A 60,948-nucleotide genomic window follows, 5' to 3' on the forward strand; every position below is an offset into this window, starting at 1 on the left:
TCACGAGTTCAGATAATTGGTCAGTTGCCTGCTTGGATGAGGTCATACTCCCTCTAAAAGAACAGGTCCGTAATCTAGGGGTGCTCCTGGATCCATCTTTGTTGCTAGAGGCCCAGGTGACCTCAGTGGCTAGGAGTGCCTTTTATTAGCTTTGGCTGTTAAGACAGCTGTGGCTGTTTCTGGACCGGGATAGCCTGACCACTGTTGTCCACGCATTGGTAACCTCCAGGCTGGATTACTGTAATGCACTCTATGTGGGGCTGCCCTTGAGGTTGGTCTGGAAGCTGCAGCTGGTCCAAAATTCAGCGGCGAGACTGCTATATGGGGCAGGGTATCACCAACGTATCACCCTCACTGTTGAAAGAATTGCACTGACTGCCCATTTGCTACCAGGCCAAGTTCAAGGTTCTAGTTTTGGTGTACAAAGCCCTATACCAGCCTTTCCCAACTAGTGGGCCTCCAGGTGTTCCTGGACCACAACTCCCATCAGCCTCAGCCAGCATTGCCAATAGTTAGGAAAGATGGGAATTGTTGTCCAACAACATCTGGTGGCCCACTAGTTGGGAAAGGCTGCCCTATACAGCTCGGGACCAGGATACCTGAAAGACCGTCTTACCCCTTTATATACCCAGTTGATCACTGTGCTCTGCAGGTGAGGGCCTCCTGCAGATACCATATTGTCAGGAGGTCCGTTCTAAACAAAATAGGAAATGGACCTTTAATGTGCCAGCACCTACCCTTTGGAATTCCCTCCCCTTAAATATTAGACAGGCTCCATCTCTTATCTTTTTGGTGCCTACTGAAGACCTTCCTCTTTCAACAAGCCTTTTAAGTTGAGACCTTATGCCAGTCTGTGTCTGTGTCGGAATTGCTTTTAACATGTTTTAAATATTTTTTTAAAATGTTTTTAACCTTTTTTTAAAAAAAGATGTTGCGAAACCTTTTTAAAAAAATGTTTTTAAAGATGTTTTAATTTTAAAGTATTTTAAAGTCTGTTTTTAAAGATTTTTTTAATTGTTTTTAGTGCTTTTGTTCGCTGCCCTGGGCTCCTGCTGGGAGGAAGGGTAGGATATACATCAAATAATAAATAAGAAATCATATGGTAGATGCATGAGAAACACTGGGGAAGTCACTGACAAGAATTTACAAAGTCACTTCTCAATGATTCTCCATTTCTCCCCTAGGAAATGAATATTTGAGGCTGATGATGAGGTCAATAGTGAATTGTATCAACAGTTCACCAGTGCTGATGTAATTTGGTCTGCATCACCTGTAATGCCCAAAGTTTGAGCAGCTGTTCATCCAACTCTGGAATTCCAAAACGGCCTCTAGATTTTGTTGTTTTGTTTGTGAGTCAGGCCCATTTGTTAAAAATTTAACATGCTTAAACTTGTGTAGTACTGGGGAAGACCACAGAATAACACTTATATTGGAAAATGTACCATCAGAAATGACTTGAGCTGAGATTACTTACCTTCCATGGAAGTAGTACAAAGGCTGTTAATTGTTCATCACGACGTATGTACTAGCAAGCCTTGGGGAACAAGATCACACATATGCCTATTCTATGTTAATTAATCTATTAAGAAATGGTCTTCTGAGTATGCACACTCACACTTATGATAATTTAGTCTTTATTTCTTAACAACATAAGACAAATGTCTGCTGGATCAAACCAAAGGCCCATCTAGCATTCTGTTCTCACAGGCCAGACACCTATGAGAATCCCACAAGGAAGACATGCATCATTCTGCCCCTTCCAAATTTTAACACACAATTTTAGCAAGGATCAAAATATTGACAGCTAATCCAGGATCTCAGTTTCACTGCATCTTTTGGAATTTAGCACTTAATTTTTCCTTTGCTCTGAAAAGATCTGAAAAGACAGGGTGGTTCACCTTTGTAAGGCTGCTTTGTCAGGAAGTATGGCTTAGAACACAATTTTATAAAAGTCAACTGAGTCTAAGTTCACAATGACTTGTATAAATAAAGCCGTTGTATAAATCTATGGTGCGGCCGCATTTGGAATACTGTGTACAGTTCTGGTCGCCTCATCTCAAAAAGGATATTCTAGAGTTGGAAAAGGTTCAGAAGAGGGCAACCAGAATGATCAAGGGGATGGAGCGACTCCCTTATGAGGAAAGGTTGCAGCATTTGGGGCTTTTTAGTTTAGAGAAAAGGCGGGTCAGAGGAGACATGATAGAAGTGTATAAAATTATGCATGGCATTGAGAAAGTGGGTAGAGAAAAGTTCTTCTCCCTCTCTCATAATACTAGAACTCGTGGACATTCAAAGAAGCTGAATGTTGGAAGATTCAGGACAGACAAAAGGAAGTACTTCTTTACTCAGCGCATAGTTAAACTATGGAATTTGCTCCCACAAGATGCAATAATGGCCACCAGCTTGGATGGCTTTAAAAGAAGATTAGACAAATTCATGGAGGACAGGGCTATCAATGGCTACTAGCCATGATGGCTGTGCTCTGCCACCCTAGTCAGAGGCAGCATGCTTCTGAAAACCAGTTGCCGGAAGCCTCAGGAGGGGAGAGTGTTCTTGCACTCGGGTCCTGCTTGCGGGCTTCCCCCAGGCCCCTGGTTGGCCACTGTGAGAACAGGATGCTGGACTAGATGGGCCACTGGCCTGATCCAGCAGGCTCTTCTTATGTTCTTATGTTATTATGACATGTCACCACACAAACCCATATCAAAGATAGTTGGAAGCAACTGTCCCTAGAGAATAAGAGCACCTGTTCATTTTTGGTTGTAATAAAATATTTTGAAATTAACTTCTCTGCATATTTTAAAAGGAAAGAATATTTAATTACTAACTGTAAGAATCAGGACATACACTACTTAATACTAGAGATAGTCATGAAGTGAGGCCTTCTCTTGTCACCTTGAATATTCCATACTTGTTAACACATGTGCTTAAACAGGAGCCATTTCTCATGTGAAGAAATGTGGCTGGTTTGGTTGCATTCCTTGATACATTTCTATGTACAAATGTGTTGTGTGGGTGTGGTGGGGAAAATACATTCTTAAAGGAATGTTATTCATCAAAGAAGGCATCGATTTTGTTTCATCTGGGCATGTTATAGCACAAGCAATTAGATGAGCTTGAATTCAGGTGAAATTTGATTTGTGCAATAAGTTGGAAGGTTCATTTGTCACCATTGGTTCATTTGTGTTTATGTGTATGTAGTGTATTGGACCTCCAGGCTTGCCATACCAGGAACTGCTGAGTCAGCCCCAGGCTGTGGCAGTTTCAATTTCCAGTCCTGCCTTACAAGCAGCACCATGTTGTGGCCTTGTTCTCTTCATATCATTATTTAGTAAAGTTCTTGTTGTTGTGGATCCTCTGTGTGGCCTTTTTCTTCATAATACTTTTCAGTGTAAGTCTGATAGCAATAGAATGGCTGAGACATCCCTGGGAGTGGTGTCTTGGTAAACTGATACTTCAGTGTTTTTCATTGGTAGATCAGACATCTTACCTTCATGTGGAGGATTATGTGGATACGGTTGCAAATTGCATTGGAGAGTTTAAAGATAAGGACAACTTCCACAGATGCCTTATCTAGAGATGTTTGGCACCAAGGCCTCTGTTTCTTTCTTTTGCTTCAGTTTAGTTCAGTTCAACTTAAGGAATTCACTACTTTTATGTGTGGTCCATAACTTTAGCCAGTTGTACATGCATATAAGCAAGCAGGGATACCAATGGAACCCCTCAATTTAAATGCAAGAATGCCAACTTAAATAATTGGTAAATCAAAGCTATAGAGCTGGAATACACATTGTGGCTGACATGGAGATACTATAAAACATGGTTTCCCTGTGGTGAATCATTCTTGCCCTAGTTATAACATACTGGAGTAACCACTATTTGGATCAAGGCCAAATCACGGTGCATTTATTCATTACATTTAGATGCTACCTTTCCTGAAAGAAACCTTGTCATACATAGTTCTCCCCCCTCCCCATTGTAGATTCATAGCAACTCTTTAAGCCTTTGCAGGAGTCACTGAAAACAGAAAGTAGAGGTATTTGAAAATTCAAATGCTAAAGCTGGCAAATGCATATTTACTGACCTTCCTGGTGTTGTCACCAAATGGAGGTGGGCAATAACGCAAAGCCAAGGTGCAGCCCACTGGGAACATTTCTTGCAAAAGATTTATTTCAATGAATGGAAGATGTGTCCTTGGATATTTATTTATTTATTTATTTATTTTATTTAATTACGCTTTTAAACCACCCTATAGCAACGAGCTCTCAGGGCGGTGTACAGCAAGATAAAACCACATTTAAAAACGAACAAGTGTGGAGTACAGCATACAATATAAAACATATTTAAAAACAAAATTAGAATACAAATTAAAATAAAAATACAATTACAGTTAAATTTAAAATAAAATTAAATTTAAGCTTAAAATGCCTGGGCGAAGAGGTAGGTTTTTACCTGGCGCCGAAAAGATAACAAAGAAGGCGCCAGGCGTATCTCATCTGGGAGGGCATTCCATAATTCGGGGGCCGCCACTGAAAAGGCCCTAGATCTAATTGTTGTTCTCCGGGCCTCCCTATGAGTTGGGACCCGGAGAAGGGCCTTAGATGTCGAGCGCAGTGAACGGGTAGGTACATAGCAAGAGAGGCGTTCCATCAGATATTGCGGTCCGATGCTGTTAAGGGCTTTATAGGTGAGAACCAACACTTTGAATCTGGCCCGGAAACATATAGGTAGCCAGTGCAGTTGGGCCAGAATAGGTGTTATATGGTCGAATTTCTTCGTCCCAGTAAGAACTCTGGCCGCAGCATTCTGCACTAGCTGAAGTTTCTGAATCGTCTTCAAAGGTAACCCTACGTAGAGTGCATTACAGTAATCCAATCTAGAGGTTACCAGAGCGTGAATAACTGAGGCAAGGTTCTCCCTGTCCAGATAGGGTCGTAGTTGGGCTACCAGCCGAAGCTGGTAGAACGCATTCCGTGCCACCGAGGCTACCTGAGCCTCAAGTGACAGGAGCGGATCTAATAAGACCCCCAAACTACAGACCTGCTCCTTTAGGGGGAGTGTAACCCCATCCAGAGCAGGTCTGACATCAACCACCTGGGCAGAGTACCCCCCCACCAACAGCATCTCAGTCTTGTCAGGATTGAGTTTCAGTTTATTAGCTCTCATCCAGTCCATTATCGCGGCCAGGCAGCGGTTCAGTACAATGACAGCCTCACCTGAGGAAGATGAAAAGGAGAAGTAGAGTTGCGTATCATCAGCATATTGCTGGAAACGCACTCCAAAACTCCTGATGACCTCACCCAGCGGCTTCATATAGATATTAAAGAGCATGGGGAACAGAACTGAACCCTGCGGACCCCATATTGGAGTACCCAGGGACTCGAGTAATGCTCCCCAAGCATCACCTTCTGGAGGCGATTCCCAAGATAGGAGTGCAGCCACTGCCAAGCAGTGCCTCCAATTCCTAAGTCCGTGAGTCGCCCCAGAAGGATACCATGGTCGATGGTATCAAAAGCCGCCGAGAGATCAAGGAGAACCAACAGAGTTACACTCCCTCTGTCTTTCTCCTGACAGAGGTCATCATACAGGGCGACCAAGGCCGTTTCTGTACCAAACCCCGGCCGAAAGCCCGATTGAAATGGGTCCAGATAATCAGTTTCATCCAAGAGACCCTGGAGTTGGTGAGCGACCACGCGCTCTAGAACCTTGCCCAGAAATGGAACATTTGCTACCGGTCTATAGTTGTTAAAATTATCAGGGTCCAAGGAGGGCTGTTTCAGGCAGAGTGGGACCACTCCCTCTCGTAAAGAGGCATTAATCACCTCCTTGGCCCAACCGGCTGTTCCATTCCTGCTAGCTTTTATTAGCCATGAGGGGCAAGGATCCAGAGCAGAAGTGGTCGCCCGCACCTGTCCAAGCACCTTGTCCACATCCTCGAGCTGTACCAACTGAAACTCATCCAATAATACCGGACAAGACTGTGTTCTGGACACCTCATTAGATTCAACTGCTACAATATTGGAATCAAGGTCCCGGCGGATGTTAGTGATCTTATCTTGGAAGTGCCTCGCAAACTCATTACAGCGGGCTATTGATGGTTGTATTGCATCCGGAGGACCAGAGTGTAGAAGTCCCCGGACAACTTTATAAAGTTCCACTGGGCGGTTACAAGATGACTGAATGGAGGCAGCAAAGTACTGCTTCTTTGCTGCCCTCACCGCCTTCACATAACGTTTGGTAGAGGCCTTCACAAGAGCATAATTACAGCCGTCGGGAGTTCGCCTCCATTTGCACTCAAGCCGTCTCCTTTCTTGCTTCATCACTCTTAGCTCTGAGGTAAACCAAGGAGCCAATTGAGCTCTGCAACGGAGAGGGCGCACCGGGGCGATTGTGTCAACTGCCCGGGTCATTTCCGTATTCCACAGAGTGACCAGGGTTTTGACAGAATCGTCAGTTTTATCAGCTGGAAAATTCCCTAGAGCCCTTTGAAATCCCTCAGGATTCATTAGTCTCCGGGGACGGACCATCTTAATCGGTCCTCCACCCTTGCAGAGGGGAGAAGACAATGTGAGTCTAAATCTCAATAGGCGGTGATCTGTCCATGACAAAGGAATAGATGTAAAATTCCTTACTCCCAGATCACCATCCCCTAACCCAGTGGCAAAAATCAAGTCTAGAGTATGTCCTGACACATGCGTAGGGCCAGTAACAAATTGAGACAGCCCCATGGCTGTCATGGAGGTCATGAAGTCCTGAGCTGCTCCAGACAAAGCAGCCTCGGCATGGATGTTGAGATCCCCCAATACCAGAAGCTTGGGGGATCGCGACACCAAATCTGAGACCACCTCCGTCAGCTCAGTTAGGGAAGCTGTTGGGCAGCAGGGTGGACGGTACACCAACAGTATTCCCAGTCTGTCTCGCTGACCCAACGCAATGTGCAGACACTCCAGGCCATTAGCCACCTGGATAGGGTGCCTAACGAGAGGAATGGAACTTTTATAGACCACAGCGATTCCCCCTCCCCGACCCTCGGATCTACCCAGATGCTGGACCGAATATCCAGGTGGGCACAACTGGGAGAGATTAATACCTCCCAGATCAATCACCCAGGTTTCGGTAATACATGCCAGATCGGCCGCCTCATCCATAATTAAATCATGGATGAGGGAGGTTTTATTATTTACCGATCTGGCATTAAAAAGCAGCAACTGGAGATCCGAGGGTTGGCTGATAAGACTACCAGCAATCCTGTGGGTGTGAGGAGGACCGGAACACGGCACAGCCACCAATTGTCTGGGTCGAGTTCCCCTTAACTGGCATGTCTTCCTCACAGCGCCATACCTCCCATTACCCATCACTGCACTGATTGGGGCCCCCTTTGGTCCTCCCTCCCAGCACACTATCCTCTCGCCCAGGCACATAATAAAAATAAAATAAATAACAAAGCTCATATTTTATACACAATCACACACTCATTCATACAACCACTCATACATCCAAACAGCACAGCAGCAGCAGCAATGTCCCAGCAGCCAGCGGGTCGCAACCGCGGCAGTCGCAACGGCAGGGGCTCAGGAGCAATGGAGCGACGATGCCCCCCAACCAAACAGCAGCATCAATGGCAGGGATCACAAAGGCTGCAAGGTCCAGGCGACAGCAACAACGATTAGCAGCGACGACGACGATCCCAGGACAGTTCAAGGGTGTCGGGACGAAGCAGCAGTAAAACAGCACCCAGATCCGCAGCAGTCACAGCAACGGCGATGGCAACTCGGGCGGAAGGTCGCAGCAGCAGCAGCGGCAAGCGCCCAGCACTCGAAACTGCAGCAACAGCAGGAAGGCGGCGTCCGGGTCCACGACGGCCGCACAGTGATGACGGTGCTCCGGGTCATACAGTCGTATCGGCAACGACAACGGAGCGCCCAAGCCCACAGTAGTCACGCCGAAATCCAGGGCGCAGAGCCGCGGTGGCGGAGACTGCACAACAGCCCAGGGACACTCCGGCGAAAGATGGTAGTTAGTATATTGCTCCAGCTGTTCTTCATTATGAAATATATAGCTATGGCCCTTATCAACTCACTGCAGTCTATTGTTTTTCTCCTTAGGTGATTAATGATTAAGACAAGTGAAGATCTTTCTACTTCACACAGGGGATTATATATGTCTTTTTCTTGGTGTAACTCTGGCCTGGATCGGGTCCTGCAGGAGCACTCCAAACAGGAGTTGGATGTTGTGTAAGTCCCCCCCCTTGGCTCCTCCTCTGTATGTATGTTGACTATCTGTGTACACCATGAAATGGCTTGTTTACTGAACATCTATAGCCAGTTCATAGACAGTTAATTTTAATCTTAATTTAATTTTAATTTAAGCTAACTTAATTTTAAATTTGTTGTAATTGATTTTAGATTGTTTTTTTTATATGTCCTTGTTGTATCATACTGTGTATTTTATTGTATTTCTTGTGTTCACTGCCCAGAGAGCTATTGCTAGTCGGGCGGTATAAAAGTCTAATAAATAATAATAATAATGTGCACTGTACTGTACTGCTTTCAAGTCGCTTCTGACTTATGGCGACCCTATGACTAGGGTTTTCATGAGGCTGAGAGGCAGTGACTGGCCCAAGGTCACCCAGTGAGCTTCATGGATATGTGGGGATTTGAACCCTGGTCTCCCAGGTCACAGTCCAACACCTACAAAGGGTGCATAGGAATATTGTGCATGTGGGCTTCCTCATTCACTCTAGTGGAAGTAGCTGCTACATGCATGCAACCTCGAGCACATTCCAAATTATCATTTCCAGTTAAATAAAAAGGGATCCATTTTGGGAAGCCCACAAGGTATCTCTGGCTTGGGTACATGAAGTCAATCACACACATGAAAGAAAGAATCAGGGTTCATTTCTGAATGGTTCATCCATGTATCATACCTGTTTATGCGCAAAACTGGAAACTATTTCATACGACCGTTGTCTCTTACTTTGCATTATCAGTTCTACACATTGCAGCTACCATGGCATTTAACAATAAAACTATACATGCCTCATTTAAAGATGGTGCTGTATGATATGTGCAGTTCTTTTTTATTCGTTAAAGTACCTTGAGTCCAGATACCCCACCATCAAGGAGCCCTGCAGCTAAATGTTAACATTTATTCAGCTTTATTATCTTCCGTGAGTCCCTCTTTCCCCCACCACAAATGGTTTTAGGACTACATGCGAACCTTATCATGGGTTTGGATTTGGAAGGCTTAACAGAAGTATCATTCTCAATGTCCCTAGACTGCTTGTCTTGTGTGCAGTTCTGTGCAGCATTTCTCTGTCTTATTCAAACATGAAAGATGCACTGAGCAATCACTTTTCTAACCACAAAGGGAGGTGTGTTTACATTTACCAGTGTGTTGCATTTATTCATTCTTCAGTTGGGCTAACTTTACAATCTTAGTCATCAAAAAAAGTTCTTGAAAGTACAGGGAGGGAGTAAAGTGAAGGCAAGGAGTGACTGTTGCTTCTGGTTTTCATGCATCCAGTCCTAAATTCCACAAATTGCTTGTCACGTATCCAGCCTTAAATTGCAGGTATGTGGAATTTAGCATTATACATTGGATGTTCCTTACACTTGGGTGGTCTGCAGGTGCTCCTTGGGAAGACATACTTCTGGGTGCTGAGCTCATTGGCTCTTATAATGGGATGCCTTGTACCAATGGGTTTTCACACTTTCAACCTTCTATTAATCTTTTCCTTGTCTGTTAAAGAAGCCCTGTGTGACTCTATGCTGTGGAAGCCCTACATGTAAAGAGGGCAACTTCTGGGGTACACACTTAGTTCACAAGCTGGGTGCTGGGCCAAATCTACTGGACCTTCCCCTTCTCCAGTGTGAACTGAGGGTATATCTTAGCACCTACAAAGGAGACCAGCAGCAAAATATTGCAGTGTGGGGCATTCCTGGTTTCAGCCAGCCAGCTACATGCTCGTCCAGGATATTCCATTCCATCCTTCTCTTGGTTTTCTATCTTCCCGCACAACAGTTAGTCACCATTCTGTGCCAAATTAGCATGCTTGGTCTCTTGTGCTGTTTTGCGGGTTCCTCTTCCTTAGGGTTTTTCCCTCCTATTTTTTTTGTACTTCTGAAAACCTTGGGGTTCCCCAAGCCTCCCGATACTTCCTTCGTGTGTGTGTGTGGTTTATTTTGCCAACATAAGAATACACACTAGGACAAGTTTGCTACTAGTATATAGAACAATGATAATAGCGGGAACCAAAGTGGTCTGTAAGTGTATGGAAGGGAGCAGTTCTGGAGGACACCAAATGAAAATTAAAACATAGGGCAGCACTCAGTTCGTAGTAAGCATTGCACAGTGTTTATTTTGTTTGTTTCACATATTGGCATCTTGTGGTGTTATTTTATAACATTTGTAACAGCACATATTACAAGATCCACTATAATCCCCTGTGGCTATGCAGTAACTGGGAAATATCATAGTTATATGTGGCAAGGTATATTTCAGGGGAAAGTGTCTGCCATAACTGATCTGCTCATTTAGAAGCCCCTGAAAAAGGTTCCATGGAGCACTATTTGAAAATAACTCCCTAATACAGTCCTTCTATTGCCCTTTATTTGGTCTTGAATCCACTCAGAGGCGGAGCAAACCCTACATTTGGAGTTGGAAAGGAATCCCCCTCCACTCCAAAAATCAGATTCGCCATTGACCTTCAAGCCATGTTACCATTTTCCTTCAATAAGTGGCTTATCTAGTTTGCATGGAGTGCTTGTGTCATGTGCCAGACTGGAGAATGAGAAGTGACAGCAGCATCCTAGGCAGTTAGAGGGCTCTTAAGTTCAGCTGAGGAGCAATGAGATTTGATTGGAAAGGAGAGGGAGGGAGTGTGAGAAGAAAGACTGTTAGCTGAAATAGAAATAACTGCTGATTAATAAGTTAATAATTGCTAGTTGTTTGATGTTTCGTTTGTTGTAAATAATTATCCATGCAACTTATCACTGCTTCTTTAAAAATCATGATAAATCTCTTCCAGAACCTTACCTTAGACTGACCTCAACAATATGATTAGCAGTTACCTATAATGGCTACATCTGACCTAGGCTAGCCTAGGCCAGTCTAAAGGCAATGCTGTGCTAATCCACCTAGACTAGGGATGGAAAGATCTGCCAATTTCAGTCCTCTCAGTTTCTCATTTTTCCAATCTTAAATTCAGTTCTCCACATTTCTGCATTAATCTGCAATTTTTTAAAAATCCTCATGAAAATTCTCCAGCATTTTAGTGCAAATTTCTCCCAATAAATACATTCTTGTAGGCAGCTTTGCAAGCACTTTCTTGTCACATAATGCATTTTTGTGAGTTATTTTTAACTGATATTTATTTTTATGTACACTTTCCCCTAACGTATGCATTTTTGCAAAGATTGTTGGCAAACTGTGTTGCAAAATTCAAATAAGTGTGAATTTCGAAGGATGGATGTGTTTTGGTTCTCATATTGTTTTGAAATGTGCAAATTTGATAGATTTAGCTTTAAATACAAACTGAATTGAATTTCTTGCCCATCCCTAGCCTAGGCCCAACAATGCAAACAAAAATAGATGAGTGTTAATTGGATTTCAGATCATTCACACTTACAGCCTACACAAACCTGTTTGTTTGCAGCCCATCTCACACACCCCTTCACATACCTTTTTCTTAAAGTTGAAGCTAGCCAAAACACATGTTAGTGAAAGTTTTAAACAGGGTATTAATGTACTAAAATTACTCCAGGTTTTTGTTTCCCTGTGCTTGCAGGAAATGTGTTGTTTCTTTTTAGACAAAGGAGCTATCTGGAGAAAGAAACCACAAAAACTGCTGAGGTAGTGGTAATGTCAAGTCCTGCATATATGTCAGTCAAGACACAGACATTCATTTGCAATAGGTGCAGTTCCTTCAGTCCTAGCTCAGTATGTGATCCAGGCTTGGGACGTGGCTACTTTTCAATTGGCCTTACCGGGGGTGGGGGAGGGTGGTGGTGGCATCTGTTTTAAGATTTCCTTAAAAATCCAAGCCAATCAGCTGATTTTGCTTAAAAAATCAGCTGGTTTTCCTATTATTACTATGCTTAGTACTTAGTGCTATCTAACAGTGTTTCTACAGGTCTACAACAGGCGTTGTCAGCTGATCACCTGTGGATGCCATGGTGTCTTCAAAGGTCTCCAGTAGCACCCCCAGCAGGTAGCCCAGAATCTGAGCTTTTTTTCTTTTTAAAAGTAAATCTATAGCCCTTCTCGAAAGAGTTATAGAGCAAAATGTGCAAGTATGCTTCTAAGCAATTTATCTGAAATGAGCCAGCCTGGCTGGTTGTTTGGACACCAGGTGACAGGAATCCCTGGGGTTCTAACAAGCTCCATGTTAGTGTACTTCTCTTTCCTGCTTCTGTCTCATTTTCTGTTCTTTTGAATCTCTGTAGCTTGCACTTCCTAGCAATCAGGATTTTATTTGTTTGTTTGTTTGATTGATTTATATCCTGCCTTTTCTTCCAGTAGGAGCCCAGGGTGGCATTTCTGCTTGCCACACAACTGTTAAAGGCACAATAACCCTCTTTGTATCCTGTGGTAGGTTTGTCTGAGATCAGGTACTCCTAAAAAGCTGTTTCCTGCAAGTACTACTATACAATAAGTATGGATGAATCTTATTTATTTATTTATTTAATTATACTTGTATACCACAAAAGGCAAATGTGAGAACTTTGCAAAGAAGATTAGGCATGTATCCTGCTTTGCAGGAGCTAAAGACCAGGGACTCATTAAGAATCCACTGTATTGTTAACTTACAGTACAATAGTATACATGTCTACTCAGAAATAATTATTTTTGTGTTTTATGGGGCTCAATTCCAGGTACGTGGGTACAGAATGGCAGCCTTTAGGGTTGGCATTGGGGAAAAAGGGTTATTGTGCCTTTAACAGCTGTGTAGCAAATTAAACAGGTCAAGCCTTTTCTAATATGGAAATACCATTATGAGAAAAACTTCACTGTGCCTACTTTCTAATTTTGTGTTATGTTACATCCCCATGGCAGCCATTTTGTGATTAGTGCCTCCAGCACTCTCAAAATCTGAAATGTGCCCTCCAGTCCAAAAAGATTGGCAACCCCTGGTCTACAAAAAATAGAACTTAGGAAACGTGGGGAACTAATCCAACACTCTGACCACTACATCACCACTGGCTCACATGCAAGGCGCTTCTCTAAATGGTTACCATATAATTCCTGCCCAGATGTGGGTAGTGGCCCTTAGTTCAATAGAACACATGCATTGCATATAGAAGGTCCTATGTGGCGTCTTAGTTGGAGATCTCAAGTTTGCAGAGCTGGGAAAGAGCTCCCAATGGGACATCGGATGTTGCTGCCAAAGGTGACAGTATTGGGGTAGATGAAACAATAGTCTGACTCAAGCAGCATGTATTTGTAGTATAAGCAATAAGTGGATATAAGGCATTTTTAGGGATGGAGATGTGTAGCAAATGACTGCTACTGCTTAAGAACCAATATCATGCTCTTTTTCTCCGACTCTCCCTGGCACAAACAGAGAAGAAAAGAGAAAAAGAAGAGTAGGGAGTAGGAGAAGGCCATAGCTCAGTTGTAGATAGGCACAGGTTTAATCTCAGCATCTCCAGGTAGGGCTGGGAGAGACTGCTGCCTAAGGTGTGGAGAGCTGCTGCCAGTTAGTGTAGGCAGTAATGAGCTAGATGGACCAATGGTCTGATTCAGTATATGACAGCTGCCTGTATTCCTTCATTCTTAATTGCCGAGGAATATGATGCACACAGCTTGGCATAAGGTAACAATGGCCAGTACAATGACAAAGAATGTCCCATCATGCCCGCCTTACTCCAAAAACGTGGATATGAAAGTAAATTCATAAGGACATTCGTAACCTGGTAAAACCCTTACTTAGAGAATTGTTCACTTCACTTTTGCACAGGAAGCTAAATCATTTCAAATTCCTCCCCTGTGAAAATTGTTAAACTGTGTCAGGGAGAAGGTATAAAAGCTAGCTTTCTCATTAATATGGAAAAATTCTGCAAATTTCATGTGAAACCGAACACTGCGTGAAGATTTTGCTAGTGCAGGAATGAAGATTTGCACTAGATTTTAGAGTGCTTGGCTGTCTTCACCTCAAGGGATTTCCCCACCCCGAGGATCACAGTCTGAGAGTTAGTGACATTTCTCCTATATGTTTTGAACCCACACTTTCTTGCTTTATGAGAACTTGGGGCATGATACTCAGAGATAGCACTAATCTGATTCCTGTTTAAAATCATTAACTCCCTGACTTTCTAGGCTTTGGTTGAAGTGTTCCCAGGGAGGCATAATTGTGCTGTTGATAGCAAAAGAAGGTGTGAGGAAAGTTAACACCATAACTTGGGTTTGTCATCTCCTTATTTGCCTCAGGTGTATTTTGATGATCCTGGATCAGGTGTTGACAAGAAAGGCCATTATGAATCTTGCAAGGAAAACTTGATTGCTGAGGAACATGAAACAAAGCAAATCTTCTAAGATGAAGGGTTTTAAAATTACTGATGGAACAATTAAAAGCCACTTGGGTGTGCTCTTTAATTTGCCATCAGTTCAGGATTCAATAATCTTTTTGGGATATAGAGGCAAAGCAGAAAAGCCCTTTGTACTGAGTGATTTTACCATTGCTTGCCATTTGAAGAACAAAAAAGTTTGCTGTTGGAGTAGTGTGTTTATTTGTTTCTCTTCCTGATTCTTGCATATATCCAGTTGTTGAGCCATTTCTTATAATCTGCACTTATAAGTAAAGTTGTTTTTAGGACTATTAAGATTTTGCCATAATAATTATCACTATCCTGCTGAAAGAATAAGGTTATGATTCTGATCATAATTAAGTACCCCATAGTAGACAGCCATAGTCTATAGCATATTTCATTCCTAAAACTATAGAAGCTTTAACTATAAAGTAATACTTCAGCCTCTTCTGAGTAACCTTCTCTTCTACATGGCTAACTTAACATTTAAAATGTAATATCTGGTCTCTGTTCAATCCTTTATTTTGGGACATTTTTATATGGTGATGGATCAGTTTCAAATTAACACTTTTAGCAGTTCAAAATTGCTTGTGTTGTGGCTTTAAAAATGAACTGAATGCTTCATTAAATATATCTTTAAAAGTTGTGCAGGGGGAAGGGAGGATTCCACCTTGTGGTTTTTCCCATTACAATGTTGCAAGAACACCTGCACTTGGCTGACTTTCTCTTCTCCTAAAGATACAGGATCAGTCTCAGCCCAGGAACCTGGCAACCCTATTCAGCCTCCTTTTCTTACAGCAGCCAGTTAGATGCCTATGGGAAGCCCAAAAGCAGGGCCTGAACACAAGAGCACTCTTCTCCCCTGCAATTCCCAGTAACTGATACTCAGAGACATACTGCCTCTGGGATATAGGGCACATGGTTTCCACATTGCTGTTATGCCACTGGAGGAGTTTAGTTACACAAGGGAGTTGGCATAGATCCAACTATAAATCTACTATTATAGCTCACCCCTTTTGTTCAAAGAGAATAAGGCTGGGATGCATGTCCACAAAAGCGAATGCCATATCAAATTTCCTAGCCTTCAAGGAGCCATAGAGACTAACGTGGCTACCCCTCTGGAATTTAAGCCATATGTATTCATTGTCAGCTTGGATGAAATTTGTCATTTGAACATGTTAATAAGGCACGGCAGTTTCTGCAGTACAGCTCCATGAAGTTAATGTCAGAACTCCTGAGTACATAGGAGGGGTCTTATGTGATGTCCCTTCTCCACAGTCCTTGACCAGCCCCCCCTTTATAAGTTTTTATTTATAAACAACAAATAAAAAGTAAGAAATAAAAATAAACCCCAGCTGGGTATCCAGGCTGACAATAGGAGACACAATACAATAATCAATAAATGCAGAACCCAGAAAACGTGTCAATCCCTCCCACCCCTCCCCTGGGGCAACACAGCATAGGTCAATATATATATATATATATATATATATATATACACACACCAAGGAAAAAATAGAAATAAGTCAAAGTTTGGGACATTTTCATCATGACAACCATAATAGTTTTGCTGCTGCTGACAAGTATCCATATAGTTCTGAGTTGTATTCAATAAATTTTGACCAGGACCTCTAAAGACAGGCCCAGAGGCAGAATGTTTATTTCAGAGCTTGGAAAAGTTACTTTTTTGAACTATAACTCCCATCAGCCCAATCCAGTGGCCATGCTGGCTGGGGCTGATGGGAGTTGTAGTTCAAAAAAGTAACTTTTCCAAGCGCTGGTTTATATGACCCTACTTCTACCTCCTCACTGCATTGTGCTTCAATGTCATTTCCTCCCTTTTGTGGAGAAAAAAGCTAAACAAACATATAATCATATATATAGATGACACAGATTATCCTGACCCATTTCAATCTGGGTTCAGCCTGGTTATGGGACTGAATTTGCCTTGGTCAACCTGATGGATGGCATTTATTGGGAGAAGGACAGGGGGAGTGCAACCTATCATTCTTACTTGATCTCTCAGAGGTTTCTCATATAATTGATCGTGGTATCCTTCTGAGCTGACTTTGTGAGATGGGTATTGGCGGCACCATTTTACACTGGTTCTGATCCTATCTCCAGGGTTATTTTCAGAGAATAGCATTGGGTAATTATCTTTCAGCCCACTGGCAGTTGTGTTATGGGGTGCTGCAGGGTACCACCTTGTCCCCAATGTTGTTTAACATCTATGTAAAGCCCTTGGGAGCCGTCATCAGGAGATTTGAGTGAGGTGTCAGCAGTACGCTCATGGTCTATTTCTCTGTAACATTTGAATCAGGAAAGGCTATGGAAGCCCTGGACTGGTGCCTGAACTCAGTGGTGGGGTGGCTGAGGGGCAATAAACTGACTCTGAATCCTAGCTAGATGGAGGCACTGTAGGTAGGTGGTTCCCAAGCCCAGAAAATTAGTCAATTGCCTGTTTTGGATGGGGTTGTACTCCCTCTGAAACAGCATGGTTCATAGTCTGGGGGTGCTCCTGGATCCATCTTTGTCACTAGAGGTCCAGGTGACCTCAGTGGCTAGGAGTGCCTTTTACCAGCTTTAGCTGGTAAGACAGCTGCGTCCGTTTCTGGACTAGGATAGCCTGACCACTGTTGTCCATGTGCTGGTAACCTCCAAGCTGGATTACTATAATGTGCTTGATGTGAGGTTACTCTTGAGGCTGATCAGAAAGCTGCAGCTGGTGCAAAATGTAGCAGTGCAACTGCTTACTGGGGCAAAATATCGCCAACACATTACCCCACAGCTGAAAGAATTGCACTGGCTGCCCATTAGCTTCCGGACTAAGTTCAAAGTGCTAGCTTTGTTGTATAAAGCCCTTACAGCTTGGAACCAGGATATCTGAAAGATAGTCTTGTCCCTTATATACTCTGTCACTGTGCTCTGCAGATGAGAGCCTCCTACAGATACCATCTCATCTGGAGATTCATTCTGCACAACATAGGAAACAGACCTTTAGTGTAGCGGCACCTACCCTTTGTAATTCACTCCCCTTAAATATTAGACAGGCCCCATCTCTGTTATCTTTTTGACACCTATTGAAAACCTTCGTCTTCAACAATCCTTTTAAATAGAGACCTTATCCCAGTCTGCATCTGTGGTGGAAATGTTTTTAGGCATTTTTTTTAAAAAAAGATGTTTTCAAGATTTATTTTTAAATATGTTTTTAAGATATTTTAAAAGATGTTTGTTTTTAAGATGTTTTCAAGATGTTTTTAGTGTTTTTGTTTCTGCCCTGAGCTCCTGGGAGGAGGGGGGTGGGATATAAATTATTATTATTATTATTATTATTATTATTATTAATAATAATAATAATAATAATAATAATAATAATAAATGACATCAATAGCAGTATGTTAAAATTTTATATTTGCTTCACTTTCAGTGTATACAGGGCTGTATCCAGAAGATTTCTCTTGGTGGGGACCAAGAAATTCTACATGGGCCCATTGTAATTCAGGCACATAGTGTGTGCTTCTATAACACACCTTGTAATTTGAGTGCATAGTGCTCACTGCTACAAGATGCCCATGCTTTTCTTTGTCTCTGTGTATGCACATGCCTTGTGCTTCGAGTCACATTCTATGGCATTTAGAAGCTTGTACAGAGTGGAAGCAAATCCCTAGAACTGGGAATTTGACAGCACTATTGCAGAAGACGATTATATTTAAGATTCATACAAAAAGCATTATGAACGTCAACAAAACTTTATATGGAATGATGGATATTAAAACAACTAAGAACAAGAAAAAACATAGTACACCAGCCCTGTTAAGAATATAATATAGTATATTTTCTGAGAACACTGCCTTTATTTATTTATTTATTACTTGAATTTATATGCCACTTTTCCATACAAATATGCTCAAAGTGGCTTACAAAAATGCAAATGTAGACATCAATAGCAATCAATTCAAAAGCATAACAATCCAACAATAACTCTAACTGATTACCTAAACCAGCCTTTCCCAAGTAGTGGGCCACCAGCTGTTGTTGGACCACAACTCCCATCAGCCTCAGCCAGCATTGCCAATGGTTAGGAAAGATGGGGATTGTGGTCCAACAACATCTGGTGGCCCACTAGTTGGGAAAGGCTGCCCTAAACATTATCACATTTAAAGTCATCATAAAACAAGCTATCAATCAATTAAAACATATCAAATTAATAACATGATATTTCAATATTAATAACAAAACATTCCAATACAAAAGCATAAGATAACAGTTTTTGTCACTTGGAATCATTCCCATTCAGGGCGTCATATTTTTAAAATAAATGCCATGTTTTAGATTTTAAGCTTATTTATTTATTTATTTATTTATTTATTTATTTATTTATTATACTTGTATACCGCCCCATAGCCGAAGCTCTCTGGGCAGTTTACAGTAACTAAAAACATATACAATTTAAAAATACATCTTTTAAAAAACAATTTAAAACAATATAAAACATATCATAATATTAACTTCATATGACTTGTCAGGAAACAAGTCCCTATGTTCTAGGATGATTTCTTACATTGTGGAAACATTGGTGAATACTCTATGGTGAGAGTAGCGGTGGAGAATGTTCTTTCTCTTTTCCAATTGAAACAAACAGAAGAGAGACACCGGTTCAAATTGAGAAAACTGGGTCTAATTTAGAACTGTTTTATTCCTTTCCATCTCTCCTCTCCTCTCCTCTTTTGTGAGTCTACCAGCCAATCAGAATCTGTCAGTGATGGTAGCTGAGAGGCTGGAGGTAGGGATGGGGTAGATATTCAGTTCAGTTCACACCTACCTAATTCTTGCTTGAAACAATATGCGAAAATAGCTATGTTTCACAATTCCCACTTTTCTGAATTTTGCAATGCAGTTCTCTTGCCAACTAATGTGTACAAAATGAATATATTAGTGAAAATTACACACAAAGGTGCATTATATTAGGGGAAATTGCTTTGCTAAAATGGGTCTATTATGCAAAATTGCATACAAGAATGTATATTAGGAAAAATCCATACTAAAATGCTGATGAATTTTCACGAGGACTTTTAAAAATTGCAAACTGATGTGGATAGGTGGAGAATTGAATTTAAGATTGGAAAAAATCAAAAACAGTGAGAGAAACTGAATTTGACAGACTCATCTATCCCTACCTGCAGGGCAGCCTGGTAGATCTGACTATAGTTGGGCTGGGTTGCTGTTGTTGGTGCTGCCTGTGTGGCATAAACTGCTCATGATTCACGGCAAAAGAGCACAATCACCCCATAGTGTGGTTCATTTTTTGATTTTCCTCCATTAGGTTTATGGAATTCAAGGTAATGGGATTGGTGGGGGCGGGGGGAGGAGAGTTGGAAAAAATGAAGCTTTGCTAATGTTGATATGTTATGTTATGTTGTTATGTTAATGTTTATTTATACCCCGCATTTTGGCCAGACGGCCCTCAAGGCAGCTTACAGAAAAAGTAAACACAAATATAAAAATACATCAACAAGGCAATACAGCAATAAAGCAATACAGCAATAAAGCAATACATTATACAAAAAATTAAATTAAATAGCAAATAACATTAATTAAGAAAAAAATATTCAGGAAGGGCATTCCATCTCGCCTGAACTTACAGCTATTTCAAGGGGCGGTGCACCAGTCCGAAACGGTGACAGCCTGTGGCTCAGTACAGGAGTAGTGCAGCTTAGCGCTGGGGGTCTCCGTCTGCATGCCCTGGCCCAGGACGCTGCTGCTGCCGCCTCCACTGCTGGTAAAGTAAAAACCAGGCAGCGACAACCGGCAGGCCAACCAACTGGTCTGGCCCGGGGGCCTTCTGACTCTGCAGTGGTAGCTCCCAGGCCTTGTAATCTTGCAGCTCTTCCGGGGTGGTGGGTGCTACCATAAGTTCCTCTCGGGCTGGCCAAACGACTCCCTGGCAGTTTATGTGGTTGGAGCAAATAGACCGGGTAGATGTAGACCTTGGTCAGCCAGTTGTCATCAGCTTGTTGTCGTCGTCGGGCAGCATGGGATAGAAGAAGCCACAGGCCACGGCACTGATGATGGTGTAACCAGGGCCAAGTAGGTGCACGGGCACGCCTGCTCTCCCTACCTCTCCATGTGAGAGGCCAGGGCGATTGCCCCCAGTTCCTTTCCCTTAAAAAGGGCCTTTCATTGGCAATGCTGGTGTGGGCAGAATCCATAACATTGACATCTCTCATGTGGACCAGGGGCCCACATGACCTTCATTGCACAGGAAGGAGCTGAACCACAGGGAGTTCCCATACTGTATAAAAAAACATAAATGGGGAAGGAAAGCTGATTCAAATGTTACACAGAATGAGAGGGCAGAGTTCTGAACTTCAGACTGCAAATGGGGGTGTCATATTTTTAGTGCTTCTTCAAGTAAAATGCTCCTTGAATGTAGTAAAACTGGTATACCAGGGGAGAGGGCTGTGGTAAACCTTTTTTTTCTAATGTTCCAGTTTTATCACATGCAGGGATGAGCAGTCAAAAATATAAGCCTCCCATCTGCAGGCTGAAATGGTACAGTCAGAATTCTGTCTTCTCCATCTACAGCTTCACCCTGTGTAATATAGATCAGGTCTTGGATCAGGTCTTTGACAACATAGCAGCAGCCAGTGAGATGGGACAGAAAGCAAGAAACTGTTGCCTCGGCTGAGTGGTGACTGAGGGTAGAGACACACTGGCGGTTATGCTGGCTTCAGTGCAGAGCTTGGAAGATTGCTTTTAAAAAGGAATAAATTACAAATACATGGCCCCAAAAAGGAATAAATTACCATTACGATTGCAATTGTTCTGAAAAGAATTGATTACTTTACCGTTACTCAAAAGCACTCACTACAATTACAGTTAAGTTACTTTAAAAGAAACCCCTAGAATGCCTACAAGGTTGGCTACTGCACACCTACATAGCCTAAAAGAACATTAAAAATAAACACACACAGAGAGAGGTAATAGAATTATTTCTATCCATAAGATGGCAGTGGTAGATTCTAAAAACAAACAACCACAATGAACATTCTGTCAGACCACAATATTTTTCTTCAATGCACCAAATCCTTAAAATAAATTAAAGGCAATTCATGAGACAGATTAGCTGTGAGGTGTCAGTTGACAGAATAAATACATGGGGGAAATAATACACAAGATAAGATAAGCAAGCTACTTTGACAGTGGCATTCCTGTAGGTTCAGGGGAATGAATGACTTCCAAAGGATGGCATAGCATTCATTCCATGGACATGGGCATTGCAACACTGATGTGATCTCCAAAAGCAGAAGGACTGGATGAAGTACAGTCACCTCAGTTATTCCACCAATGCTATCCCCATATAGCAATAATTTTTCAAAAACACAGATTGAGCCTGCCACATTTCTAAGCATGTACAGTAGGGCCCCGCTTTTTGGCGGCCCGCTTTGCAGCGTTCCGCTAATATGGCGGCTTTCAATTAGAGTAAGGCCCCACTCATACGGTGCTTGTTCCGCTTTTACAGCGTTTTTCAGGCGTTGGGCGCCATTCTATTGAATGAGTTCCGCTTTTCAGCGGGTTTCGCTTTTAGGCAGGAGTCTGGAACATAACGCACCATATGAGAGGGGCCCTACTGCATCAGCAATGTTTAGCAACTTTGGGTTGTTTCTAACTAAGTCATACTCCAAGTAGACCCACTGAAATCAATGGACTTAAAATAGTCATGTCCGTTTGTTTAAATCAGCCTTTCCCAACCTTTGGGTTCCCAGATGTTGATGAACTACAACTCCATTCCTGGCCAGCTGGCCAGCGGGCAGTCCAGTAACATCTGGGGACCCAAAGGTTGGGAAAGGTTGGTTTAAATGGATCTGCTCTCAGTTAGTTACATAAAAGTACTCTCTAAACTGTATCCACATTTATTTTTATTTATTTATTATTTCAATTTATATACCGCCCTTAGCAGAATAGCTCTCAGGGCGGTGAACAAACAAGGTAAAATACAATATATCATGGTAAAAAATCACAAAAACATGTACAAACAAACAACAGAAAGCACAACAAAAACAAATACAACACAAATTAAGAAGGATACATATTAAAAATAGAAAGATTAAGAAAATTAAAAGATTAAAATGCCTGGGAGCATAAAAAGGTCTTTACCTGGCGCCGGAAAGATAGAAGTGTAGGCGCCAGGCGTACCTCTTCGGGGAGGCTGTTCCACAACTCAGGGGCCACCACAGAAAAGGCCCTAGATCTAGTAACCACCCTCCGGGCTTCCCGATGAGTTGGTACCCGGAGGAGGGCCTTAGATTCTGAACGAAGTGAACGGGTAGGTTCATAGCGAGAGAGGCGTTCCACAAGGTATTGAGGTCCCACGCTGTGTAAGGCTTTATAGGTCAAAACCAGCACCTTGAATCTCGCCTGGAAGCAAATAGGAAGCCAGTGCAGACGCGCCAGAATAGGTGTTATATGCGAAGACCGACTGGTCCTCATCAATAGTCTGGCACCTGCGTTCTGCACCAGCTGAAGCTTCTGAACTGTCTTCAAGGGCAGCCCTACGTAGAGAGCATTACAGTAATCCAATCTTGAAGTTACCAGAGCATGAACAACAGAGGTGAGGTCGTCCCTGTCCAGATAGGGGCGTAGTTGGGCTACCAGACGAAGATGGTAAAACGCATTCCGTGCCACCGAGGCCACTTGGGCCTCGAGAGACAAGGAAGAATCAAAAAGAACCCCCAAACTACGTACCTGTTCTTTCAGGGGGAGTGTAACCCCATCCAGAACAGGGTGAACATCCACCATCTGAGCAGGGAAGGCGTTCACCAGCAGTGTCTCGGTCTTGTCTGAATTGAGTCTCAGTTTATTAGCTCTCATCCAGTCCATTATCGTGGTCAGGCAACGGTTCAGCACATCAACAGCCTCACCTGAAGAAGATGAAAAGGAGAAATAGAGCTGTGTGTCATCAGCATATTGATGGCAACGCACTCCAAAACTCCTGATGACCGCACCCAGCGGCTGCATGTAGATGTTGAAAAGCATGGGGGACAAGACCGACCCCTGAGGGACTCCACAATGGAGAGTCCATGGTGTCGAGTGATGTTCCCCAAGCACTACCTTCTGGTGACGGTCCGCGAAGTAGGAGCGGAACCACTGCCAAGCAGTGCCCCCGACACCCAACTCCGCGAGTCTCCCCAGAAGGATACCATGGTCAATGGTATCAAACGCCGCTGAGAGATCAAGGAGAATCAACAGAGTCACACTCCCCCTGTCCCTCTCCCGACAAAGGTCATCATACAGGGCGACCAAGGCTGTTTCGGTGCCAAAACCGGGCCTAAAACCGGATTGAAACGGATCTAGATAATCGGTTTCATCCAAGAGCGCCTGGAGCTGGGCGGCAACCACCCGTTCCAAAACCTTGCCCAAAAAAGGGACATTCGCCACCGGTCTATAGTTGTTCAAGTTATCTGGGTCCAAGGAGGGTTTCTTTAAAAGAGGTCTCACTACTGCCTCCTTGAGGCAGGGAGGGACTACTCCCTCCCTCAAGGAGGCATTACCCACTTCCTTGGCCCAACCAGTGGTCCCAGCCCTGCTAGCTTTCACTAGCCAAGATGGGCAAGGATCCAGAACGGACGTGGTTGCCCGAACCATTCCAAGCACCTTGTCCACTTCCGCAAGCTGCACCAACTGAAACTCATCCAATAATGAAGGACAAGGCCGTGCTCCGGACACTTCAATGGATTCATCTGTCACAACATCAGAGTCAAGGTCCCTGCGGATACATGTGATCTTATCTTGAAAGTGTCCAGCAATTTCGTTGCAGCGGGCTTCCGATGTTTCCGTAGTATCGTGGGGGCCAGAGTGTAAGAGCCCACGCACGACTTTAAAAAGCTCAGCTGGGCGACATAGGGATGATCTAATAGAGGCAGCAAAATAAAGCTTTATGCTCCATTTGAAAGGGAAACGGGGCCTATGCTTTGAATCTAGCTATTTTCCTTTTTTATAAGATTAAGTTTGGGTAATTTTATTATTCTTAAACTGCTTAAGCCAGACCAGTTTAATAAGTTTATATTTCAGTGCTTGACATCCTGAAGAGTTTTAAAAAGTAAGAGACTGAATCCTGTCAAGTAAGTGCGGTAATTTAATGACTATGAGATTTTTGCACTGTGGTTCCAAACCCCAAACTCCACATTATCTTGAGATGCAATATCTGACTCATACTAATTCCATTCATGTTGATGTTTTACTTAAAAAACATTCCAGTCTCACATTATTCCTTGCCTGGGGCATTTTTCCCTTTGGGGGTAATGTTCTCAACAACATGAAAGTTTGAAAATTTCCAAGGTGGTCTGAAGAATTGGAAGAATGTACAATATAGTGCTCCAAGAAATCCAGATTATTGGGTAATCTGTACAGTGCTATATTAAAGGAAGGGCCATAGCCTAGTGGTAGAGTACATGCTTTGAATCCAGGACCTTTTGTATTCAATCACCTCCTGTCTGAAGGGCCTCTCCAAGTTAATGTAGACAATACTAAGCTAGATGTATAAGGGAGCTTCCTATGTTCCTGTTACTAGGCAATGTAAATTCAGCCACATTTCATTGTGCCTCTCATCAGTATAAATGAATAAAAAGCCACAGTTGTGATTAGTAGATTAATAATAGAGTGAGGCTTTCATCTCAACCAGGCACTGGTGTGAAGAATAGTTGACAGAGGTCTGTGAATGATCGCACAATTCAGAATGAGAGGCTTTTGCTGCTGTGGTTATAGAAGAGTTGTACGTGCCAGTTTTTTTGTATCTCTGCAGCTGTTAAAGGTACATGAGCTGTATCCCCATATTGAATCTAACATTATAGGAAACTGATTTATTTCTGGATTAATTTTATGAGTCTTACAGAGCAAACATAATTCCATGTAAAATTAAGGATGTAAACCTATACACACATGTGGAAATAAGTGCCATGCGGCTCAATGAGAATTACTTCCAAGTAGACATGCACAGGGCTCCATTGTTAAATATGCTTTGGAAGAACTATTTGGTATGGCTGTGGCTTTATCAATTGCCCAAATATGAAAAATACAAGCCAACATTTGAAAAGAGAAGAGGCAGATCAATATTCTTATTTGAAGCATTTTACTTTGAAGTGCATCCTACAGCTGTTTAAAATATATGGCAATATTTTGGGGCAGAGTGTAGAGGAGGTGGGAGGGTTGCCCTGCTAGATCAGTTTCACACTAAGGACTACTGCTAGGTAGTGGAGGCCAGTTCACTAGGGCTACTGGTGCACACCTCTCCTAATGAGAATCTCTCTCTCTCTCTCACTCACTCTCTCACTCACTCACTCACTCACTCATTCTCTCTCTCTCACTCTCCCCTCCCTCTCCCTTTTCCTCTCTCTCTCTCTCACACACACACATACGTACATCTCAAAGCTGCACACTCTTTCCTGCTCCACACACATTTAATAACTTCTTGAATTTACAGAGGCTTATGAAGGCATTTCTGTCAATCTCCTGTTCTCTGTCCAATCAGCTGTCTGCACCACTCAGCCAATTAGAATCCAAAGGTGCAACTATGTTAAAGAGGTCCCTGCCTAGACTGCCTGCTTGTCAACCCTACCAGAAAAGCTCCTACTCCATTTGTTGTTGTGAGGTTTATTCAACACAGCCAGTATAGCAGGTTAGGGAGGAGTTAGGCCTGCTTCAAGAACAACCCAGTGTGGTACCTTAGCCTGGAGAGGTCCTATTGTGGATCAGGAATTGGTTAATCAGCAGGAAGCAGAGAATTGGAATAAATGGACAGTTCTCCCAATGGAGGGATGTAGAAAGTGGAGTCCCCCAAGGATTAGTATTGGGACCTGTGCTTTTTAGCTTCTTCATAAAAGATCTAGAGTTAGGGGTGAGCAGTGAGGTGACCAAGTTTGCTGATGATACTAAATTGTTCAGGGTCATTCAAATAAAAAGAGATTGTGAAGAGCTCCAAAACAACCTCACCAACTGGGTGAATGAACGGTAAAATGGCAAATGCAATTTGATGTGAGCAAGTGTAAAGTGATGCATGTCAGGGCAAAACAACTTTATTTCATGTATACGCTCATGGGGTTTGAACTGGCAGTGATTGACCAGGAATGAGACTTTGGGGTCATAGCAGATAGTTCAATGAAGATGTCAACCCAGTGTGCGGCAGCTATGCAAAAGGCAAATTCCATGCTAGGGATCATTAGGAAAGGTACTGAAAATAAAACTACTGATACCATAATGCCATTGTACAAATCCATGGTGTGGCCGCATTTGGAACATTGTTTACAGTTCTGGTTGCCTCACCTCAAGGAGGATATTATAGAATTGGAAAAGGTTTTTAAAAGGGCAACCAAGATGATCAAGAGGATGGAGCGACTTCCCTATGAGAAAAAGTTTCAGCGTTTGAGGCTTTTTAGCAGGCTTTCTCAATCTTTGGGTTTCCAGATGTTGCTGGACTTCAGTTCCTGTAATTCTTGACCATTGACCATGTTGGCTTGAACTGATGGGAGTTGTACTCCAGCAACATCTGGGGATCCAAAGGTTGGGAAAGGCTAGTTTAGAGAAAAGGCAAGTAGGAGGTAACATGATAGTTTATAAAATGATGCATGCCATGGAGAGAGTGGATAGAGAGAAGTTTTTCTCCTTCTTTCATAACTCTAGAACTCGTAGACATCCAATGAAGCGGAATGCTGGAAGATTCAGGACAGACAAAAGAGAGTACTTCACACAGAGCATAGTTCAGCAATGGAATTCGCTCCCACAAGAGGCAGTGATAGTCACCAACTTGGATTAAAAGAGGATAGTCACCAACTTGGATTAAAAGAGGATTAGACAAATTTATGGAGGATAATGCTATCAAGGGCTACTAGCCATGATGGCTATGCTCTGCCTCCACAGCTGAATATGCTTCTGAATACCAGTTTCTGGAAACCACAGCGATGAAAAGTTGCACTGATTTTTTTGGGGGGGAAGGGAGAAAAACTGCAACTGGAAGCAAATGTTCCTCATATTTAAAAGGTTTTTTTTGTGTGTGTTGAGTTTTGTTGGCAATGGATGCATAGGTGTAATCAATACATGCATTTAAAAATGTGTCATGTGGCATGGCTTAATTTGTAAATAAGAGGTGTGGAATCAATAATGTCTGAAAATCATGCTTGGCCCTCTTACATGGAAGCTCTTCCATTGTCCATAGATGTGCAGAGAATTGATATATATATTTAGTGAGGAGACAGTGGCACTCTGCACATGTATGATGCCACACTTTCCTAAATGAGTGCTGTACAAGTCCTATTGTGATGAAAGCAGCGGGGTTAAAAATGGCAGCCCTACCAAGTGAAAATGTTACCAGCCGCCATTGCTGCCAGGTGAAAGATGCTACACATTTGCCTTACATTCCCTAATATTTTGGCTGATATTTATTTATATAGATTACTAAATTTATATTTATATTAGTAGCATGTTTGGTGCAATTTTGCCTACTATAATGCACATTATTTTCACTAATATATGCATTTTTGTACGCATTGTTTGGTTGGAGAACTACACTGCAAAATCGGAAGAAGGGCAATTTTTGAAGGGTAGCTGCATTTCAGTTTTGTGTATTGTCTCAGAAAGTGTGAATTAGCTAGGTTTGCACTAAAATGTGAACCAAGACACATTTCCCCCCATCCATACTAGGTTTTATGGTCACACCTCATGATAATTGTTTGTACCATCAGGATCACAGCGATATCTTTTGACTTGCCTGGCTGGGATGCAGGGAGCACTTATGTTTTTCTGTAACATTTGCCTAATTTTACATTGTACATTTCCCATGTAGCACAAGAATCCATCTTATCACAAACATGGGAACACCAACAGAATGCACGCAGAGACTTTATCTTTCATTTGCAGGCATACAAACACAGATTTTAATGGAAGTGGCAAAGAGCAAGGCATTTTGTGACTCCCATTGTAAAGCTTAGCATTTTTCTGTGTTTCTACTTTTTGATGGCAGGCTGCAACATTCTTAAGTATGAAAGAAGTAAAACATATTCAGGCACTTACTAAAATATAATGTTAAACTGAGGCATTGGTGAATTGTTATGTATCTAATTTGCAGCAATCTTTTGGGCAACAATTCATTCTTTCTGTGGACCTCAAGGAACTCATCAGGAGCTGAGCAGCATTCACAATCTTAGCGATAACATTAAATAAGTGCATGAATGCCCCCTGGTGGTGAAAAAAAGACAAATCATATCTTTACTCCCCTCCTCCTCCTCCTCCTTACTGGGATTAGAATGACCAGCTGTTTGATTTGTAGACGTTGAAAGAAGTCTTTCTAATTTTGACTGCTGTGATTGGCCACAGTCCAAAGGCAGGAGTTTTGACTTGTGTTTTTTTGCAGCAGAAGTATTCGTAGACTGAGGGAAATTTTCCTTGGCATAATAAAAGTTTGTTAGAAGCAGGGGAAGATGTTTTTTTTTAATGGAGGGAAATTAATCAGGGAAACAAGAAGTTAATTGCAGTCTAGTTTTTTCCCCTGGGTAAAAGATGAATGTATTCTTATGGCTGCTGTTTGGCAGACTACTAACTAACTGCCCAGGATAGTTGGTTCATCAATAGTTGAGGAAGCAGTTTTCTAAGAGCTGAAGACAAGAATATGGCCACTGCACATATATGAACATATGCTGCAACTTTGCACCAAGTTGATCCATCTAGCTCTTTATTGACACTGACTGGCAGCAGCTGTCCAGTTTCAGACCCTTTTCTGGAAATGGGGGGATGGAATTCAGTGAAGGAAGGTGACCTCCTGCTGCTCCCCCTCAGCAGCTTTGTGGAAGGGAGGGGCAGGTGGAGAGGTCTCTAAAATTATGCATGGGGTTGAAAGTGGCATTTTTCTGTCTCTCACTCACAATACTAGCATTTGAGGTCATCCAGTGAAGCTGAATATTGGCAGATCCAACACAGACAAAAGGAAGTACTTCTTCAAACGGTGCACAGTTAATCTATGGAATTTGCTACTGCAAAAAGCAGTGATGGCCAACAATTTGGACAACTTTAAATGGGAATTAGACAAATGCATGGGGTGCTTTTCCACCAAGTCATTTTCAAAGCATGACATTAAGCCTGCAATCCAGTGCATGTCTACTCAGAAGTAAGTTCCATTGAGTTCAATGGGACTTACTCCCAAGTAAGTGTATATTGGATTGCAGCTTTAATGTCATGCTCTGGAAATGACTTGATTGGATAGCACCCCATGAATTTGTCTAATTCCCATGTAAATCCATTTTGGTAGGTTTACTCTGAGTATAACTAACATTGGATGTCACCCATTGGGGATGAGGCTATCAGTGGCCACTAGTCATGATGGTTTTATTATCTCCTAAAAACATAAGAACATAAGAAGAGCCTGCTGGATCAGGCCAGTGGCCCATCTAGTCCAGCATCCTGTTCTCACAGTGGCCAACCAGGGGCCTGGGGGAAGCCCGCAAGCAGGACCTGAGTGCAAGAACACTCTCCCCTCCTGAGGCTTCCGGCAACTGGTTTTCAGAAGCATGCTGCCTCTGACTAGGGTGGCAGAGCACAGCCATCACGGCTAGTAGCCATTGATAGCCCTGTCCTCCATGAATTTGTCTAATCTTCTTTTAAAGCCATCCGAGCTGGTGGCCATTACTGCATCTTGTGGGAGCAAATTCCATAGTTTAACTATGCGCTGAGTAAAGAAGTACTTCCTTTTGTCTGTCCTGAATCTTCCAACATTCAGCTTCTTTGAATGTCCACGAGTTCTAGTATTATGAGAGAGGGAGAAGAACTTTTCTCTATCCACTTTCTCAATGCCATGCATAATTTTATACACTTCTATCATGTCTCCTCTGACCCGCCTTTTCTCTAAACTAAAAAGCCCCAAATGCTGCAACCTTTCCTCGTAAGGGACTCGCTCCATCCCCTTGATCATTCTGGTTGCCCTCTTCTGAACCTTTTCCAACTCTATCATATCCTTTTTGAGATGAGGCGACCAGAACTGTACACAGTATTCTAAATGCGGCCACACCATAGATTTATACAACGGCATTATGATATCGGCTGTTTTATTTTCAATACCTTTCCTAATTATCGCTAGCATGGAATTTGCCTTTTTCACAGCTGCCGCACACTGGGTTGACATTTTCATCGTGCTGTCCACTACAACCCCGAGGTCTCTCTCCTGGTCAGTCACCGCCAGTTCAGACCCCATGAGCGTATATGTGAAATTCAGATTTTTTGCTCCAATATGCATAATTTTACACTTGTTTATATTGAATTGCATTTGCCATTTTTCTGCCCATTCACTCAGTTTGGAGAGGTCTTTTTGGAGCTCTTTGCAATCCCTTTTTGTTTTAACAACCCTGAACAATTTAGTGTCGTCAGCAAACTTGGCCACTTCACTGCTCACTCCTAATTCTAGGTCATCAATGAACAAGTTGAAAAGTACAGGTCCCAATACCGATCCTTGAGGGACTCCACTTTCTACAGCCCTCCATTGGGAGAACTGTCCATTTATTCCTACTCTCTGCTTTCTGCTTCTCAACCAATTCCTTATCCACAAGAGGACCTCTCCTCTTATTCCATGACTGTTAAGCTTCCTCAGAAGTCTTTGGTGAGGTACCTTGTCAAACGCTTTTTGAAAGTCCAAGTACACTATGTCCACTGGATCACCTCTATCTATATGCTTGTTGACACTCTCAAAGAATTCTAATGGGTTACTGAGACAGGACTTTCCCTTGCAGAAGCCATGCTGGCTCTGCTTCAGCAAGGCTTGTTCTTCTATGTGCTTAGTTAATCTAGCTTTAATCATACTTTCTACCAGTTTTCCAGGGACAGAAGTTAAGCTAACTGGCCTGTAATTTCCGGGATCCCCTCTGGATCCCTTTTTGAAGATTGGCGTTACATTTGCCACTTTCCAGTCCTCAGGCACGGAGAAGGACCCGAGGGACAAGTTACATATTTTAGTTAGCAGATCAGCAATTTCACATCTGAGTTCTTTGAGAACTCTCGGGTGGATGCCATCCGGGCCCGGTGATTTGTCAGTTTTTATAATGTCCATTAAGCCTAGAACTTCCTCTCTCGTTACCACTATTTGTCTCAGTTCCTCAGAATCCCTTCCTGCAAATGTTAGTTCAGGTTCAGGGATCTGCCCTATATCTTCCACTGTGAAGACAGATGCAAATAATTCATTTAGCTTCTCTGCAATCTCCTTATCGTTCTTTCGTACATCTTTGACTCCCTTATCATCCAAGGGTCCAATCGCCTCCCTAGATGGTCTCCTGCTTTGAATGTATTTATAGAATTTTTTGTTGTTGGTCTTTATGTTCTTAGCAATGTGCTCCTCAAATTCTTTTTTAGCACCCCTTATTGTCTTCTTGCATTTCTTTTGCCAGAGTTCCTGTATAGTAGCTACTGGGGATCACAAGTGAGAAAAGTGCTGTTGAGCTCATGTCCTTCTTGTGAGCTTCCAATGGGCATTTGGTTGGCCAGTGCAAGGACAGGATCCTGGACTAGATGGGATTTTGGTCTGATCTAGCAGGATTCTTAGATCCTTACATGGAGGGAAAGGTAATGAAGGAAATATACAAACACTACATGGCGGAACGCTCCTTGCTGCATAGCAAACTGCTATTGAAAATTAGAGAAGATTCAAAAGCAGTTGGTATTACAACATGGACAACTTCTGTTCCAAAGGCAGAAACAGTTAAAAGTCCTTCCCAGTGCCCATTAGTAGTAGGGCACAGCAAAGGTAGCTCCCCTGGAGCCTTTTATCTTCATCATAATTCAAAGAAATGGGCAGCAAGTTTCAATCACTTTCAATTTGACTTTTAGGAAATAGAAATGATAGTGAACTTACTAGAAGAAAGGTCATTTCAATGGAGGCTACATCTTTTAAATGTTTAAAACATTGATACCATTGAAATAATCCAAGGAAAGTGAGGGGATTCTTTCTACAGCATAGTTATGGTGATCTCCCTCTGTTGCGCAAAGAGTGACTAATGGGCTAACTACAGGGAGACTGCTGGGACTTAGAGCAGAGGAGTGGTATCTGCTGCTTCCCTGTTTTGAGCTGCCCCCCCTCCCGCAGCCATTTAATGTTTGGATGGTTCCAAATATGTGTTTATGAGAATAAGCATGTGTTTCAGTGTCCATCGAGAGGGGACAGCCTTGGGTGATTTAGACCAGCAAAAGTGTGGATGGGGAAAGGGTTAAGCATTCCTTCCTCTTCCTCCTGCTTCTCCACTCCACTCCCAACTCAGCTCTTTCTCTAAAAATGGCATTTGGGATTTTTGAAAAAGAAATTTCATATAATGTATATTTAGGCCATTTGTCCCTCTCTCATGAGCCAGTGTGCAAACATGGCTATTTTTAGCTTTAAGCACTAGGGCCCAGTGCTTCTTAAAGCCATTGTACCGATAGCGAGACCCTCCCTCAGTCTTTCCATTAGTGCAGGAGAGCCCCTAGTGCTAATGTTCTGACTTACAGAAACCTATACTATTCATGTATGGACCAATAGGACTGTGATGTTACGGATGTTAAAATGTATATAGTTTATCATAAGTAGTGTTGGCTGAGTGAACCAGGGAGTGAGTATCTGCATATGAATGGTGATTGGCTAAGAGAGGGGAGGGGAGAGGTGAATGCAATGTCATATACATATATATGTATATCACATTGCACACTATATATAGTGTGTGCACACACACGCATGAGTGCTTGAGGATTCGGATAGGGCTTAGAGAGAGACAGGGTTTGACAGTAGATTAGGAGGATAGGGCTTGGTGACAGAGACAGAGTCTGGTTTAGAGATGGACAGATAGATAATGTAGGGTTAGGTTCAGTTAAAATTGTGGCTTCTTACTGTGTTATATTTATCTAATGTATTAATAAATATATTTTTGTTTTCATCACCCCATGCCTAACGTTCAGTTACTGAAGAAGAGGGAGAGTAGTATAGTATAATAAAAAAATCCTCACATCCTGAAGTGTATAAGAATTTGGACCTAAGGTAAAAGTCCTGGTGGCAGCAAAATACAGTGTGGGTTAGAAGGAGTTGCCTGTTGTGGTAAAGGCCTGAAAGCACAGGGTATTGTCTTTTAAAGTGTGCAGGGATGCCACAGGGATCATCCAGCAGGGAGGACAAAGCTAGCTATCTTGCCCTTGTCAAACATAGACTTGGTGTTCAATTGCAGCAGACTCATCATCCACTGCTGAACTAGACTTTGTGTCAAAGTCCAAAACACAAAGACACCATCCCTGTTAGGGGATGGTGGTGGGTTTTTTTTTTAAAAAAAATCAGGTTAATGGTCTGAGTGGAATGTCAGGACCTCAACATGAGTCTGAAAAGAGCTAAAATTGGTCAAGTCACTTTGGATCTCTAAGTCCTTTTAAGCACCTGGTGACATCAATTGTGCTCTTCTGGACTAGAGCAATCTGAAGTGACTAGGAGGCCATAGCTCAGTGTTAGAACACACACTTTGCATGCAGTGGGCCCCTGGTTCAATCCCTGTCGTCTCCAGGTAGGGCTAGGAATAGGAATGTGAAGACCTGAAAAGAGCAGAAAAATTCAGGAAAAAAAGTTTCCTCCTGTATTGTCCCCAAACTTTTCCATTCTTTGTCCTGAAAAATGGGGGAGAAATGGGGAGGGGAAAAACCCATTTTTTTCTTAATGTTTTTAGCTTTTTTCCAGGCTTTCACATCTTTAGCTAGGAAGGATCCAGTCTGAACGGAGATAAAATGGGTCAAGTCACCTTGGATATCTAAGCCCTTTTAAGCACCTGGTGACATGCAGTTTCAGAGATCTGCTACCAGTCATGTCCCCATTCAGAGTTCAGGTAATGCTATTACAGGATTTAATAACTACATTTAAACCATCAGGAGCTCATTCACTTGCATATTTTCCAACATGATACATGCCATCACCTATCAACAATGTACTTCTGCTATCTACATAGAACAAAGAGATCACTCTCTGTGTAAGACACTGACACAAATCTGACATCAGAACAGAAACATTCAAAAAGCAGTGGGAAAATGTTTCAGTCTTCCAAGATGCTCTGCTGCTGACATCAAAGTTGCTATACTTACAAAGAAAAAGTCATCAAATGGAAATTCAAGCATGAATTTTCTATTTATTGACAAATACACTGCAGACATAATCCAGGCTGGGGGGTTCTTTCTCACTACATGCATTAAATTACCATTGTATGCCTCAAACATAGTGACACAGAAACCCCACACCCCAACTCAAATCATATTTAAGTTACTAATCGTGAGTGATTGATAAAAAGAAATCATTGCCCCCAATGATTCTAAACTGGATTAAAATGTTTTGACACATGTAGATTCTCACAGTGCTACTTGGGGAGTAGTGTGGGGACAGGCAATAGTACTCTAAGCATCTAATTGCCAGGAGTTCTGTGGTTTTGGTCCCTGATTAGCTGCTAGAACCTGGAGGAGGTGACAAGACCAGTTCTATCAGCATGGGGAGCAGCACTATTATCTGTTAGACAGCTGTTCCATGGACATCCTCTACCCCCCAGGTTCTCCCCACTATACTCCTCTGGTTGTGTGTGTATGTGCACATGTGTCTCTGTGTTATCAGATGCTTCATGCATCTGATAAACTAAGATTTTGCCCGCAAAATATATAGGTTTCAGAATATTGTGTGTTATTCTTGCAACAAATCTAATATGGCTAAGCCTCCCTTTAGAACTTGTGAATGTGTCTTGACATTAATGGAAGAGTCAGGCCACATAAGTACAGATCATGTTTCCAAATGTAGAGTCATGCCCCATATGGGAACAGTTTTTAGCCTGCTGTGTTGCAAAAAAAGCCCCTTTGCTTGCCTACTATGTTGAGCCTTGTAGTCTGAACATCAGAGCTGAATTATAATTGCATGAACTCATTCATTTCTCAAAGAGCACATGGCACTGTAAGAGTATTCACAGGGTGATCAATGGGCCATGAATTAATTAGAATGGGGAGGGTGGACTCAATGGATGTAAACACAGCTGCTCTTTTCTGGGTATGAATGTAATCTTACAGGCAAATAGACTACTCTAGTTGTTTTCATGCTGCCTTAATTTGACTTGACAGCAAATCATCTGGAGTGTGAGCCAAGGTCAATACAGTCTAACTTCCTGAAAAGCAGCACGAAGGATGGCTCCTTCCCAATCTATTTTTGCTCCAAGATGTGCCCTAAATTAAACATTTAAAAGTCACATTATGTGCAAGAGTCCCCACAAACAAAGCACAATGGCACATTTTTAGTGTGTAGCATGCTCCTAACGCTAGCAAGCTTCCTAATAACTGTCACCTGTGTGATCATTTTTCCATTTAAAATTACCTCTTGCTGCTTTCCTGGCAGTCCTTGGTAAGCGAATACCTAGCTTAGATGATGGCTTAATTGAACCATCTTGTCATAGTTGAGCTCACTGGCAGTGGAAACTCTGCTGGAACACTTAAAATATCTTCCTAGTTGAAGTTAAACACATTTTCTGGCAAAGGCAATGTATGTGTGGAAGAAAATAGATTTCTGTGCATATATAATCTTTCTGGATTGAATTTCATGCTTTGGCCACAAAGGTTGATGCAGGGCAAAACCTCACATCCAGCCTGGCCAGGAAAGTGCGCTTGGTGCCCCTGTGCTCCATGTTTAGAATCAAAAAACTCTTCAGTGAGTGAGAGGGGAGGTTCTCATGTATAGCAGCGAGCATGTGGCCAGGTGCTGCAAGACACCATCTGTGGATTTTGTTAGAAGCAAATTCCATTGAATATCCATGGGTATGATGCCCATGTCACACAACTAGTACTAGAGAGCATATCACAATACAGAAGTCATAATATAGTTAATCTCATCACGAGTACAACCAGTTGTTGAATGGCTAATGAACACCAATGCATTGGTGTTGACTGCTTTACCTTTTAAAGGCTGGAGGGCAAAGCTGCCTGGCAAACCTAAGGTATGAGGGCTGCCGGGTGGTGTAAATAGGCATTTAGCAGGCCCTGGACTCCTTCCCAAGATGGTGACAGCTCTGGCACATGAAAGAACACATTGGTGGTGTTTTAACTGGCTGGATTGCCTCTGTGCTGTCTAGCCAGAGGTGTCAGAAACTCCCACTAAAGGACATATTTATATTGCTGGAAGTTCTCCTTTACAAAATAATACTTTCCAGACTCAAATTATTTTTTTGTGGAGCCACATGGGAAAACATGAAATGAGAAACTGGGCATTTCGGGACCCAAAGGTCTTTCTTTAACCTAAGATGAAGAATATGTATCCCCCCCAGTAAAAGAGAATGTGTATGGTGTAAAATTCTATGCCAGCTCTCACTGAGGACAAAGTTATATTCATAGTGCATATAAGGCCTTTTTTAAACCAAGGGCCACATTCACCCTTGGGCAATGCTTTGAGGGCCACCTGCCAGTTGTTGATGTTACCAGCTTGCATACCTTGCACACAGGATACACAACCCCTCCAGCTGATCAGTGTGGATTACCTGGTGGGGGGTATCACCCTCTCCCTGCTCATCAAATGACTGCTGTAATGACTGGGGTGGGGCAACTTGCATACTTATGAGTTCCCTGGGATGGGGGGAGAGGGTTAAACTTCTCCACCTATGCCAGTGCTGTGATTACTTTATTCTTTTACACCTTTTGCCATTACTGCAAAAATTGGTAAATTATAGGAGGGCCAAAAACTGGATTGGGGGCCACATCAAACCCCCAGGCCAGGGGTTAGAGGATTTGTAACCACCCCCAGAGCAAAAATGGCTGGGCCAGGTTTATCTGTGTGGGCCTGGTCTAGCCTCATCGCATATTCCCTCTGTAGGAGCGGGCTGTCCTCTTTCCCACCCTTCCCTTGGGGCCAAACCACATGTTACTTCAATAGCTTGACTAGCAATCACCTCTGGTTTTTCAAAATGTAAATACCTGGGATGTGTGGCCCCAATGTTCAGTGAGACAGCAGTGAATGTGGAGGTTTAAGCTGTCCCTGCTCTAGTGCAGTCCTGACAAAAATCTCTCCATGGGCTGCAGTTAGGGGGAAAATACCTCTCTCCTGTTGGCACCCATGAGAGCTGTTGCTAAGGATAATTGCTGTGGGTGTAGGGTTGCCATATTCCAGTTCCACAAATCCGAGCAGGTTAATTTGCATATTATGTAAAGTAGTTGCATATTATGCAAATATCTGCATATTATGCAAATATTTGCATGTTAATACTTGGACTGTCCAGTTGTTTTGTTTTTGTGCCTAGGAATTACCACCAAAAACTGGGGAAAGATGTGAGAAATCTTTTTTTTAAAAGCAACATTTTTAGCCTTAAATGCCTAGACTCTAGTTTCCAACACTATGGAGTATTTATTGATTGATTAAGAGAATTTATATCCTGCCCTTTTGCTGTTAAAAACAGAGCTCAGCACAGCTTACAAATATAATAAAAACAATAAAAATACACAATCAATATAAAAACATAATAAAAACACAAAATAGCAACAAACATAAAGTAAGTCAGGGCAACAGTACAGTTAACCATATACGATATATTTCAAAGATGTGGTGGGTGAAGAAAAACAAGAAGCCAAAATGTTAGGAAAAGGAGTCTTTCACACCACATGCTCAGTTGTAAATACTGTTGCAGCAAGCTTTACAAGTTCCTCCAGTATTCCACTGGTGCAGGCACTCAGACATTCAAAGTATCTGTATGTTTCTTAGGTTTTATAAAAGCAGAGCTTTGCTTAACTCAAAATTTCTTCTCCTTTTGATCAACCACATCTACACAGTTTCCACCTCCATACTCAAAATGAAACTGGGCCTGGAAGTGTGCAACAACCCCACACATACCTTGCTAATTAGATTACCAATGCCAGGATGTCTGTCTTACGGACTACTCTCCTGCTCCCCCCCCCCCCCGGGCATCATGAAAGACCCAGTCCTGGGCTCAGAAAGAAAATAAATATCTGGTCCTCTTCAAAGTATTGATAAGCCTCTTGCTTTAATTGAAATAATAATTATGAATTCTTGTTCTTATCACTAATGGGAGTTAATTATCTTGCATATGCTGCTGTTGCTTCTATGGCTGTAACGGAGTGAGGTTAAAGATAAGTGAAATGCAAATAGGAAAAAAACAACACAAAAGGCAGTAACACTTTCCTAAGTGTAATACCATACCAACCACAACAAGATTCCTATGAGTAAGGCAGAAAACTAAGCATCTAACAACCAAAAATATGATAAATGAAGAAATATTTATATAAAAGCATGACTATCAAATATATTTATTATTTACACAAACTGTAAAGATATTTATAGTGCAATCCTAAGTTTATTTATTCAGAAGCAAGTCCCAGCGTATTCAGTGGGGCTTACTCAAACAGGGACAGAAATGCAACTTCAAGTGATAAGCAACTTCATTCACACAACCCAAAATTCTGAATCATGCCACTTTACACTGTTTTGCAACTGTTTATACTTGTTTTTATGGTTATTGGATTTTAAATAGCTTTATTTCTTGTTGTGAGCTGCCTTGGTTTCCAACCCTACCTCACAGGGGTGTCGGAAAGATTCCATACACGCACACGCACACGCACACACAGACACTGCAGATGTACAAATACATACAGCCCATATAATAGTTTATTGTCAAACCAGTTGGTCATTGCAGAAAAATCAGTATTAGTTTTAAAAAAATCAGTATTACTTTCCAACAGAATAAAAACTGTAATACCTAAGTAAGCCCTGCCTACTTGCTTTAAAATAGGACTGGAGGGCACAAACACAATTCTTTTTTACATTCACTCCAAAGTCCCATTGATTTTCAGCACATTCATAACCATGTCTACTCAAAAGTAAGTCCTATTGAATTCGATGGGATTTACTCTGGGCATATGGGATTAGCATTGCTTTTACAAAAAGCAAGCATTGGGAAAGTTTTCAAAACACTGCCCAAGATCTGACTCCTGCACACAAGAGGAAAAAAAACTGAAATCTATATACTTACCCAATTTATGAGATTTTCAGATCAAACAGGGGGTGAAACCACCATTTTGTTTTCTAGACACTGCCTAAGGTCAATGAAACTGAAACACAATCCCTGATTGGCTGCAATCCTGAACGGGCGGGGTTAAAGCTACGAAGTGCTATACAGTACTGTTTAAAGAAAGATTTAACAGTCGGGGGGGGCGGCTGACGTTTTTATATATATCTCGAGAACCGGACCACCTAGAAACTTAATTTTTTTTAAATTAAAGCTGGGAATCCGGGCCACGTAAGGGGCTAGCCGGGCACTGGGTGGCATGCATAGAATCTGGGTAAAACCCGGCTAACCGGACAATATGGCAACCCTATGTGGGTGGTGGTGGTGGATTTTGTCAGTATTGTGGCTAGGGAAGGTTAAACCTCCCTTCCCAGTGGGCTGCAAACACATCATACCTTTAAAGCACATTTGCCCCCATATCTTTAAAGTACATTCTCCCCCCCGCTGCAAAGAATCCTGGGAGTTGTAGTTTGTTACTGGTGCTAAGAATGGTTGCTCTGTGAGAGGTAAACTATAGTTCCGAGGATTCTTTAATGGAAAAAATGTGTTTTAAATAGATGGTGTGTATACAGCAATGTTTTAAAAAAATCTATCATGCTATAAAAGTAATATGAGGTTTGGCCATCACTTCCATTGGTCATTGGGTAGCTCTGCTGCGGAGCACAGGTATGCTTTCTTTTATGTTGAGGAGAACAGGGAAATGTTCCTTCTAGGGTCTTGATCAGCCTTTCCCAACCAGTGTGCCTCCAGATGTTGTTGAACCACAACTCCCATCAGCCTCAGCTCACATTGCCAGTGGTCAGGAAAGATAGGAATGTGGTCCAACAACATCTGGAGGCACACTGGTTGGGAAAGGCTGGTCTTGATGCTGTTAATGTGGTATAACATAAGGCTGCCCTTTGAGATGAAAGGCCTGGTCTCCCTTCTCTCCAGCCCAGAGGTTTTATCATGCAGCGTCCTACCCCCTCACTTGTAGCAGTTCTGGTTGTGATAACCCCTTTGTCCCATCCCCCTTCAGTGTCATCTTAGCAGTCCTGCTGCTGCTGTCCTGAATCCCAGCTGCAGAACAGAATGCATGACAATTCATGTGGAGTTCATTCTGTATTTTTTAAAACATATATTCAATTGTTTTTGTACTATGTTTAAAACTGTTTTAGCTCTTTTTATGGTATGGTTCAGACATATGTAAAAAAGGCAATCCATTAATTTATTATTATTATTATTATTATTATTATTATTATTATTATTATTATTATTATTATTATTATTATTATTATTATTATTATTAACAACAACAACAACAACGTTATTGTTATTATTGTTATTACTGTTGTTGTTATTGTTATTATTATTATTGTTGTTATTATACTTCATTAGATCCTAAGGTGCTAGTGCTCTAAGCCAGCTCTAATGAACAGATAGTGGTCTGTCCTCCAGCAGGAGTTGCAGAGGGAAGTCATTCCTCCAGTATCTAATCACCTGTTGTTCATAAGGAAAGAATTTCTGGAACATGGAGTTAGGTTCAGACCCGATGTCAGATACATATGTTCCCTATCAAGCATGGTAATACTAGTCCAACTGGGCTCACCCAGGTGCTGTGAGCCCACCTATTGTTCAGCTGAAATCCTGCCTAGTAGTCCTGCACAGTGAGCCATGTGGCAGGAGAATAACTGAACTACTGCAGGGCTGTTAAAAGAGAGTTTTGGACCCCAAAGGCAACAGGAGTCCATTTACATCCAGGTATAAAAGATAGCAGCACAGCAAGATAGGAACGTAGGAAGATGTCTTACACTGAGTCAGACCATTGGTCCATCTAACTCAATATGGTCTACACTGACTGGCAGTGGCTTTCCATGGTTTCCGGCAGGAGTCTCTCCCAGCACCACCTGGAGATGCCAGAGCTTAAACTTGGGACCTTCTGCACGCAAGACAGATGCTCTACCTTGCGCCCTCCCAGGATTTCACAGGAGCTGGTGACCCCACTGACCCAAAATACTGTCTTGGCTATGGCTAATGAGCATGATATCAATCTGACTTCTCGGTGACATTTCACATTTGCAGGTTACAGAGCAGTGTTAAATATTGACTTTTTCAGACTTCAGTTTAACATCTTGTTCTTCCCACAAAGCTCAAATATTGTTAGGTAGGGTAAAAGGCTAATTTCTGTTGACCTTTTAACTAAATACCCATGTTTTTAAAGTGCAGCGGTCAACACTTCTTTGTGTGTGCAAATATCTGAGTTTGTTGACATAGTGTTAGCTTAAGCTTGAGAGGGGAAAATGAAGGCCGGTGTTGACACAGTTTCATTTGTAGGAAAAGTACCGGACTGCACAGATAACATTTGACAAGAAAAATGACATTAATATAGGGTTTCTAAAAAGGAAAAAAGAAAAGGTGAACAGCTAAAAGTGTGTTCAAATAAAAAATCCAGAAAGACCATCAAAACAAATCTACAATGGCTGAGTAAAGAGGCAGGAGAGGTCCAACATTTACGTCAGCTTTCTAAAAGATAAAGCAGGATTCATCAGATAAATAGGGTCGTGTTTCTATCCCTCTTTGTGCTGGGATAATTCATTAGCTTTTCTTCAACTTTTTGCTCAGGAGCTAACCTGTGTCCAAAGGGTGGGTTCCCAGACTGCCGGCAGTGGGAGCTGAAAAGGCTAACTAGATTTTGCTTCTGAGCCAGAGGATGAACAAAGACAGAATTAGGCCGGCAGATCTCTTTAGTACAGTGCTGGCAGTGATTGGTCCACTTACTTCCATACTTAGGAGTGTTTACAGGAGCAGCTCCCACAGGCTGAAGGGGAAAGCAGGTTAGCAGCCAGTAGCTATGCCCTCTACCCCACACAGGTGTGCATGGCTTTGTCTTAAAAACAGTGCTGCTAGTTTTAGTCTTTATCTTTCAGATAACATGGCTGGCCCCAAGCCATTTAGGACTGGGTTGGGAAACCTCAGGCCAGTGCCAGGTGGGGCACTGGCCAGAGGGCCCCTGGAGCTACAGGGGCCCCTTAGGGGCCCCTCCACTCACCTTCCGTGATCCACAGCAGCAGCCACGGATCGCAGGGCAGGAGCTTCCACCTGCCCGCCATTCCCTTGCCCCACCTACCTGTCTCCTGCCTTTTAGCATTGCCCTTAATGAAGATGGCGGCCGAGGTTTCCCTTAGGTGCTGAAGCCCCTGCTGCCATCTTGGTTGATGGCAGAGATGTGCATGCATAGCACGCACGCGTGCCATCAACCAAGATGGTGGCGGAGGCTTCATCCCCTTGGGGAAACCGTTGCCACCATCTTGGTTAATAGCAATGCTAAAAGATAGGTGATAGGTAGGTGGGGGGAGGTGCGTGTACACACACACATACCTGGGCCTGGGGGAAGCTGATGCCCAAGGGCCCTGGCATGCCTGGGGTTGACCCTACCTTAGGCACAGGGGTTAAATGTGCCCCTCCAGGCCTTTCTGTCTGGCCCGTGGAACTCACCCCAGTCCATACCCCTCACTGGCCCTGCTGCATACCCTGAGTGTTTTGCCTGGCTGGAATGTGCCTTGAACTCTGATAAGGCCTCTTGCTTGTCTGAATGGAAGATAGATGTGTGAAGAAACTAGCCTACTATACAAAGGTAACATTTCTCCACCCAGTTTTGCTTCAGAAGGTTGCCCAATAGTAAATGTGCCCTTCCGGCTGGAAAAGGTCCCCCATGCCTGATTGATGGCATTAGGATTGCCTGCAACTATATACTCCTACCTAGATCTTGAGGTCATTGTTGGAGGGCCTGCTCCAAGTGCCACTGCCAAGTGAGATCTATTGGCTACAAGACAGGCAAGCTTCTCTGCCATGGCACCTCTGTTGTGGAATGCTGTCTCCAGAGAAGCTCATTTGAACGTACTCTATTCTTTTTGGCACCAGGCTAACACCCCTTTTTGTCCCTCCCAGGTTTTCAAGGGGCTTTCAGTGTTTTTTTAAGCAGGGATAGTCCCAGACTTCAGAAAGCCTTTGGTGTGATACTGCATGCTTCCACCCGGAGCTCCAGTGGCCAGAGTGGTTGAACAGTCAGCCCCTCTTCCCTGAGAATTCTGGGGATTGTAGCCCTGTGAAGGGAATAGGGCATTTCCTAACAACTCTCAGCACACTTCACAAACTACCCAGGATTCTTAGGGGAAGCAATGACTGTTTAAGCTGGAATAAAGGTCAGGCATGAGTGTGGCCAGGAATAGCTTTTATTTAAATGTGGATGGGAGACTACATGTGTCTGCAATAAAAAGGTGGGGGAACCCCAAAAATAATGATACTGAACAATGTTTTCCTTTTGGAAAGGGGCTTTCGCTCTGCCCAGTGCCCACCCATTCAATCTCTCCCCTCCCCTTCTCCCTTCCCCTTCCTCCTCCCTGACTTCCCCTCAGGTCAGTTTCACCTATCCTAAGCATAATTGTGCAAGAGGAAATCCCACTGAACTCAATAACCATGCAAACCTGCCTCTCCGCTCCTCTCCCCTCCCTCCTGCCTCTCCCCTCTCCCCCTCCTTCCTCTTCCCCTGCCACCCTTCCCTCTCCCTCCCCTCTCCTCTCCTCCCCCCTCCCCTCCAGCCCTCCCTCCCCCTTCTCCTCTTCCCCCATGGTCAGTTTCACCTATCCTAAGCATGATTGCAGGGGATTAAAGCCTATTGAACTCAGTAAGCAAGCAAATGATCAAACCTGCCTTTTCCCTCTCCTCCTTCCTCCTTCCCCCTCTTTCCTTCTTCTCCCTCCTCCCTTCCTCCTCCTCCTCCCCTCCACATTCCAGCTCTTCTTCTGTAATTCACTAATAGGCATAAAACCTTTGTGGTTTAAGAATGTATCTACAGCCAACAGATATTCTTTAAAAAGTGAGGAAATTGGGCAGCTATAGTGAATGCACCAGGGCAGCAGGAGACCTCACCTCCTCTCTGAGATATTGTACTGTCCTATAAATTTGTAAAAATGCAAACATAATTTGGGTTGGGATTTCATAGTCCAATCCACTTCCTATGTAGCTTGGAAGAATTTGGTAACATGTACCTCTGAGCATATGGTGAGTGGTGGCAACACCTACAGTCAGCCCAGATAACTGAAACAAGACATGTGCTGTGCTGATCTTGTTTTAGCAGGGAGGAAGCAACAATATTAAGATAGCTGATATAGTTCAGATGTTCACTTTAAATATGTTTGATTTACTTTGCAATTTTGGTGAGGTTTCCTATGGTTAATTACTTTCTTTTGCCTCTGCTTCTCTGAATATGTGTACAGCAACATTTTACATAATTAATCAACAAAATCTCGAAAAACCATTGTGGAATAATGGCACTGACCATTCTGCAGAATAGTTTCCAGTTGACCTGAGGTCTGTCTCAGTTTGCACAAGATAAAACAGTAAGAGGTGAAATATATTCTAGCAAATTTATAGGTGTGCTTTGTGTTTTTAATTGACTGTGCCCACCCTTCCTTAAGTGGGGTGGTTTAAGCATAGCAGGCTGAAAGCATGCATCTTGGGCAGGCCAAGTGTGTTTCATTGCTTAAGTAGCAACATATTGTAATCAGTCTAATTCTACATTAGAGCTGCAGTTTCAGATTCAACTGTTAATGCACCCAAAATAGAAATAGAATATAACCTCCAGTTTGAAACACAAAAAGCTATCTTCACCATCATATGACATTGACCAATAAAAAGTTTTGAAATGAATAAAAATAAATCTGACACAGATTTCTAGGATGAATAATGAGTGAAATATAATTTTCTAGATTAGATTCTCTGTGGAAACTGTAGTAACACAGGAAAGAAGCAAATACCAACAAACACAGGAAAGAAGAACACCAACAAACATACAAAAATGTAATTCTCCATCTTTGGAGATGCAGTCCTGATTGCAGGTGTTGCCACCACTCACCATATGCTCAGAGGCACATGTTACCAAATTCTTCCTAGCTACACAGGAAGTGAATTGAACGGTGAAAGACCAATCCAAACTAAGTTTACATTTTTACAAATTTGTCGGGCAGTACACCTCCTCAGAGAGGAGGTCAGGTCTCCTGCTGCCCTGGTGCATTCACTATAGCTGCCCAATTTCCTCACTTTTTAAAGATTATTTTTAAAGATTGGCTATAGGTATGTTCTTACCATAAAGGTTTTTTTTTTTGCCTATTAGTGAATTACTATCTGGTAGCACTCACAGCTGATGTATCTTCTCATCTGAACCATCATGCATTTTTACCTGTATTGTTTGTTTTTAATACTGAATAAGAACAACTCTAATAAAAATATTTTTTAAAGAAAGAAAAGGCAGGTCTAATGACATGATAACTAAAGAGAGTGGCTTAAGATGCAAGAATCTGTTTTCTTGAAGGGGGCCAAATCTCTGTCTCTTTCTTAAATAAATATATCTTCAAGGTTCATGTCTGTGATAGCCCTTATACAGATAAGTCTCCTGAGAGTACAGCCTGGTCTTTTCAAAGGTCATGTAAGAAACTGCTTCCTCAGCCATGTCTTTGCAAAGACAGGCTCTTTTTAAAAATATTTTCTATAGATGGCCTTTCAGTCATCTTTATGATTTTTTATCACATTTGATTATGTTTGATTTCTGATTTCTGTTATCCTACTCTGTTCAACAGTGCAGTGGACAAGAGTCACATTTTAATATGCCAGAACTTATCTATCTATGCAGCATTTAGAGGAAGTCAATTAATCCTGACTCTAAATCTTTTTCATTTTTATTGTATTTTGTACATACTTCATCTTGGAGGGGAGAAATCCACATAATCTCACCCTACTTATGATCAAGGCTGTTGGGAAAATAAGTTTCTCTTTCATGTTGCTTAATGAGAAAGAAGCAGCAGCAGAATCATTTTACAATGAACACTAAGTGCAACAGTCCTCAGACATTTTGAAGGTGACTGAAGCCATTGCTTTAAACACTTGTCGTGACTTGTTTAGACCAGGGCCGAAGAACCTGGAGCCCTCCAGATGTTGTTGGACTTCAGTTCTAATTATCCCTGACCATTGGCCATGCTGACTTGGGCTGATGGGAGTTGATATCTGACCACATCTGGAGGGTCACAGGTTCCCCATCCTTGATTTAGACCAGTGGTTCCCAACCTTTATGAGTATGGGACCCCCTTTGTAACCTCAAAAAAATTAATGACCCCCCATGCTAAGTGTAATTTTAGTCCTGTTAATTGAAAAAAATTGTGCATGGCAAAGTCGTATCTCCCAATATCCCTTTCCATTAAAAGCTCCCTGCAGACAGGGAAGTGTTGCTTTCTTTTCTTAATGCAAAAGTCCAATCAAATTGGTATCCCCTACCCCCCTCACACAGTCTGAAGATGTACAGTCCTGTCTCCCAACACCAGTGGGTTACAGTGTTGTACTAAGAACCAGGTTCAAATCCCCACCCAGCTATGAAGTCCACTGGGTGACCTTGGGCCAGACACAGTCTCTAGTCTGTGGTTGGTGTACGGATAAAATTGAGGGGGGGGTTGAGCAACTTGGAGGAAAAATGGGATAAAAATGCAATAATAAATAAATAAATACATTTCTGCTGCAATATCAGGATCCTAGTCTCAGCCACCCTGCTGAGCTTTTTTCTTTTTCTTTTTAATAATAATGAAGAAGCACCAATGTCTTAGTGATGGGGATGCTAGATTCTGCACTGCAGACAACAAGGTGCACAGATTGAGGAGGGGGGTTAGTGCTTTTAGGCCTTGGGATGATAATCAGAACTGATGTCTTGGTTAGCGTGCACTTTGAGAATGAAAGCGGAGCAGAAGACAAATCAGTGCATGCCCACACACAAACACACCTGCCCTTCCTGCAAGCAACTGCAGGCATGCATGCATTTGGGCATGTGGGAGGGGGGAAGCCCTCAACTGCTTCAGTGTCTTGGAGAAAGAGATTGAGGGGGCAGAGTGTAGGTGGAAGAAAGAAGGGCGCTGGCACACACACAGCCTCAGAAATGGAGGATGAGGAAGTCTTGCCCTTCCTCACTCTTCTTGGCTCTGTCTGGGCTGAAGTCAAGATCTGGGTGGCCTCACAAATAAGAACAGATTTTAAAAGGAGGTGGCAGCGAAGCAGGAGCCAAGAAAGGCAGGCAGCTGGCTGCCAGGAAGGAAGGGGGAAATAGCCTTTCCTTGTTGCAGCCTTGCTTCTTTTTGCTTCATGAAAAGCCCTCTCCTCTCATTCTGAGCAAGGGCATTGTCAGCAGTGGCAGTGCGAGGAGACGGGAGTCCGCAATAGTAATCCCCTCTTCTTCCTGGTAGCTCTGCCCTCAGCCTCCTTTGGCATCTGCCACATGTTTTATAGGCAGACACTTGCCCTCGGCATACCTGAAACACACTCTGCTGCTTCAGCAAAAGTCCTCCCCTCTTGTTTGGAGCAAGGGAGAGGTGTTGTCTGCAGTGGCAGTGGGGAGCAGACAGCTTCCAGGGAGGGAAGACTTTTAATAAATAAACAAACAAACAAACAAACAAACAAACAAATAATTCATTTCTTTACTGTTCACGTGTCCCCCTGATTATTTCATGGCCCCCAGGTTGGGAACCACTGATTTACACTATCTTCTTGCCACCCCAGACTTAGCTCCTTCTCACCTTCAAGGTAATAAGTAACAGTAGTTAGAGGGAGCTAAAAATTAGCTTGACAACTCCCCTTGTCTTGGTGTCTACATCCTTCATACAGACAGTCCTGCTTTTGAGTGGAGCATGCCAGTGGTATAGGGTAGAAAGTCTACTGCTGAATCCAGAACTGGAGTCCATGTGGGTGATGGATGTAGGTTTTCAACTGCAACCTGCAAAAGCAAATGGTGACAACCCCAAGGTGTCAAAAAGTGTTTCCATTCCTTTGTGACAGCAGTGTCCAAGGCTATTCATTCAAACAATGTGATGGGTTTGGGGCTTAGGCTGGATTAAATGGTTCTTGGGTTCCCCTCCAAACCTGTAATTTTGCTGCCCTGGGCCCCTTTTGGGAGGAACGATGGGATATAAATTTAATAAATAAAATAAACTGTTATAGTGTAAAACTGAATTATGTAGGAGAAGACTGCTGAAATAATCAAACTAGTTACTTCTGTTAGGTAAATAACTGTGGTCAAATCTGTTAAGTATCCCCTTTTGTAATGTAAGGTAGGTAAGATGCTCTGACTTCCCCGGGCCCTCTGTGCACTACCTCCTCCTGCTACTTTAAATAGACTTTTCTTGCTTTCTCAGCTGTGCCAGCATGGACACTTCTTTGCCCTTCTGAGACATTTCAGCCTCCAATGTCTTGCCTTGATGTTTCTTCAGAGCAAGGTATTGTAGGTGAAGTGACCCAAGATAGTGTCTGCACTACTGCAGTGGCAAATGCTATTAAACTTTAAACAGTAGACTTCAAATAGCAAACTGTGAAATGTTTGATGGACACTGTCTGGAGCCACCTAGCTAGCGTCTTGCATTGAGGAAGAGCCCTTCCATAGAGCAAGGCATGGGCAACCCTGAGAGCCCTATAAGGAGCGTTGCCAGCTGCTTTGCTAAAATTGGAAAGCAGTGCCAATGCTTCTAGGATTTTAAACAGTAGCTACCACTGACTACTACATGACAGCTAGGCCTGGAGGTGGCAGTGGTGGAGGAAGTGGTGTGGAGGTAGCAGCAGGTGAGACAATGAAACACTGGTGAGCCACCTTGTGGGAGGCTGGAGAACATCCATCTGCCACTCTTCCTGATTCACTGTTTTAAGACCAGGATCTCACCTTGGCTAATGGTAGGGCCAGCCTTGAAAGTGGAACTCCCCCAATAAAACTTAATGACGTAAGCACCGCCAGCTGCTGGTGGTTTAGAAGTGCTCCCTAGATGTGTTCTAGGTGGTTCATCATTGTAGCCAACAGATCGGTGCTGTGAAAGTGCTACAGGAGACCTCCCAGTAGACTAGGAGTCTTTTTCGTCTGAAGAGTGGGATGAAAATGTTTTACATAACTAACTAGCAGAACAATCCTAATTCCCCACTGCTGGTGATCTGTGGACCAGTGGAACCACCACCGGAGCTGCAGCCTGGCTGCTCATGGCAACAGCAGTGGAATGTGTGTGTGTGGGAAGGCAGATCAGGCCTGATGCTGGCTGCCACCAGTTGTGAGACCAGCTCAGGATCTAGTGAAGCCCGGCCCAGCTCCACCAGCTCCCCACTCTTGAAATGTCCTGTTTTGGAGCTTTTTTCCAGGCTCCTCCGATGGGGATACCAGTAGCAGACCATCTGCCTGCCTGTATGCTCAACAGATGAAACGAGAGGTCTGCACCAATGAAAGGCCAGCTGACCTGGCAGAAGTGAGCTGAGGGATGCTTCTCTTCACTACATCCCCTCCCCCGGTGTAAAGCGGCCTTCAATTGCAGACTAACTAACTTTGATTCTGCTTGAGGCAGAACAGGAAGAGGGTACGTCAATGCACTTTAGTGCTCTTCCCTAGGTGAGAGGTGGGGAGAAGAAGAAAAGGCCTTTGCTCTGATCATCCTTTACTCTTCTACAGGGACAGAGGAAGGGGGGCAGTTACATAGCTCCCCACTTTCTTGGACAGAGTAGAACGGGAGTTAAGCGTTTTGTTCCAGCCCTTCTACAGTTTTGTCATGGGTATCCACTTTTTTGCTATATAAAAATAATATACTATGAAATATTGGGATTAAACATTATTCAAGCCTGGTAACAGTAGTACTCAACTTTTTGTCCTCTGTGGAGAAAGCAGATCCTTTATACACTGTGTACAATTATATTATCAAGCCACTAGATGGACATCCTGCCTAGCCTTTTATGAGCCAGAACAACAAGAGAAGTATAGACTAGTACGCTGCTGACAAAATATTTACGGTCAAAATCAGGGCATCTGTAGGGTATTCAAAATGTTTGCATTGTCGAGATTTTGGGAGAGTATTTATGCTGAGAAGCATAAGTTTCACTCTTTAGAATGCTCTGTATTATGTTTAGTGAAGTTAATGGGATAACGTCAGAGTCCTAAATGTTTCAGTGTCAGTGTGATTTGGCTTTGCTTATGTCTTGTAATAATATCTTTACTTATTATCAAAAACAAACATATAAATACATTGTCCAATTCAGTCCTCAACCATTTTCAAAAATTTACCCTTTACCACCACACCTCCCCATATGGGATCGACTGATAAAAAGGTTTATAAAGCTTTCAATGTAACATTAATTACATCAACCCTACCTTTCATTACATATTACTCATTTTCTTCTACTGTCCATCATTATTCTTCTGCAGTAAATAAAAATAACATGACACCATTGCATATTTGTTTCTACTACCCATCATCGTTTTTAGGTAAGCATTATCAGCATGATTAATAAACATTTCTTTTGACTAACTAGGCCTTATTGATCTTTAACTTCTCCCCCTCTGCTAACCCTCTTTTTCTTTTTAAGGCTTCTGGTTCATACCCAGAGCTTGGAAAAGTTACTTTTTGAACTACAACTCCCATCAGCCCCAGCCAGCATGGCCACTGGATTGGACTGATGGGAGTTGTAGTTCAAAAAAAGGTAACTTTTCCAAGCTCTGTACCAATATGAAGACAACAACTAATCTGATATCAAGAAAACCACAAGAACGTATAAGCCCCAGGGGGAAAACAATGCAGTAATTCTTTCCCATATTTACAAAATCCATAAAGAACCTCCGTGTTTTCGTGAATGGATCATTCTTTTCTTGGCCTTGGTCTATCAGCAAATGTTGTGTACTCTTCTCCAATAATGTGATTTGCCATACCATAGCTCTAATGTTACTCCCTTAAATTCTTCCTACTCTCATGCTATGACTTTCCTTGCTGTTTACAAAAGTTAAAGTTGTCTCACAAGTTTTCTTTTGCGCTTATTTCTTCACTTTCTTCACTCCACTTTACAAACAGCCTTTAACAGCCTTCTGTACAAAACTTCCTTGTACATATCTTTGAAAAGAATTGTACTGTGATATCAGAAGATCAGGACTAGGTTTCCTGTTGTAATCAAAAAAGTGAATTTCTAGTTCAAGATGTCTGGTACATGTTTCCAATTCAAGCATTTGCCACTCAAGGGGTGGGAATTACTGAACATCTGCTGTCAGAAATCCCATTCATGCACAAACAAAGTGACATGGAAGTTGTTTGCTCATAGCATAGTCCCACATTTCTGGGGGGTATCTATGAATATCATGACCATGTTGGGTAGGAGTTATCTCTTTGTGTCTTCTTCTTCTTAGATTTATATCCCACCCTTTCTTCCAGTAGGAGTCCAGGGCGGCAAACAAAAGCACTAAAAACACTATGCAATGGACTGCCTTCAAGTCGATTCCGACTTATGGCGACCCTATGAATAGGGTTTTCATGGTAAGCAGTATTCAGAGGGGGTTTACCATTGCCTTCCTCTGAGGCGGAGTCAGTGACTGGCCCAAGGTCACCCAGTGAGCTTCATGGCTGTGTGGGGATTTGAACCCTGGTCTCCCAGGTTGTAGTCCAACACCTTAACCACTACACCACACTGGCTCTCAACACATCATAAAAACAGACTTTAAAATATATTAAAACAAAACAACCAGTAAAAACATATTAAAACAAAACATCTTTAAAAACATTTTTAAAAAGCTTAAAAATGTCTATTTTTTTTTTTAAAAAAGGAGGCTTAAAAACATATTAAAAAGCAATTTCAGCACAGACATAGACTGGGATTAGATCTCTACTTAAAAGGTTTATTGTGTCCTAGAGATAAATTCTTAAGATATTCTATATCTCCCAATTTTTAGACCTGTCTAGTCATCAGGATGTATTGGGCTAGTTCTATGTGTATTCCCATTCTGTTCTTGGGACTCCACTTCCAAGAGTACCGGTACAGAACCAGTGACTTCCAAGGGGTTATCCACATCATTTGTGGAGCTTGCAAGACCAGATTCTAGATATGGAAGCAGGATGTACCTTTCCTGCTCCAGGCACTCATCCTGTAGATATTGTTAAAACTTATTATGAAATGATATACAATATTAAAATGCACAAATGCACAAAAATGCATCAATTGCAATATTTCAACTGATAAGTCTAAACACTAATTAGCCTTAGCACAGCATCATCTCAATGCAACTGTACTTAACGCAGCTGCTGTGTTTACTCCACTATTGGAAATACTTAAGCACTTCCAAAAGTTTAATAGCTCTTCCTTCTCAGAAGCATTTGCCCCCTGGACCAGGAGGGAAAACAACAGCGGGAAAGGTCTATTGCCCTCAGCTTGAGGGCTTCTCAGGGCATCTGGCTGGCCACTATGAGAAACAAAATGCTGGACTAGATAGGCCTTTGACCTAATCAAGTCAGGCTCTTCTAGGGACAGGTGAATCTGTCAATGTTGGTTTCTTTCCATTTCTCATTTTTCCAGTCTTAAGTTCACTTTTCCACATTTACACATTGTTTTTTTTAAATAGTCCTCATGAAAATTCATCAGCATTTTACTACTAATATACACATTTTTGTATGGAATACAATATTATATTATTGTATGTTATTTTCACTAATATATTAATTTTTATGCACACTTTACCATCATATCATTTTTTGCACTTGACTTGTCTGCATTGCAAAATTTGGAGAAGTGCAAAATTTGAAAGATGGCTGTTTTGGTTTGTGTATTGTTTTGAGAAAGTACGAATTAGGCAGGTTAATTTCTTCCCCATCCCTAGGCTCTTCTTATGTAGTAGTTTTGGGAGCAGAACATATAACAACGTCCAGTTCAGAAGGACGGAACATCTCCAAAGAAGATTGTTTGGAAAACCTTTCCCAAAGACTTAGGACCAATTGAAACATATTTGAAACATATTAGGCTGCAATCCAATGCACACTTACCTGGGTGTAAGTTCCATTGAATCCAATGGAGCTTACTTATGAGTAGACATGTATTGCATTGCAGCCTTAATGGCTGAAACAGATCTATAACCAGTTGTTCCATGGTATTCTTGCTCACTGTCTTATTTGTATTCTTGTTCATTGTCTTTTTATGTGTTTGTTCTTTGGAGCACATTACAAGTATATTTTCAGATTTGTGGGTCTTGTTGCTGATTGTGTTTGATATATAGGGATCCTTACTGCATATTGTACTGATATCCTATATATCTGGGAAGGACAGATATCAGGTTGTGCAACCTCCTTTATTTTTTTACTAGAATCTTAAGATGGACCAATTGGAACCAGGTGCAAAGAGATTAGAATAAAAGAATTCTGAGCCCAGGAATTTGTTGATACCTGAACTGAACTCACACTTGTTCCACACAAAAATCCATATCTGGTTAATCCTCACCCTGAGTTTTTTCATTTCAGCAGTATTTTTTTTGGGGGGAGGGGTAGTTATTTAGAGGCTGCCATTGTTAAATAATTCAAAATTGCAACTCTTGCTGATATACCTCAAATCACGTAGAGATGTACCAGTATTTATTTATTTATTTATTTATTATTAATTTGTATCCTGCCCTTCCTCCCAGCAGGAGGCGAGGGCGGCAAACAAAGCGCTAAAAACACTTTAAAAGATCATAGAAACAGATCTTAAAATACATTAAAACAAAACAGCATTAAAAACATTTTAAAAAACTTTTTAAAAGGATTAAAAACATTATTAAAAATATATTAAGCAATTCTAACACAGACACAGACTGGGATAGGTCTCAACCTAAAAGGCTTGTTGAAAGAGAAAAGTCTTCAAAAGGCGCCGAAAAGATAGCAGAGATAGCGCCTGCCTAATATTCAAAGGGAGGGAATTCAACAGGGTAGGTGCTGCCCCACTAAAGGTCTGTTTCCTATATTGTGCAGAACAAACCTCCTGATAAGATGGAGGATGGAGGATAAGATGGATGAGGAGGCCCTCACCTGCAGAGCACAGTGATCAACTGGGTATATAAGAGGTAAGACGGTCTTTCAGGTATCCTGGTCCCGAGCTGTATAGGACTTTGTACACCAAAACTAGAACCTTGAACTTGGTCTGGTAGCAAATGGGCAGCCAGTGCAATTCTTTCAGCAGGTGACATGCTGGCGATACCCTGCCCCAGTGAGCAGTCTCGTCACCGCATTTTGCACCAGCTGCAGCTTCCAGACCAACCTCAAGGGCAGCCCCACATAGAGCGCATTGCAGTAATCCAGCCTGGAGGTTACCAGTGCATGGACAACACTGGTCAGGCTATCCTGGTCTAAAAATGACAGCAGCTGTCTCACCACTGAAGCTGGTAAAAGGCACTCCTAGGCACTGAGGTCACCTGGGCTTCTAGCAACAAAGATGGATCCAGGAGCACCCCCAGGATACGGACCTGCTCTTTCAGAGGGAATACGACCCCATCCAAAGCAGGCAACTGACAAATTACCCGAACTCGGGAACCACCAACCCACTGTGCCTCCGTCTTGCTAGGATTCAGACTCAGTTTATTGGCCCTGATCCAGCCCACCACTGAGTCCAGGCAGCGGTCAAGGGCTTGGACGGCCTCTCCCAATTCAGATGTTACAGATAAACAGAGCTGGGTATCTTCTCCCCACCTCTCACCTAGGGAAGAGCACTAAAGTGCATTGACGTACCCTCTTCCTGTTCTGCCTCAAGCAGAATCAAAGTTAGTTAGTCTGCAACTGAAGGCCGCTTTACACCGGGGGAGGGGATGTAGTGAAGAGAAGCATCCCTCAGCTCACTTCTGCCAGGTCAGCTGGCCTTTCATTGGTGCAGACCTCTCGTTTCATCTGTTGAGCATACAGGCAGGCAGATGGTCTGCTACTGGTATCCCCATCGGAGGAGCCTGGAAAAAAGCTCCAAAACAGGACATTTCAAGAGTGGGGAGCTGGTGGAGCTGGGCCGGGCTTCACTAGATCCTGAGCTGGTCTCACAACTGGTGGCAGCCAGCATCAGGCCTGATCTGCCTTCCCACACACACACATTCCACTGCTGTTGCCATGAGCAGCCAGGCTGCAGCTCTGGTGGTGGTTCCACTGGTTCACAGATCACCAGCAGTGGGGAATTAGGATTGTTCTGCTAGTTAGTTATGTAAAACATTTTCATCCCACTCTTCAGTCGAAAAAGACTCCTAGTCTACTGGGAGGTCTCCTGTAGCACTTTCACAGCACCGATCTGTTGGCTACAATGATGAACCACCTAGAACACATCTAGGGAGCACTTCTAAACCACCAGTAGCTGGCGGTGCTTACGTCATTAAGTTTTATTGGGGGAGTTCCACTTTCAAGGCTGGCGCTACCATTAGCCAAGGTGAGATCCTGGTCTTAAGACAGTGAATCAGGAAGAGTGGCAGATGGATGTTCTCCAGCCTCCCACAAGGTGGCTCACCAGTGTTTCATTGTCTCACCTGCTGCTACTAGAGTACCAACTTGTCCCCCATGCTGTTTAACATCTATATGAAGCCCTTGGGAGCAGTCATCAGGAGCTTTGGGGCAAGGTGTCAGCAGTATGCTGATGATACCCAGCTCTGTCTCACCACCGAAGCTGGTAAAAGGCACTCCTAGCCACTGAGGTCACCTGGGCCTCTAGCAACAAAGATGGATCCAGGAGCACTCCCAGGCTACGGACCTGCTCTTTCAGAGGAAATACGACCCCATCCAAAGCAGGCAACTGACAAATTACCCAAACTTTTGAACCACCAACCCACTGTGCCTCCGTCTTTCTAGGATTCAGACTCAGTTTATTGGCCCTGATCCAGCCCACCACTGAGTCCAGGCAGCGGTCAAGGGCTTGGACGGCCTCTCCCAATTCAGATGTTACAGATAAATAGAGCTGGGTATCATCAGCATACTGCTGACACCTCGCCCCAAAGCTCCTGATGACTGCTCCCAAGGGCTTCATATAGATGTTAAACAGCATGGGGGACAAGATGGTACTCTGAGGCACCCCACAGCACGGCTGCCAGGGGACTGGAAGACAGTCACCCAATGCTATTCTCTGAGAGTGAACTTGGAGATAGGATCGGAACCACTGTAAAACAGTGCCTCCAATACCCATCTCACCAAGTCAGCCCAGAAGGATACCATGGTCAATGGTATCAAAAGCTGCTGAGAGATCAAGTAAGAATAACAGGGTTGTACTCCCCCTGTCCTTCTCCCGATAAAGGTCATCCATCAGGGCGACCAAGGCCGATTCAGTCCCATAATCAGGCCTGAACCCAGACTGGGATGGGTCAAGATAATCTGTTTCATCCAAGAGTACTTGCAGTTGCTGCGCCACAACCCTCTCAATCACCTTCCCTAAGAAGGGGGTATTTGGAACCGGTCGGTAGTTGTCACAAACCAATGGGTCCAGGGTGGGCTTTTTCAGGAGGGGTTGGACCACCGCCTCTTTCAAGGTGCCTGGAACCACTCCCTCCCGCAATGATGCGTTGACCACACCCTGGATCCACTCGGTCAAACCCTCTCGGCAAGCTTTAATAAGCCAAGGGGGGCAAGGTTCGAGAGGACACATTGCTGGCCACATCATCGCAAGCACCTTGTGTAAGTCATCAGGCCACATTAACTGAAACCGTTCCCAAGAAATTGCAGCAGACGTTGCACTGGACACCTCATTGGGGACTACAGTGGATGTGGATGGGGCATCAAGACTGCTACGGAGGCAAACAACTTTACCTTCAAAGTGCCATGCAAACGATTCACAGTGGGCCTCCAAAGGGTCTAAGACTCCATTTCCTGGAGTTGCTGTCAACAGACCCCTGACAATATGGAAAAGCTCCACTGGAGGGCTACTTGAGGATGCAATGGAGACAGAGAAGTGGGCTGCCTTTGCCACCCTCACCGCCACACAGTAGGCATGGTTATGATGTTTTCTCATGCCTGATCAGCCTCACAGGACATTTTCGCCACTTGCGCTCTAGCCGTCGTCCAGCCTGTTTCATTGCCCTTAGCTCACTGGTGTACCAAGGTGCAAGCTGGGCTCCACAGTGCCGAAGAGGGCACTTGGGGGCAATTGTGTTGAGAGCCTGATGCACCTTGCTGTTCCACAGCGTGACAAGGGCTTCAACAGGGTCACCTGATCTATCTACTGGAAACTCCCCCAGGGCATTTGGGAATCCAGTGGATTACATTAGACTCCAGGGGTGGACCATCTCAATCTGTCCACCACCCCTGCAGGGAAGGATCAGAGCCATAAGTCTAAACATCACCAGGACGTGATCTGACCATGACAATGGGGTGACATCCACCCCCCTATCTCCATACCACCCCTTCCTCCATCTGGAGCAAAAAACAAGTCAAGGGTGTGCCCTGCCCTATGTGTTGGGCCAATAACAACTTGAGACAGCCCCATGGTCGTCATGGAGACCCAAGCTGGAACACTAGAGGCAGCCTCAGCGTGGACATTGAAATCACCCAGCACTATCGTTCTGGACTCCTCCAACGCCACAGCCAAGATGACCTCCACCAGCTCAGTCAGAGAAGCTGCCGGGCAGCAGGGGGGATGGTACACCAGCAGCAACCCTAGTTTACTGTCTCCTCGGCCCAACACCAGGCGCAGGCCCTCATAGCCAGCTCCAAGACAGAGTGGTTTCTTGGTGACAGAGATGGAAATTCTGTAGACCACAGCAACTCTTCCCCCCCGTCCCTGTAGCCTGTGTTGGTGCTGCATCGAGTATCCAGGTGGGCAAAGTTGGGTCAGATCAACTCCTCCAAGCTTACCCACCCAGGTCTCGGTAATGCACACCAAATTGGCACTTTCATCCACAATCAAGTCATGGATGAAAGTGGTCTTATTATATACCGATCTGGCGTTAAACAGCAACACACACAGGCCAGTGGGCACAGCAGATGAGCAACATGGAACCCATCCATGAGAGGAGTGACAGCAAGGAACAAGGTACAGGTAGCCTTGCCTTCGCCTTCTATGGTAATTCAGCACATCCCCATGGCTATACTTCCCTCTGCCCGTAATAACTGAAATTGGGGTGGCATCACCTATGTTCCTTTGTACTAAGACTCCTCCTAAACACCTAATATGGGCCCAACACGAGCCCACCAACAAAGCCTGCTGGAGCGAATTATCCCAGCAGGCCTCTGCGAGGATTGGGAACAGTCAAACCCATTCAAACCTTTTCACACAGGGCCCATCTACTCCCCCTTCTGTCTCACACACAGGGAGGGCCAGCCTTCTGCCAGTTACAGACTGTCACTCTGAAGGCAGCTGGTGACTTTCTCCTATCATTCAGTTCACTGCACGGGTTCCTATCCTGTGCAGGAACTACACATGCACCACACGCCCTCCCCACCACCAGTCTCCTCTAGACTGGTTTAACAGAGAACACATTAAAAACCAAGAAAAACAGAAGAGGGGTAGTGCCCTCACCCTCAGGACTTCCTAAGGGACTGCCCAAGGGCACCTGGGCTTTTATGCCTCCTGGCCCAGCCAGCAGCTGTTGCAAGAGGCTGCGCGATTAACTGCAGCCTCTCTCTGGAGCAAGGGCCAGGCAGGGGGTCCCAGTCCTTGCAGCACTTACCAGGGACTTCAGCTGTCTGGACAGACAGCAGCCCAAAGGAGCTGGTAGTAAGCACCCAGATGCCAGATACTCACTCCCAGGGCAGGTCTTCTTCAGTCCCCTAGTGCTGCAGCTGTTCCACTGATCTATCTTCTGCCCACCCCTGCGTTATCCTGCATTGTTTATATTGAATGAAATGTCAACTTCATACAACACTCCAGCATTTATTTTAGCAATTTTAATTTATGGTACATTGTCTTTTTAAATATTGTGCAACTAAGCATCTTGCTGCTATCAACATATGAAAAATTAATTTAGCTTCTTGTTGGTGCCAAACCCTTTTGAGTACTTTACCAATTTTAATTTTACCAATGATCTGGTTCCAAAATACTTGAATATCTGGACAGAGTAACACCATATATATAACGTATATGTAACGTTACATAGCCTGAAAGTTGAATTAACACGTGGATATTTTTTAAAACCTCCAAGGTATTAAGTAACCAATTAGCTAGGGGTTGGTATTGACCTGTGACAGGGCTTTTAAGCTCCTTGTTTGTGGAATGTTCTTCCTGGTGAGGTGTATCTGTCTGCCTCCCTCATTATTGACTTTCAGGAGGAATTTAAAAACATTCTTCTTTACCCAGGTATTTGATGGATAAAAGACACTGTTCCTGACAAACATTGATCAATATTCTGGTCATATCAGTTAATAATAATAATTTACTCCCATGCCTGTCCTCCTGAGAACAATTGAGTATTGCCAAGTGGGCAACAAATACCAAAGAAGAAAAAGAATGACCAGCGGCCTACAGTAAATGAAGTTGCTGCTCACTTCACAGTTTTGTGGTATTAGCCTGTATTTAACTGCCCATCGCTTCTTCTGGCCAGAGTATTCCTGCATTTGCACTGCTTATTCTTCTGTTATCACAGTAAACTGCACTTCCTCTACCCTGTACCTATTTCTATAAACAGTGATTGGAGACTGCAGAAGACACTTCTAAGGCCACACTGACCCTTCCAAGCAGATATATATCCAGGATGACTGTGGCCTCCAGACTCACAGGGCAGCGAAAAGCTCTGTGGGGAAGAAAAGAAAGAAAAGCCAAATAACATAATGGAGAAAGTGAAGGCTACAGTTCCATGACTGAACCAACTTGGACCATTTCACTGGAGTATTACTATCATAAGAGAACAAGATTCAGAGAAATAGGGTTGTATTGGGAATATCTATTGCAAAAGCAGAAGGATGTGGGAACCATATTCCTTTATTTGGTAGCCAATCCCATTTTCAGGTGAGTAACAGTAACTGAAAACACATACACACACATTTTCAAATATATATATAAATGGATTATGAAACACCCTGTACCCCGACATTATGCTTCTTTTCCACTTGTTTTTAAATTCTGTTGATTGTATCAGCATTTTTTGATAAATATTTTACACTCTTTTATGTAAACCGCTTAAGAGATTTTTATTCTTGATTAAGTGGCCTATGAATTTTGTTAAATAAATAAATATATTCCTAATTGTGTAGATAAGTCCTCATAATGCATCCTGCTGTGGTATCTGTAAATTGCCTGTTTTGATTTTGTGTTTTAGATCTTTGTATTATGCCATCAAAGATAGATCTATACAGCATAAAGATCTTTAGACAGAGATGATGTCTCCAACCCTGCCTCCTTTCTACCCATGTCTGTGCTTTGTTTCTTGCATCTGCTGATAGCCACTGCCAGTATGATTCAAAAGTGCTGAGTCATTACAAACTTCTCTGCTGACGTTGGACAGGTTGTGTAGTTGTGCTGGCACAACTGTCCATCTGCCATATTCAACATGAGTGTACTATCTCTTAGAGGATTATATAATCATGAATCAAACATAAGGGTTATGTAATACTTTTAGGCACCATCTGTACTAGATCATGCCACTTTAAACAGTCATG

General features: G+C 42.9%; 1 long non-coding RNA gene across 1 annotated transcript; it reads left to right on the plus strand.

Moving 5' to 3' along the window:
- Positions 1–12,118: 12,118 nt before the first annotated feature.
- On the plus strand, positions 12,119–60,640 carry LOC133378311 (uncharacterized). Its single transcript, XR_009760947.1, has 3 exons — positions 12,119–12,211; positions 54,373–54,464; positions 59,979–60,640. It is a non-coding gene; the product is annotated as an uncharacterized LOC133378311 (long non-coding RNA).
- The last annotated feature ends 308 nt before the right edge of the window (positions 60,641–60,948 follow it).

The sequence above is a fragment of the Rhineura floridana genome, chromosome 2 (genome assembly GCF_030035675.1).
Source record: "Rhineura floridana isolate rRhiFlo1 chromosome 2, rRhiFlo1.hap2, whole genome shotgun sequence".
NCBI lineage: Eukaryota > Metazoa > Chordata > Lepidosauria > Squamata > Rhineuridae > Rhineura > Rhineura floridana.